The sequence below is a fragment of the Spinacia oleracea genome, chromosome 6, assembly GCF_020520425.1.
Source record: "Spinacia oleracea cultivar Varoflay chromosome 6, BTI_SOV_V1, whole genome shotgun sequence".
Lineage (NCBI taxonomy): Eukaryota > Viridiplantae > Streptophyta > Magnoliopsida > Caryophyllales > Amaranthaceae > Spinacia > Spinacia oleracea.
In genome coordinates this window covers 128,335,840-128,407,928 of record NC_079492.1, presented here as the reverse complement: position 1 = coordinate 128,407,928, position 72,089 = coordinate 128,335,840, and the positions used below count along the sequence as shown (strand labels likewise).

The following is a 72,089-nucleotide window of genomic DNA, read 5'->3' as shown; positions in this document are numbered from 1 at the left end:
AATAGGAAGTAGAACTGTTACTCAGAACAGACTTAGTAGAATCAATAACTTTAAACAGAATTTAAATTGCATTGAAATTCCGTTTGTGGGATCCTGCTATACATGGAGGAAAAAGAAATCTGGTGTAGACAATATTCTAGAAAGACTTGATAGAGGAATAGCAAACACTGATTGGCTGAATCAATTAGCAATGCAAGAATTATGCACCATGTGTTCACTTCTTCAGATCATTGTCCAATATTTGTTTCTTTTGATAATGCCAGTAACTTAAAATCTTCACCCTTCAGATTTGAAAAGATGTGGGCCTCAAGAAAAGATTTTGAAAATTGGTTAGAAAAGTTTGGGGTTCTTAACCCAAAAATGTAAACTTCTTAAATCCCAAGCAAAACAGTGGAACACAACAAAGTTTGGGAATATTTTTAGACAACTAAGGGAGGTTGAATTGAAACTAATACAAATTTAAGAAAAACTAATAGCATACCCCTCAAGTATCATGACAATTAACAAGCAAAATGTATTGTTGAAAAAGAGAGAAAACCTACACTCCTTTTCTAATACATTTTGGAAGCAGAGGGAAAAGTCCAACAAAGTTAAGTTTGGGGATGCCAACACAAATTTTTTCCAAACCCATGCTACCATCAGGAAAAACAGGTCAGTAATCAAAAATTTTATTAATTAGTTGCAATTCAAAATCCATCCTTGATTAACTCAACAATTAAGGAAGAATTTTCCGAGAGATTTACTCGTAATTCTAGTGTTAGTTTTGAACCATCAAATGACTTTAATCTTTTAGACCCATTAATTTCAGATGAAGAGAATCAATAATTAATTGGCCCCATTTCTAACCAAGGAATCAAAGATGTTGTTTTCCAACTAGACCCAGATAAAGCTCCAAGCCCAGATGGTTACCCACCCTTCTTTTTTCAAAACTATTGACCAATTGTGGGAAACTCCGTTATAAGAGCGATTACGACTTTTTTTCATTCCGGTAAACTCTTGAAAGAAGTCAACCATACTTTCATTGTCTTGATCCCTAAGATTGAAAACCTAGAAGCAGCTAACCATTTCCGACCAATTAGCCTTTGTTCCACTATTTACAAGGTAATTTCTAAAGTACTAGTAAACAAATTGAAAGTGGTTTTGGGAACAATAATCCACCCTCTCCAAGGAGCTTTCACCCCTGAACGACTAATTCAAGACAATATTCTTCTAGCACATGAAGTTTTCCACTCCTTCAAAAATAAAACCGGGAAAGGTGGTTGGATTGCGATTAAATTAGATATGGAAAAATCGTATGATCGTCTAGAATGGAGCTATATCTTAGAAAACTTATCAAAATTAGGATTCCATAAAATTTGGATAAAGGAATGCATCTCCTCAGTCTCCTTCCCGGTGCTAGTAAATGGTTCCCCAACAGATCAATTCTTCCCATCTCGAGGAATTAGGCAAGGTGATCCTCTATCACCAAACTTATTCATCCTCTGTGCTGAGTTGCTTGCTAGAAAATTGCACTTTCATAGTATGAATGATCAGAAATTAATTGGTGTTACTCCGAGTCATTCCCGCATGAAAATCCCTTTTCTAGCGTACCTTTGCGGATGACACCATGATTTTTGCAAAAGATACTTCACAAAGTTGCACAATCATTAAGAATATTCTTGATAAATATTGTAAGATGTCCGGCCAGTTAGCCAACTATAACAAATCGGCTTTCCAGTGTACCAAAAATGTTTGTCAAATGATAGAAATGATTTTAAAAGAATTCTCCAAATGGATGAAAATAGTTCCTTGGGAAACTACCTTGGTTGTCCTATTATAGATAGTAGAGTCACAAATGAAACCTTTGCTAACATTCTTACCTCAACCCAAAGCCAACTTACAAAATGGAAGGCAAACTCTCTATCGCAAGCAGGAAGATCAATCCTAATTCAATCTAATCTAGCCTCTAAAGCCTATTACCAAATGCAAAGCTTTATGCCTCCTAGTTCCTTGAACATAAAGCTTGATAAAATCTATAGAAATATTTTTTGGAACAAGGACCCCGCATCCAAAGCTCCTAACCTTATAAGTTGGGATACAATTTGCAAACCCAAATGCCTAGGGGGGTTAGGGTTTAGGAAAGAGGAAGTAAAAAACAAATCCATGCAATTTAAGCTCATGTGGAGACTTCTTACTAACCCGAAAAATCTTTGGGTCCAACTGGTGAAGAAAAAGTACCTTAAAAATGTTTCTTTTATTGAATATGCTCCCTCTTCCAACTTTTCTTGGCAATGGCGCAATTTAATGAAGCTAAAACCCATGTTTCTAAAAGGGCTCCGTTGGCAAGTAGGGGATGGTAAGAGTATAGATTTTTGGAAAAGCAATTGGGCTTTCTCATCTCCAATTGCAGAGTTGGTGAGCAACCCTTCGCCTATTCTTAGCCAAAATGTGACACATTTCATCAACTTAGATAAACAATGTGATGAGGCTAAGCTCGAGCAGGTTTTACCTACTTGTTTAGTTGCTAAAATATTATCAATCCCGATTCCTAGAAATGAGATCCCAGATAAATTATTTTGGGGTCCTGACCCAAGTGGGAATTTCACCACTAAATCAGCAGCCTGCTTAATACAAGGATTTTCTTTAGCCCAAGATGACAAGGTCAACTTTAGTTGGATTTGGAAGTTAAATGTCATTCCAAAAATAAATAAAAAATTTATGAAAAATTTGTAATGATGCTCTTCCTTCTAAGGAAAGATTTTTTGGAAGTCATGTAGCAGTCCCCCTCCAATGTCAATTTTGTTCCCACCACACTGAAGATAACTTTCATCTTTTTGTCCATTGTCCTTATGGTGTAGATCTGCTTGAAAAGCTCCAGCACTCCCAAGGTTGGCATGGTTTCTCACCAATGCCCAACTCTTCTATGCTAGATAATCTTCTCCACTTGAAAATTTCGCTAGGCTGGGAAGATACAACAAGAATCACCACTGCTTTGTGGCATATTTGGTATGCAAGGAATGCCTTAGTATTTCGTAATGAGTCCATTACAATCACAGAGAACTACAAGCTAATTTGTAACCATTTGCAAATAAATTATAGTATTGATGATCAAGAGTCTTCTACAACAATGTTGAATAAGAAAAAGAGTGTATCTCCAAAGCAAGTCACTTGGGCATGCCCACCCCCAAACTTTGTAAAGCTCAACTTTGATGGTGCCAAAAAAGGTTCTTCCTCTCCGAGCTTGGGCTTCGTCATCCGCGACGAAAAAGGAGAGCTTAAACTTGCTGGAGCTAAGGCTTTACACCCCGATGCCTCCATCTTGTTTGCGGAAGCGTCGGCTCTAGGAGAAGAGGTCAAGTGTGCTTTAGCTTTGGGTTATAAAAAATTGATCATTGAAGGGGATAATTTGGTGGTCATCAACTCCATGAATCGAGTTTGGCAGGTACCTTGGAAAATTAGTGGCCTCATAGAGGATACATCGGCGGACCTAGCCAAGGTCGAAGGTTTTATGATCAACCATTGTTACCGGGAAGCTAATCAAGCGACGAATTTTATGGCGGCAAAAGGAACTTCTTGTAATTCTATGTCGTTGTGGTTTTCGTCTTTTGACCATTCTCTTTCCCTCATCATCTGCAAGGATGCTTTAGGTTAAAGGGTTTAACCTGGTTTATCTTTACTTATCAAAAAAAAAATATATATATGGGGTTGAATAATTTCAAACCTATACCCGATTTCAAAATATGCTGAACCAAACACACCATTAGTGATTTAATTTTCATTTATCTACTTGGGCCAGGCCCAAATTTGTAGCACGGTTTCGTATATAGGCTATGCAAGTGTGATATACAGAGTATCTTCTTCAACCTATCTTCAGTTTTCTAGCGGAAAAACTTTTATACAATTAGCAAGTTTGGGAAACGTGAATCTTAGATTGAAATCTCGTTTCCCGTTCGTTTCCGGGATGAATTCAGTTTCAAATACGTCTCTATTCTTCTGAAACGGTTTTGGCGCGTTCCGAAACGCGTTTCCCGGTTTCCCCGTTCCAGGACGTTTCGAAAACGATACGTCGTGATTTTTTTGGCGTTTCCGTGCACCGTAGCTGACACTTTACTTCCTCAAATCATCACTCACAATTTATTTGTTTATAATTTCCGAAGAATTTATTTTTCATTCAATTTTGAAATCTGAGTTTTTCTTTGTTAAACCCTAGAAATCGACATTCGTAACAATGGTGGATAAATTAACCGGTCTTCGTCCGCAGGAATTTTCGAATAAAATAAAATCGAAAAGATTTGGAAAGCTAAGGTTTAATTGCGGGATTTGTGAAAAGCAATGCAGTGACAATAATGAATATAAATCCCATTGTATGAGTGAAAGTCACTTGAATCAATTGCAAATTTGTGATGAAATTAATTGGGAGGAGTATGTTGAAAAGTCATCTCAGGAATTTGAGGATGGTTTTTTAGAGTTTATGAGACTCAATCATGGAGGTAGCCGTGTCGCTGCGAGGGTCGTTTATAATGAGTATCTCTCTGATGAGGAGCATGTTAGCCAGTGGAGTCGTTTGAAGGGTTTGAAGGATTTTGTGGTGGATTTGGGTGTGACAGGGAAGTGTAAGGTGGAGTTCAGCGAAAACGAGTGGTTTATCACTTATATTGTTAGGGATTCCAAGGCTAAGGGAATGAATGAAATTGCTTCTGTTGATGTTTCCAAGGAAAATGGGATGCAGAATGAATCGGGTTCTTCATCAACAGGTTCCATAGGTCCAACATGATGGTATTTAGTACTATCTGTTATCGATTTTGTCGACTTGTTCTAAATTTTTAATGCGTGCAGCACAATGTTTTTTCATAGAGTAATGTAATTTGTCATGCTTTTTACCTAAGTTTTTGAGTGAGTTTTTCGTGGTTTTAGCTCGTGATTGTATTAGGATTTGGTTCTAATGACTTCGGATTCTCAACTTGTTTAAGATTTGTACGTGTTTTTATTTAAAGGCAATAAGAGAATTATATCTCTTTTGATGAGCTTTGCTATGACCGATTTAGTTAAAAACTTAAGTTAAACACTCCTTCACCCTAGTACTTGTTCTGATTGATAAATCTCTTTCTGAATTTGACTAATTTGATGGCCACGTTTTCTGAATTTAAGAGTTAGTTGGTTTCTGTATTTTTTTTGCATGTCCACACTTTGTACACTAACTAAGATGGAGGCTTTTATCTGATCCCAACTATTAGTTTATCTGTTGCCCGACTTTGTGAGGGTTACGGCGTTCACCAGAATTGATTCTATTTAGTTGAAAAATGTATAACAAGTTGTAGATTTACCTTGGCGTACATATGTAGGTCTATCACGAAATATTCAGTTTTTTATCGAAGAATAATATTCAGTAGACCAATTTGCTTTTTATGGAGGTTTATAAGTAGCTCTACCCTTTCTTCAACTTAGACAGCAGGAAAATATCTGGTAAGTGTGATCTCTATATAAGCTCATATGAAACATAGGTTTTCCTTTAATTTGAAAATGTTAGATTACAGAAGAAAAGTTTATTTGATAAACAAAAGTGAGTTTTACGATGAAATGGATAGGGGCGGGGGAGAGATGAGAGAGGAGGTAGTTTTGGAGAATGTAACAATAATATCAGTTTGAATATTACGGTGTCTGACACAGATCAAGATGTGATCTTTTGAGAAACAGAGGAGAACTGATTTTTCATGGACATTGTTCACTGACAGAAGGAGGAATCTCATGGGTAAGGAGAAATTAACTTACAGAAATGATTTTTGCTTTGTTAATTATGTTGATGATATTCCATGGTAGGATAGACCGGTAGAGTAGTACTATAATATTGAAGCATGCAGTCCATTCAAAAAACATAGCAATGAAATAAGATAAAGATTGACAGTAACATTATTCAATGACAATACCAAACTTTTTATCCTAATAGGATGAGATCAGCTGCACAAGGGTCTAAAAATTGTATACCAGACAGATGATGTTAAGCTTAAATTCTACGATTTGTTTATGTCAGAAACTAATACCACTAGGGAAATTCTACATTAATTTACTAACCTTATATACGTAAATAACTGACCTATCCCAAAATGATTTTTCCTACAAAATATTAAAAAGGAAAATTTGTAAAAAATAATCCAACCTTTGTCGGCTCTTCTAAAAACAGTTCCACTTTTGGATTATTCTGGAATAATATAACCTTTAGGGGGTGTCTTCCAAAAACAGTCCTTGACCTGTTGGTAACCGGAATAACGAGTAAACGTGACACATGTCTCTCTCTAATTGGTTATGCCTTATTTAATTTAATTCGTTTTCTAAAATCTCTTGATCTTTCACTCCTCCTCCTCCTCCTCCCATGGCAACCATCTCCTCCGCTACTCCCATAAAATCTCATTTTCTCTCTCCTCTCTAACTTCTTCCATGGTAGCCCTGTTTCTTTCTCTTCCTCCCCCCATTAATGCCCTCTTTCTCAGTTTTGGGTTGGTAGTGCGCCCGCACCAAAATATTAATTTATAGGTGGTGCGCTGAAATCAAAACCGTTCCCCTTCCTCTGTTTTGGGCCAATATTGGCTGTTGTGACTTGTGATTGGTGTTGTAGAGGTTAATTTCAGTGACTTTACAAGCTCCGAAACAATACGGTTTGTTGTGTGCCTTAGTTCTAGTAAAAATTTCTCAAGGTAAGAACTCTAAGGCCACGAATTCCTCCTGCAAAATAGCCTTAGGAACATAGGAGATCATAATTATAGCATCACAAGAAAATCAAATAAAAAAAATAAAAATTCACCACTTTAAATTAATGACTGATATTCGAAGATACCTTATTACAAATTTGCTTTTGTTTACCACCTTCTTCAAGCTTTTCTACCCAAATAATTCTTCCCCACTATATTATTAGCATCAAGGTACCTAGTTATGGTTTGCATGTGTAAAGACATGAGATGAAGATGAAGAAAATGGAGGAGAGACATGCGTGCTCTTCTTTGTTGATGCTGCGTGATTTGTTAGTCTGGGCAGCAATGAAGTGTGAATAAATTGGGTGGATAAAGCAAAAGTTAGCTTCCTTGTTATAATACTGAGGCTAGGTACAACAGACTCCACTATTTTCTCACCTATGAGAAGTTAAATGATCGGTCCTTTCCCACTAGCTAACTGATCAGAATTTTGTCCTAAGAAAATAATTAAGCTTAATGGTGTTTGTGTTGATAATTGCTGGTGTTGGTGTTGATATTGATGCCGGCGTTTGATTGACGAGGAGAAGCAAGGTGAATTATTGTTAGTGGTGCGATGTTGGGATGATGTTGCCATTGTTATGGTGAAGGGATGAAGGTACGCTAGAAGAGAGGGAACAATAGCAGAGGATGTCGGAGAGGGAGAGGAGATAGAAGCCACCGGTGGAGTGAGTGGTGGAGGCCCTCTAGGGGGAGGAGGGTGATGGGGAAGGAGAGAGTTATATAATTAATTAAAATAAATAATCTAGCTTAATTAGAGGGCGACATAGGTCATATTGACTTTAAAAATAAAAATATGACCTGCTAATTAGGTTGTAGGTAAAATATACTGTTAAGGAATAAACCCCTTAAAGGTTATATTATTCCAGAATAATCCAAAAGTTGGACTATTTTTAGAAGAGCGGGCAAACGTTGGATTATTTTTTGCAAATTTTCCTATTAAAAACCACCCACATGTTTCGTTCTAATCTCCGCTTGGGGTCACTAAATTTCGTAAATAATTGCCGGTCTGCATATAAAAGTACTTCAAGAGAATTGTTAAGGCTGTTGTTGTCATATTCTTAGTCATTGTTGTTATTTATTGGAATGATGTATTGAAGGCTGTAGGGTTAGAAAGATTAGCAGTCTAAAATGATAATGTAGTGGAGGTTTTATTGCTTGAGGTTTAGTACTGTAGAACACTACGTATTGAAGTTATCTTTAATAAATAAAACTGAAATTGACAATGTTCTTTCTCGGAAGAGTTAAAAGAAGCCCATAACTTTGATTGAATATTATTGAGAAGAAATCATAAAGAGCTCTTTGATCGAATTTGAAACAATCAAGAAGATGAACAATTTTCATCTGCGCCAGACATTCTTATTCATATTTTAAGTGTATACAACCAAGAGAGGAGGAAGTATTTGCACATATCAGATATGTATGGGCAAATACATATCAGAACAAAAGACAAAATAAGAAAAGGACAAAAAAGAAATTAAATGGTACTTTTTTAAGCAAAAATGGTACTTTTTTTTTACAGAATGCTATTTTTTTTTTACATAATGGTACTTTTTTAAACATGAATGATACTTCCTTTTTTGTCTTTTAGCTATTTGTCTTTTAGTTGATATGTGTGTTGCCACACATATCTGGAGTAAACTATACTGGAGGTCCCTAAACTTTGGCAAAAGGAGCAGTTAAGTCCCTCAAGTTTCAAAAGGAGCATTTTAGTCCCTCAAAATGGATGGAATCAGCTACTTTTGTTAACACCGTTTCATTTTCTGTTAAGTTCAATGAAATAATAATAAAACCGCTTTAAAGAAAAGGAAAATTAATTTACACGTGTATAAATAAATGAAAACAGCTGATTTTAATTATGATTTAGCTTTTTCAACTTACTTAGCTTTTTCATATGGCTTTTTCTCCATTTACACGTTTCACCCTTTATATTCCCCTTTTCTAGGTTTTTCCACAACTCTTCCAATCAAATCGAATTTAGTGAGTAACCCAAGCAAATTTACTCTAAATTTTCAGCAATTATCGCCATAAACTTCAGCTAATTGTTGTTCTTCCACAACTCTAAAGTTTCAAATTCTCTTCTCCCAGATGTCTGCTACTACCACTAGTTCTTCTTCTACCTTTTTCTCTCTCTTTCTCTCTCCTCTTTTATTATGGATTCTCTTCAATCTGCTTCTCTTTCTTAATTCCTGGATTTCTCCAACAATTCCAGTGTAATTTCACATTTTCACTGATTTTCCCCTTTTTTTGTTCCCCTGTTTTTTATTTATTTTGGGTTGGTTTCGAATTTTTTTCTTATTTATTCTGGGTTGGTTTCAATTGAAGAGATTCTGGGTGGGTTTCGTTACCACATGGTGACCCACACTCCTGCTCCCCCATTTTCTCTCTCCTCCCTTTCTGAAAAAAATTGATCTCCGATCTCATTTCGGGAAACCACTTTCTTCTTCATAATCCTATTCAACAATTCTGAGAAAAATAGTTACTTCAATATTTCAAAACTTACTCCGTATTTCAAAAGATTGTTACCAAGAAAAATAGAACGATGATGATTGATGGTGATCATGATGAGGATCAACAATGATTGATGGTGATCATGACGAGGATCTCAAGCTCAAGTTGATAGATGATTATTGTGATCTTTGAAGGTGCACGATTATTGTGATCTCAAGCTCAAGTTGATAGATGATTGATGGTGATCATGATGAGGATTACAGTGGAATTTTACACTTAGACCCCGCATTGTTGTTTGATCCACAAAGTTATGTTAGCTAGCTAGGCTGTTGATAAGAATATAATTGAAAGAGTATGGTTGAGCAGAGTACTAGTAGTCGTAGGCTCGTTAGATTTCATGTATGAGTTGCTGACTTGCTGATTAAACATGAGATTGAAGATGATGATGATGCATGGAGTTTATGGGTTTGAACTCGGATGAATTTTACCGGAAATGTAAGTTACTTGGGTGTGCACACAAGGTGTTTGATAAATTGTCTCTGAGAAATGTTGTTGATTAACCTATGCTTGTTGGGTGTGTTAATTTGGGGGATTTGATTAGTAGGAAGCGTTGATCCTTTATTTTATTTTATTAAGTGTTGAATAATTTGGGTACAAATGGCCTTGTTAAATACTTTGAACTGCTAGTTTTTTGTAAAAAGCTAACTTAAAAGGGTTTCCCTTTATTTAATTATTGTTAATATGTAAAAGTAACTGTTATTTTGTCCTTTTCTACCTTTTATATTAATTTGCCTTTATTTTTAATTCATTTAACAGACGTTAGTAACAGAAGTCAAAAAGCAGCGGTTTCCATCCATTTTGAGGGACCTAAATGCTCCTTTTGAAACTTGAGGGACCTAACTGCTCATTTTGGCAAAGTTTATGGACCTCCAGACCTATTTACTCCACATATCTGATATGCGAAAAAACAACCTCACCAAGAGAGCTCATATACATTTTCCCCACCAGACTGCATTTAAGAACAAAAGACATCTAAATACACTCCTTCAGCCTTTAAACAAAGAAAACCAACTCAATCTTTTATAAAAAGTAGCTGGGCTGTGGAAATGAAAGCAGTATGCTACGAGTAGTCAGCCCAACTCCCGCAGGCTATTATGGAGCCTCTGCATGAATTTGCTAGTTTATTTTTAATGCTACGAGTAGTGAGTAGTGACACCAATTGTTGGGGGAAAGAATGACCGTAATTGGCCTTGATTCGTGGCATACATTATCAAGAGAGGAATTTTGTTATTATTCATGAATTAAATTATAATTGGATGGTACAGGCGTGTGCACGTAGCTCTAGGTGCACCGGGATCAAAACGACCAACATTAAACATAAAACGCGCGTTTTTATTAAATTTCCAGAAAAAAGAACAATGCCCTTGAACAAAAGAACAATTCCCCTAAACAAAAGAACATTAAAGGCTCTGTTCTTTTCAGCTATGTTTATCGCGTTTTTATTTGATTCGTTGTTATTTTTGCGATATATATTCTTCTGGGTTTTATATTTTGAATTCAAACTATGAAGAGGAGAGAGAAAGTGTGAACTAGGTTTTCTTAAATGGGTTTTAGAGAAAGAAAGTAATGAAAATCCCCAAAAATTCGTTGATTTTTCTGCTTAAACATCAAATTAAATTGATTTTTCTTCTTCAAACCTGAATTCTGCAGCTGGTAATCTGATTTTGGGAGGTAATTTTTCAATTTTGTAATAATAAATGGTATGTTTTGATGATTTTGATTTTGTAATAATTGTGTTTTTGATGATTTTGACTATGTTGATGATTTTGATTGTGTAATAATCGTGTTTTGATGAATTTGATGATTTTAATGAATCAAATTATGTAATAACACGCTGATTTTGTTGAAATCGTTGATTTTGAAGATTTTGATTACGTAATTACGATTTTTTTCCCAGAAAAGAACATTTTTACCTATTAAAGGAACATATGTTCGTATTAAAAGAACAGTTTCATTATGCTCGTATTAAAAGAACAGTTTCATTATAGTAGAAAAATAGACCATTTGCGTTTCATAATTTGTTCTTTTATTTTACTGTGTTCTTCTTTTTTATTATTTTCAATTTTATTTGCGTTTCATAACTTGTTCTTTTTATTTTATTGTGTTATTTTTCTTGTTACTTTTTATTTATCCTTTGTTTCTTTGATTGTGTTCTTTTTCTTGTTTTTATACATGTTAACCTATTATTTTTTCAGATATTAAGAATAATGTGCTTGATAATTCATAACAGAATGATGAAAATGATGATTCCGAATCATATGTTATTGTGGGACAAAGTACTTGACTTGTTCCTCTTAGTCTCTATATTTGTTCTTTTAGTCTTTTCATTTGTTCTTTTTATAATACTCTGTTAAAATAACAAAATAAAAACACGTGCACAGTTCTCATTATGCACTCTTTAACAATTTTTCCTTTCTCCTTCTTTGTTCTTCAATTATTTGATTCTACTTCCTATTTGTTCATTTTCTATTTTTCAGCAACTATATATATAATAATTGTACTTATGAGTCATAACCATTAGTCATTTTATAAATACATTTTAGAGAGAGAAAGAGAAGATGATTTATATTCTCTCAACATAAGAGAGATTTTTTGAAAGAGAAAGAGTTAGATGGTGAGTGATAGAGTAAAAAAAACATTTTCTCCTTATTCTCTCTCTAAAATTCCTTCTGAATGTTTCTTGTTTGTTGAAAATGAGTGAATTAAGAAAAAACACTAGTTCAATTTGGTTAGTTTTCGAAGCAAGAGAATCTCTGGAGAGCGTGATATTTTCCGAGGATTGAGATCAATTTTTTAAGATTTATTAAAAGATATTGATGTTCCTGATATATGTTGATCAAGTGATTAAGGTACGTTTCCTTGTTCTTTCCTCTAATGTTCTTTTTCAAGTTGTTATGTTCTTTTCACAACTTTACTTTTACTGTGTCATCAACATAGTTTGTTCTTTTATATCAACGTACATAGATTGTTAAAAAAGAACATATAATGGTTTGAAAAGAACAAATAACACTTAAAAAAGAACATAGTCCGATTTGTGGTAAAAGAACAAAAAATACTTTTTAAAAAAATATAGATTTAGTTTTAAGTGCATCAAAAAATCTTCGTTTCGTCTTTTTAATTAGAACATAAAATCGTTTGAATAGAACAAATAACACTTAATAAAAGAACATAGTTCTGATGCGTGGGATAAGAACAAAAATACATTTAAATAAAAATATAGATCTAGTTTTAAGTGCATCAAAATATCGTCGTTTTCGTCTTTTTAATTAGAACACTAAGTGGTTTGAAAAGAACAAATACAACTAATAAAAGAACATAGATTTGTTGTTCTTTTCGTCCCTTTCATTCTGTTCTTTTGTTTGATAAGGAAAAAAGAAAATGTTGTTCTTTTCCATGTGTTTTGTTCTTTTTTCTTCTGTTTTGTAAAAAAGTTGTTCTTTTTTTAATTATTTTGTGTTCTTTTTAACTTATTTATGTTTTTTAATATTTAATAACATTATCGATAATATTTTTTTTTGTTTTTCTGTTGTATTTTTCACACGATGTTCTTTTTGAAAAATAATTGTTCTTTTTATAGTTTATCAGGAGAGAGAATATGTTATTTTCATTTTTGTATATTTTCTTTAGTTTTTTAGCATTAGTGTTCTTTTCAGGTTTTAGTTAATGTTCTTTTCATTTACTTTATTATGTTCTTTCTGTTTAGTTTGTTATGTTCTTTTTCGTTTTCTTTTAATGTTTTTGCGTTTTGGTGCAGGTGCACGTAGATCTACGTGCATGCCCCTGCACCATCCGCGCGTTGTACAACTTACAAGTTTATTTATAGCTGGATTAAGTGAGTTGAATACAATTGTATAGTCAATCTAGCTTAACAAAAATTATGTAACCAAATTTCTAACTGATTTCCGGAATGTAAAAGGAAATTCTACAATTAACTTCAGATACGGAGTACTTATTTATCCAATCACAAAAAGGTAGAAATCAAGCAGTTGGGCAAGTAGTTATAATTATTTTTCTTAACAGTATTTTGGCAAACAAAGCAACATATGACACAAAAATGCATATTTATTTGTTTGATTTATAAGTATCTATATTTGTCTGATAAACCGGTAGATTTAAAAATATCAGATAGCACTGTTTATAGGGTTAAAAACAACTAGCTCGACAAAGGAGTTGAATTAAGACATAAAATTAATATAACACGATCTCAAAAATGGAAGTTTATAATAATTATATGTATTTTTGCTAAAAATGACCTTTTATAAACTTTTTTTTTTGCGAGAAATGACCTTTTATGACGAAAGTGGTGAAATGGGATCTAAAACATAAAAGATCGTGTTAACTGGGACCTTTTACCGGTTTCTTGGAGTTGACCCAACATTCCAGCAACGACTTTGACACGTGGCAACTGGAGAAGGCCACGTGTCCATTTAATGATTAAAAAATATTAAAAAATATTGTTCCAAATCGAATTGTTTTTTTTTTCCCAAATAGATTTTTTTTTTGGCCCAAATCGATTTTTTTTTTTTTTTTTGCCCCAAATCAATTTTTTTTTTTTGCCCCAAATCGAATTTTTTTTGCTTAACAAAAAAAACACCAATTCTAATATTATGAGTTAATCAAATCACCTTTGAATTTTCTCACTCCTCCCTTTTCTTTCTACGTATTGTTTCATTTTCTCTCTCCTATCTCTTAAAATTCACCCCCAATTATCAAATGTTTCCAATTATCTTACTAATCTGCATTTTGCTTTGAAGATTTATATCAAAATCAAGTAAGTTTTCTCGATCTTTTGATATTGTTAAACTCGAAACTATTAGGTATTACCTTTTAATTTGTTCATTCATTTTTTTTTCTGCTCAAATTTGGTAATTCTCAATGTATAATTTGTCTAATTCGCTACAAATATAGTTCAAAATCGCTACCTGCATGTATAATTTGTGAATTTTTTCTTTAGGTGACGTAATTTTCAAGTGAATTACTATTCTCGGATTACTTTGTAATTTTGAGTGAACTTCTAATGTATTTCTCGAATTTCCGCAGATATTTAGTGACTTTGTGTAGGAATTTGAGTAAATTAGGGTTAGATTTTGAGTTTCGTTGTTGATTTTGAATTTCATTAATGTCGGAGTTGTACTTTACGGTTCTTTTCTCTTGGCTTTCACATGTGTTGTGATTTTGATGTTATTATGTGATGCAACATTTTGAGTGAGATAGATGCTGGTGAAAAGTTGGTAATGGGGATTTATGGTGCTAGTGTTTCTGAAGTAAACACAGCCAAGTAGGCGTTGATTGGAGTTACCAAGAATACAAGAAACATGAAGGTTCGAATTGTGACTTTTTTCACCAGTATTTGGGTTAATACGATGGATCCATGATCTATGATCCTGGTAGTGAGTTGTTTTTGTCCTACATCATGCCTATATGACCTTTATAAGGGCATCACTGCATCTTCTTTATTAAGTTGTGTTCGAACAACATAGTTGGTACATTCCATCCGGATTACTATTTCTGTGGGCTGAACATATTAGACGAGAGCTAGGCATCACATTGTGAAATTAAGCTATTCCTCCACTCGTGGCTGTCTTGATAATCTGGAAAAAAGCAGTTGAAAAGGAAGAAAAAAGGGAAAAAAAATAGATTCAGCAAAAGATATGTTATGGATATTGCTAGGTTTTTAATAGGTGGGTTGTTCTGAACATTGTGATAATAATGTAGTTTATGATGTGGTTTATTATTTTAGAGAACCAATCAGTCTATAAGGTTCACTTTTATCCTCTTGTTAAATCTTGTTTGGAGTTATGATTGAAGATTACTTGAATGCTTGTTTTTAATGAATTGTGCATCCATTGAGGTTAACATAATGGATCTTATTACAGTGAGACTTGCACTACTTTCAAATATTAGAGATTAGCTAGTACTTCCCTGTTCTAGAGTCTCTCTCAAACAGGTTCTCACTTGAGATATGGGAAGGATGTGTTCTGCAATGCTTCTACAATTTCAAATAAGCGACAACTCAGTATTACTAGACTTGATTGCAATAAAGTGTAATCTTTATAGATTAAATTGATGTTTAGCAAATACACAGCCATTGAGTTTTTCCCTGATTATGTCCTTGTGACTTGTGAGTACCTCCAAACACTAATAATTCCATTGTTAGTGGAATTATTTATTATTTAGCACCATTCCAGCATATCAATAATGTCATTCAATTAGAATGAAATCGGCTCGGACTTTCTTCAACCACAAATTTAAAGATTTTATTATTTATTCCAGCCAAATTTTACATGGTCTTACAAATCCAAGTATTTTATAGATTGTAATTTGTGATGTGTGGCTACTCTTCTTGTCTACAAATAATTGATCACATTTGGAGGAGGCTACAACAAACTAAAATCTAATACCACAGTCCAGACTCCAGTGACAAAGTCGACGCGCAATGTCTTTGTTAATTCTAACAATATACCAAGTATTTATTGGTCTCAGCAAAAAAAACCTACTTCTACTGATATTATTGAGCAAAATTAATTTTTGTTGAACTTATGGTGAAGACTGAATAGAATGACGCCTTATTTGGCACGTGATTTGGAGGGTGCTTGCACTTATATTGTCTCCTGTCTGGACCTATAACTGTTTTGCAAAGCTTTGTATGATTTCACTCTTTACTCTATGTGCATATTCTTTTAACTCTTTATGCATATTCTTTTAACTCTATGTGCCTATTATTTTAACTATATTTTCATATTCAAGTAAGCTCTCAAGTTTAAGACAATTTCATTTGCTACTCAAGTACGCTCTCAAGTTTCAATGTGTAGTAGGAATAGACGAGTAGTTCATAGTGAAAACAAAGCATTTCTTATCAGTTTGTCTCTCTTTGCATATTCTTTTAACTAAATGTGCATATTTTTTTAACTGAATGTGCATATTTTTTTAACTGAATGGGCATATTTTTTTAACTGAATGTGCATATTCTTTTACCAATATATGCTTTTATTCTTACTCTTTTCTTGCTATTCTTAGTTCAGTTTCACACTTGTTGCTTTATTCCTTTTGATCATTGGCATATTAGGCAATATACTAATTGTTGCTTTTATTTTTTATTTATGTAGGACATTGCTTTCCAAAGTTTTTTTTTATAGCTATTAAACACTCAAAGGCTGGAAATTTTAACGAAAAATGGCGAACAGTGAAAATTCCATGGAGATCAAAATCAAATGTAGCAGATGGTGGTGTCTTTATGATGAGGCATATGGAAACGTACATGGGGTCGATGAAATCGAAATCAAATGTAGGATAATGCATTAACATATTTAGTTGTTGTTCAACTTTGTTTTGGTATTAGTCAACTAATGACTCGACTCACACGATGTAACACGTAGTTAGCGTTTTTGTTAACTGATCTATTATTAAATAGGTGCATTTGACAATAGTTGAACTCGGTTTGATTTGTTATTAGTTATCTTTGACAATTGGCCATGTTTTGGGTTTTTTTATTTGCATATGTGCATGTATTTGGACTTAACTGTGCATAAATTTTTACTTAAATATGCATATAATTTGAGGTAAATGTGCATATTCTTTGAGGTCAATATGCATATATGTTGAGATAAAACTTGGTTGGCAGAAGGCCAAATTAATAGAATAATATATATATATATAAACCAAATCAAACCAAATCAAACCAAATCGGTTCACTACTAAAAAAAGTCAAATTGGTTCATTATTTTATTTTATTTTTGGCCTCAAAGTGAAAATAGTCGCTTTGGTAAATAAATAATAGCTAGTTTGGGAAATAGAATTCGAAAGTAGCTATTTTGATAAATAAAATTGTGAAAGTAGTCATTTTGGTAAAAGATCACAAATTCAGTATGAAAACTTTCTGCAACATTTTCATTTATCCCTGCCCTTGCCCTATACCACTTCCCCCACCCCAAAAACAAAAAGATAAACAACCAAAAATAGTAATAGAAGAAAACAAATTAGAATATTATGATTTTCCTACCTTTTTTGAAACATGTATAATAGGTTATAAAAGTTAAATATTTTAGTTTCCAATTTAGATAATGACACACAAATATGTCATGTCATTATTGTGACACGGTTTAAAGGTCGCATGTTGCGAACTTTATCAATTTCGATTCTAAAAAGTCTACTTGGGGAGGCCGTTGGGGGTGGGAAGGGGGACTGAAGCTCTCTACATAATAAGATTAACAACATAAGCAGGTCGCTTAAAACGACTCGCTAAACATGGAGAGGGAAAAAAAATGTTTAGATCCCTTCATTTCCATAAACTTGTAAATTCTAATTCTAATTCTAATTCCAATTCCTTATTATTTAATGCACTTGATGAAAGAGTTGTTTCTCAAAATTCGCCCCAATACCTTCCAGTCAGGATAGGGATGATAGCAGAATTTGGAGCATAGCCCATTCCAATCACTACGCCGGTTTTCCAACAAATTTAGCGACACCCTCCTCTAGTTCATTGTGCAGTGTAGTAGTGTCTGCATGCATAATATGTTGAATCTTAGCCAATATACACTACAAGGACCTGTTTTCCAAAAAGCAACAATACATCTTAGAAAATATATGGGCACCTCTATCAACATAAGGCTACAGGCTACAGGCTACAGGCTACAGGCTACAGGCTACAGGCTACAGGTGCTGGCAGAAAACCTCTATAGTGATTCAATCGCACAAGGTGTGCAATACTCATCTGCTGCAGCAAAATCCAAGTTAAGATCACGCTTGGTGAGTTCGCCAACAATATAACCCTAGCTAGCAGAATTCATTCTAGCAGGAAGTATGAACAAGGACTTGTACGATATCTGCAGCCTCGTCGATGGCTTCAACTTACCCTTATCAGTAGTCCCACAAGGCCGAACTAATAATTGTCCTGCTACACGTTGTGCAGCCAACTTGAACCCTCAATGCCCAGAATTATTGGCTGTTAAGGATTCTAATATCTGCCATTTAACCAGCCACAATATTGTTGTACCACTACATCAAGAAATGCATCCACTTAATAAACAACACCTAGATTATCAACGGATCGGATATCTGAACGAGTAGGCTAGGATAAACAAAAATCTACTGAAATATACGAGCATGGAAACGGGAAAAACTATGCTAACTGAAGAAGAGCATATGCCACACTACCACCATGCGAACATGGGTAGTTGGATAGCCTAAAATAAATGATAATGGATCGATGAGCGAAAAATCATTAGAGGAGTAATCTCCTGAAAAATAAAATGCTCCATAATCTTCAATTGGGTAACGAAGCTGAATTGCTGCAATACTTACTTGAACCTGGAGTTCATATGCACTTTGAATAAGAGAACCGTCTATACGAGTCATCGTCGGCTCCTTATCACGTTGTACGATAATCACTTCGACTAATGGAGGCTCAAGACCAGTGGGTAAGTTACGTCTACCAATAGTAGATTCCTCCCTAAAATAAAATACAGATACGTATTATTCACAAGAAAAAAAACAAATAAATTCAAAAATAAATTAATTTGAATTTGGGGCGCCAAAAGAACTACCTATAATTTTACATTTATAGGATTATTATTGGAGTAGTTTATCTCCGAATTTTTTTACAATAGTTACAATAATAAAATGGTAATTACCATAATATATTTAATAAAGGGTTGAGATTCAATGTATTATGATGGCTACCATTTTATTGTAGTCACTGAAAAATCTTCATTTTCTAAATAGCTTATATCATATTTTTAAGAAAAATCGATCCAATTAAAAATCCAATTTAAAGAGTTTTGACCGGGTTGAAAAGGAAAAATAATATTTCTTTGACCCCAAAAATTGGACTAATTATCTATAGATGTGGTCCGGCTACGGTCCACTTTTTCGGTACGGATCGGTTTTTTAACACTCCTAGCTCCAATTACTTGGTCGAAATTTATGTAAGTGTAAAATATTTACCGGCATCAAGCTCCTTGATTATGATCCCTTCACAATGCTCTCTAAACATTGCAAGTTTGGAATGAGAATCAGATATCGGGTCTTTCATTCCCTGACAAATTTAAATAACACAATCAGACAAATGAGTTAAATGCTTACTACAGAATACTCCCTCCGTCCCGGAATACTTGAACTACTTTGACCGGCACAGAGTTTAATGCAATACATTAGACTTATTATTTAATTAGATGATAGTTGGTAGTGGAATATTTTTTTTAATATAGATAGTGGAAAATGTGTAATTTTTAAAAGGGGGATAGTGGGAAATGATTTTTTTTAATGTTTTTTTTTGGTATAGAGTAGGAATGTTGGTGGAATATAATATTAATAAAAAAAATTCATTTTTAGAAGTTGTTCAAGTAATCTGGGACGGCCCAATGAGGAAAATGGTTCAAGTATTCCGAGACGGAGGGAGTAATTTGCATTACAAATTTGTCATTTTTTTTGTACCGGAAACAAAATCAGAGTAATACCTGTAGAATTAAAACCTTCCCCTTTAATCTGCTTAAAAGATGATTGAGAGGAATGGACAAATTAAAGCTGAATACGCTCTCCAAAACCTTTACTGAGCCAGGATCATATGACTTCAGCAATCATCAAGGTTAAAAATGCTGGAATTATAGGTGTACGGGGTGTCCTACCGGCACCACTGGGTACCGGCAGAACTCCCCGTAGGTAAACTTCAACCAACTTCAACCTGCAGGTAATCTGGTCATCTTAGGTAAACAGCACCTACCGGCAATATTAGAGGAACCTTACCGGCGTTATCACAGAGGACAACCAACCAAGGGTCACCATCAACAGGTCGCTATCCAACCACAAGGGACCCACCTGATCGTACCCTTGGATTGGTCTATATAAGGAGCACCACATTTATTGCTATGAGGTACACAAACACTTAAACACACTTCTTTCTAACTCCTTGATTATCTCTTAATCACTTCTTAATCCCTCAGTAATCTTACTTAGGCATCGGAGGGGGGATCCTCGAACCACCCCCGAAGCTAGTTAATCCATCATGTTGTGCAGATACCAACCGGCACTCTCAGCAAGAATCCAGTATCCCACAGTCAGCTGTTCTCATTCCACACCCGGAACAATTGGCGCTAGAAGGAGGGGACCTCATCCCTTGTAACGGTAGAACAATCAACATGGATCTCTCACTAAAAGACGGTAAAAAATCAAAGAAAAACCAGGAAAAAACAACAACTCCGCAACCAGCGGGAGTCTCCAAATTCCAACCCTCACTTGTAAACCCAACCCACCCATTACAAGCACAACCAGTCCTAAGCCCAGTGACAAAAAACATTCCGATACCGACACAAAAAGAGTTCACAGTAGAAGATGATGAGGAGTTAGAAATGGAAAGCCCTGCCAGAGAGAAACCAAAAACACCCTTAGAACAGACGCTGCAGGAGCGCATGTCTCCCCCTATCGGAAGTATTCACTGGAGAGCAGTTGAAAACACTGTCGGCGGTCATGACCGCTTTATCAGAATTACCGGCCGCCCAGCAGCCAGGTTCAGTCGCAGTCTAAGAAAGAACACAGGCACATGGTAAACTATCACAACACAAGGGCGTGGCCGAACCCACCCAGCATACCAGTGATGACATTCTCGGAATCGGATTGTAGAGGCATCATTTTCCCGCATGATGACCCGCTAGTTCTAACAATTGACATAGCAAATGCCGATGTGAACCGAGTACTGGTAGACGGAAGAAGCTCAGCAAACATCATATTCTGGGAGGCCTTTAAGCAATTGCACATACCAGAGGAAGAGCTTCAAAGGGTGAGCTACCCAGTAATCGGTTTCTCAGGATCTACAGTGTATCCAGAAGTTAGCATTCGGCTGCTAGTGAAAATCGGAGAGGGGTCTGAGATGCGAGATCTCATGGTGGATTTCCTAATCGTCAAAGTACCAGCAGCCTACAATGTGATCATCGGTCGTCCATTCATACATGACGTGCAGGCAGTAGTCTCCACCTATCACTTGACAATGATATATATGTCGAACCTGGAAAGGCCGGCAAAGATAAGAGGGATTCAAGAGGCGGCAAGATCCTGTTACTTGACTGCTTTGAGAACACCGGGAAGAATGGTCCCAGAAGTAAACTTGACTACTGAGCAGGCAAGGCAAAAAAAAAGGTCGGAAAAGAAAAACGCGACGAAAAGAGGTCGAACTGACCTAGACATGGAACACTTTGATGAAAGACCGGTAACAACACCAAGACCAATGCCAGATGGTCTGACGGAAAATATTGAGCTGGAGGTCGGACAGCAAGATAGAACGGTCGTGATTGGCACAGAAATGGGGAGTGACATGAAGGTCAACCTCATAAGCTTGCTAAGAGAGCATGCGGACATCTTTGCATTTTCAGCAGATGAGATGCCTGATATCGATCCAAAGATAATGGTCCATCGGTTAAACGCCGACAGAAATGTTAGACCAGTGCGGTAGAAAAAGCGTAACTTCTCTACGGAGAAAATGGCAGCAATACAAGAAGAGGTGGATAAACTCTTGGCGGCATGTTTCATTGAGCCATGTGATTACCCTGAGTGGTTGGCAAATGTAGTGATGGTAAAAAAGCCGAGTGGATCATGGAGGATGTGTGTAGATTTCACCAACCTTAATAGAGCATGTCCGAAAGATTTTTACCCGCTGCCAAGGATTGATAGGTTGGTAGACTCTACTAGCGGCCACGCAATGCTCAGTTTCCTAGATGCTTTCTCAGGATATCACCAGGTCAACCTGCATAAATCAGACAGAAAGAAGGCGGCTTTTATCACGGATGCAGGGGTTTTCTGCTTGATGAATCATATTTATATAGGGTATTCTTGGCTCATTTAGGTTGCATTTCTAGGCATTTGTTTCATTTTAGTTGCATTTAGAGTCATAATTGCATAAGTCGTCGTTATTGTACTCTATTACGCCCCGTTTGTGTTTTCTTTAATATTTCAGGTGATTTTATGATCATTTGGATGCTTTCGGAGTGTTCAGAGTTGATTTTGATGATGAACGGATGGGATGTTGACTTGAGGATCACTATATGTCTCTAGAAATAATTTTGAGTCAACAACGAAGGTAAACGTTATTTTTATAAGCATCAAATCGGACAAGCGTTCACTCTTTTGATGATATCTCAAGTTCTACATATCGAAATGAGACGATTTTGATTGGGCTAGAAAGTAGACTTAAAGAGCTTTCCAACGATATGTCACACGTCCCTAGGGGCATTGTAGAACGAGAGTTATGACATAAACAAAGGTGACAAGAATGTGAGATGCGCCCACAGCCCACAACGATGCGCCCTCATCTCACAACGATGCGCCCACATCCCCCTAGCTGCGAGGTACCTGAGCGCGCTGCGCCCACATCACTCCCTCGCTAGCATTGCCAAGCGCCTGACCTGCTCACAGCGATGTGCTGCGCCCACAGCGCACATTTTCTTCTTCGATGCGCCCACAGTCCAAGTGCTGCGCCCACAGCAACATCGCTGCGCCCACATCTCACTCACGCTTCACTAAGCGGTTGCTGGCCTGCTCACAGCGCAAGGCTGCGCCCACAGTGCGCCCAAGTCGACGAATACCACATTGCGTACGTCTCTCTCGCCGTCGGGTTTTTTATCGCCACGTCATCACGCCATCGACCAATCATTGACGACTTCTATTTTTATTTTCTCATTTATTTATTTATTATTATTTCAGAAATAGGAAGCCTATAAATATTGAAGGGAATTATATTCCTAGGTCTCTTTTATGTTATTTTTTTCCTTCCTTAGAATTCTTTGAACGATTATTTTTTACTTTTCTCTTTTCATTGTCGAACGCTTTTCTGATTTCATTCAATTCATCAATCGAAGGTATTTTTCATAATTTCTTTTGCTTTAATTCTTTCTTATTATTTTCGTTTCTTAGATTAATTCATTCTTTGATTATGAATCTCGTTTTTATTATTTATTTCATGCTTGTTAATTCAATTATGAGCGAGTAGTTATATTCTAGGGCTAAGTTAGGGAAGCCATGTTTGTACCATGATTGTTATGCATTAAAGTTTGTTAGTTTATAGATTATTGTTTGAGTAATTCCAATTGATTTGTTTTAATTGTTGATTCATGTTTTCGGACAATTTCATGGATTGATTATCTAGCTAATAGGAATTAGAATCGAAAGATCGTATTTTTAGAGGCTTAGTGCAATTGGCAATTCTGATTATGTTAGTGACCGTACTGCATATGTTGAATTGAAAGTATTAAGACCCGACCGTAGGATTAACATGTACTTTAATTACTCGGCTTAGTTTATTCATTTCCGAATTGATTTGTGTTCTTGGATTGGTATAAGCATGGTGAACCGAACAGACGTCCTAGACCTTTATTTCATTGATAAATTACGCATTTTTATTATTGTTTTAGCTTTACTAGTTGATACTCAAAATAAATTTTCGTTATTGAAATAGTTCGTATAATTGGGCAAAAACTAATAGAACTTGTCTCCCTGTGGGATCGACCCGTATTTGCTAAGTATCTGCTAACAACAGACACCGTGCACTTGCGGTATCACTTTTTAATCTATCACTGCTACAAGGCAATGCCATTCGGGTTGAAAAATGCAGGAGCAACGTATCAAAGGCTGGTCGACAAGGTATTTGCCGACCAAAAAGACAGAAACGTGGAGGTCTATGTAGACGACTCTATTGTAAAAAGCCGGAAAGAGGAGGATCATATTGCCGATCTCCGTGAAACTTTCGAGACTTTGAGAAAGTACAAGATGAAATTAAACCCGAAGAAATGCGTCTTCGGAGTAAGATCAGGAAATTTTTTGGGATTCTTAGTCAGCGAGCGTGGCATAGACGCTAACCCAGAAAAAGTAGAAGCAATCATCAGTTTGCCGCAACCCAAAAGTGTAAAAGACATACAACGGTTGACAGGAAGAATGGCCGCCTTGAACAGATTTGTGAGCAAGTCGAAGGATAAACAGATGCCCTTCTTCACAACCTTGAGGCAAAACAAGAAATTCAAGTGGGGGCCGACAGAACAAGAGGCTTTTGAATCCCTAAAAAGTCACCTGAAAAACCTACCAACAATAGCAAGGCCAAAGGAAGGCAGAAAATTACAGTTGTACATATCGGTGTCGCCAAAAACAGTCGCAGCAGTACTGGTAGCCGAAACAGAGAACAAAGTGCAGCAACCAGTATATTTTGTGAGCCATGTGCTAAACGACCCAGAAATAAGATACACGTTGGTGGACAAAATGGCATATGCAGTCCTTATCGCGGCCAGAAAGTTAAGACTGTACTTTGATGCACACACAATCGAAGTGTTGACAAACTTCCCTCTCGAAAAAGCCATTAGCAAGCTAGATACATCAGGTAGACTGTTAAAGTGGGCAATAGAGTTGTCAGAATTTGACTTGGAATTCCGGCCAAGAACGGCAATCAAAGCCCAGGCATTGGCGGACTTCATAGTTGAAGCGTCATACCAAGAAGATGAAGTACAAGCTGAAGTATGGGAAGTGTCAGTGGATGGTTCAGCTGCGCAGACAGGCAGTGGGGCCGGAATAATCATGAAATCGCCAGGAGGAGATATCTTTGAGTATGCTGTAAAATTTACGTTCGCTGCGTCAAATAATGAGGCAGAGTACGAGGCAGCAATCGCTGGCATCCAAATGTGTCTCGCAACAAATGCCAAAAGAGTAACACTGACAACAGACTCCCAGCTGGTAGCAAGTCAATTCAGCGGAGAATACGAGGCCAAAGAACCATCGATGATAAAATACTTGGAAAAGTTGAAATCAGTGTCGGCTCTATAACAACCCGCTCTTTAAAGCTGTTAATAAATAACACTTAGCCCTCAATCCACAACGATTAAACCAATACTAACAACAACTCTTGTAATTAACATACGAATTATTCACACATAAACTATTACAACTTTATTCGTACAACTCAGCTACCACATCTCATTTCGCATATGCGGTCCTTGACTCAGCTTTGAGCATTCACAATCTTGCACAGTCACTAACAATTATTCTGCCCCCATCAGGACAGCTTCAAAAACAAAGTCAGAGAAACTGAGTACACATTGCCCAACCCGAAACTCATTTTAGTGGCTTAAAATATAATTTCGTGATTTATTTATTTCAAAGACAAAATTGATATAATATGAATCAAATCATATTCAAATTAAACTCGGTAATCAAATTGCAATAATTTAAATCACATGAAACATTGAACACAACTTTGATGGTTATAATTGATAAATAAATCAAGCAAAGATTTGCACTCAGTCTCCAGGTGTTTTCCAAAGAACGTACGGTTTATATTTTCAGAAGTTTTCAAATCCATCTTTCAGCATAACTAATCTCATCTGTTTTGATAATGAACGCATCACATATTCTCAACTCGTATCTCAGAGTTCACCCGAGCTTAAACAACTAACACAACTCAACTAAGACTCATTCTCCATTCCGCAATACAGAACAAACTCTCATGTTGAGGCTCACATCCAAATCACACATATATATTCCTTTTGAAAACAATGAACTCAAATACGGATTGCTCTCGATAATTTATTTTGGAACTAATATCAAATAATAATATCAAACATGTATTTCTTAGAAATCCTTTATAATTCAAAGCTTGCACAAAATCAATGATTTAAGAGATATTTGCTTTTTCTAGCAAATTATTTACATTTCAATTCAAATCACACACATTAACAATCTTCACAATATTTACTACTCCCTCCGTCCCGGAATACTTGACCTGTTTTCCTTATCGGGTCGTCCCTTAATACTTGACCTGTTTCTAAAAATGGAAATATTCTTACAATATTATATTATTTCTCACTCCACCCCTATTAACCCACCTACCCTCTACTCCATACAAAAAATAATTAAAAATTCAACTCCTACTCTCCCCCAACCCCACCTCTTAACCCACCTCCCACTAACTACATTAAAATAATACCCCACTATCAACTACTACCTATTAAATTAAATAAGTCAATTCAAGTCCCTTAAACTCTGTGCCGGTCAAACCGGATCGAGTATTCCGGGACGGAGGGAGTACTTCTAGCAAAATCAGATACATTATATTTTTTAAAACATATATACTAATCGGGGGAAGAGAACACGAATAGAGACGGGTTGGATAACAATAGTCTCCAAACTTTTAGGAGTCGTCACCCACCTTTTCACACATGCTTGCAAGACTTTAGGACATGTCCCCACACAGATGTACAAATGTACATTTACACAGATGCACAGTTGTGCATTTACACAAATCACACACAAATACACAAGTGTTGTTCATGACCGTTGTTAACGGCTTCTTCCCCACTAAAAACACATTTGAAAACTTATCCAATAAATTGAGAAAATATATATTCTCACACTTACTCAAAGTCTGGTATCACAACAAAACTTCATCTGAAATCTTAAACACATTTGAAAATCTTGGCACAAACCATACTTATACAAAGTGATAAATTTGTCCAAAATATTCGCTTAAATATCATAATGAATTACTCATAACTTTCCACAAATTCCGTATACGAAATTCTTGAAAAACAATTTTGAACATAGTATATATGTATAAAGTCCAATATTCTTAACAACCCTCGAATATAAATTATATTTCAAGGTAAATCATACTCTCTCCGTCCCGGAATACTCGACCCGGTTTGACCGGCACAGAGTTTAAGGGACTTGAATTGACTTATTTAATTTAATAGGTAGTAGTTGATAGTGGGGTATTATTTTAATGTAGTTAGTGGGAAATGTGTAAAGGGGTGGGGTTGGGGGAGAGTAGGGGTTGAATTTTTAATTATTTTTTGTATGGAGTAGGGGGTAGGTGTGTTAATAGGGGTGGAGTGAGAAATAATATAATATTGTTAGATATTTCCCTTTTTAGAAACAGGTCAAGTATTAAGGGACGGTCCGATAAGGAAAACTGGTCAAGTATTCCGGGACGGAGGGAGTATTTCTTAAACTTTATCACAAATCATAATCTCCGGCTTAAATTTTCAACTTATTATTAATCCATCAAAATCCTAAATCTCAGTTACACAATTGCACATTGAATTTGGCTTGTAACACAAAGATCACACCTCCAAACCATTAGCTTATAATCACAATATCATAATAATCTCATACCCTTTTAATGCGTAATTTTCATAAAGTCTGATCACTTATAAGTATTCCTAAATGAATCTGACTTCTCAATAAAATAATGTACCCAAACAAGCTTAATAGCTCAATCCGTACTAGTCAAACTTAACTTCATGCTCAATCGCACATGGTTACGTACAAAACTCTATCACATTGATCTTATAACTAATTCTCATTAAGGTTAAAGTATAAAATGATATATAAATCCACAATTTAATCGTGTTGAAATATGAATTATTTATATTATTTCATCTTATTAAAAGAATAATCTTGGTCTTTCAAATTAAAACATACTCTTTACAGAAAACCATATAAAGATCTCAAACGAAATAATTTAATAAAATGCTGAGCTTCCCAACTCGATAAAGGATAACTTGCTAAATATAGGCCATACTTCACAATTCGGAAATCAAGTAATTAATTAAAATACATAATATATTGAGTAGTTCAAAAACTAGATTCTAGAAGATCAATTAGTTTACTTCCTATGATTACCCAATTCATAAAACATATTTCAAAAAGTCTTTTTTGTTGTAACCAATCTTTTTCGTCATATTCGTACTAAAATCATACCATAACTGGTATATTGATGAAACTATCTTTTAGTGATAACTTTAATCATAACATAAATAAAGAAAATAATAATCCCATAAAATTAAATTGTAGATATTGTTATAAATTGTATGGCTCAAATAATCACTACGACAGAAATGGCTTTTAATAGCGCTTAATAATGCTTTTAACAGCGCTTCTTGAAGCCCTGTTGATGGCTCCGCTATTAAAAGTAAAATGTACCTTTAATAGCGCTTTTGAAAAGCGCTGTCATATATAATAGTAGGATAATTCAAATGTTTATTTCATAGCACATTATAAGCGCTATTAAAAAAATGCTATTAAAGATTTGGCGCCATCTTTTAAATTATTTTCTAATATCGGATGTATATGAAGCGCTATCAAAAGATATATATATATATATATATTTATATATATATATAAAACATACTTGAAAAATATTTCATTTTTTCCCACAAATAACACCATATATTGAAGAATAGTAAATAGTTAAAAATTAATTTTCAAACCTCAATTAAAAGAATTTTTGCAATTGTCACCATAATAAAACCTATTACATAGATCTAAATTAAAATTCTAAACTCTAAACTACATAAAATACATTAATTAATAGTCTTATGTTTGTTGGTTCCTTGAACATAACCTAGCAATTATACAATTGTTGAACAACATGGCGCACCCATTCGGTTCTTACTTCGTCAATCTGCTCTTCATAACTTGGAAACTGACAATCTGAAATGTACTGCGAACCAATGGGGTATAAGAATTCATACATAATATAGAAGGGAAAAAATCCGAAAGAATTAATATTACCATAAACATTAAATATCATACATATGAAGAAGAAAATGAATTGTATTCCTCTAAAAGCTCATGGTCTGCAGATATCGGTCTGGAGTAGCATAAGCTAACCATAACAACTCAAAATACAGCTGCAAATTGCTACAGAACTCACCTGCTCTAATTGAAAAGAAAAGAGTCTACAAGAACACAACTCCCCCTTAGAAAATCTACTCTAATTGAAAAGATAGAGTTTATGAGAACACAACTGTTCTATTCTACTCTAACTTATTTTAATGGTTTGTTAGCTGAGAGGAAAAAAAAATCTACAGTTTACAATAATAATAATCTTTGGTTTTTATGGGAACCTGCAGATTAAACAACCTCAAGAGGGTATGACAGCAAGCAGATACTAAAATTCTGCAGTTTACACAACCTCAAGAGGCATGGAAGCAAACAGAAACAAAGCAGCACTATAGATTAGATGATGATGCTCATTAAAATTCAACACAAACGCCTCACATTAGACTCTAAAGCTATTATGGCTTAGTTCTCCTAATCTTTGTAAGTCTCTGAAAATATAGAGGATAGAAGGCTAGAAGCCCACAATCATGTCTAGCGACAAAACTTCTTCAAGAACAATAATAAAGTAGCACACTTGCATATGCTAAACTAAGCATATCGTAAGTATCAGGAAATGTAACTCAGTTCAGCTCATGGAGAAGCGTATAGTACACAAAGAAAGTCACAATTTTCATACAAGAACCTTGGACGCACATCTGTTTGTTCAATATCCAAAAAAGATACATAAAGATCTATCCCATGTACCATTTCATTGTAGGTATTGATGGCTGCCAAGTATTCCGGCAGACTCTAGTTCTAAATTCTGAAAAGTTCCAGAGAGGTAATTAAGACACTAGTTAATGAAAGGAGGGAGCAGAATTTTGATTTGTGTTAACCTTCCCTCACATCTTTCTTTTGGTTTGCAACAGTTAGTTACTAACTTAAACATCAGTTGTGTAGTGTAACTATAGTACTATTAGTTACTAACTCAACTTCCTATGCCATGAATTTAGCCCTTTTAAAGTAGTTTAGTTAGCTTACCAGGTTGCGCCTCTTAAAGGTCTTTATGCTCAGCTCGTCATCCTATTTGATTTTCCAGAAGGCCTCAATAGTATCCAGTGCCTGCACCATTTATAGGTAACTTTGCTGATTATCAACAATTCATCTTCATATTTGATTATGCATTCCTCACATATAATATTACAGACAACAGTTACAAAAGATCTCGTGCACTATACCTTAAGCCAAGCTGCAAGTTTGGGCCTCCCTTTTGTGATATTATACTTGTGCAAATCTTTAAATAAAGGATAGTATCTCCGTACAAATGGAGCATACACAACAGCAAAATAGCAGCAAATATATGTATATATATGTAAATAGCAGCAAGTTTGGGCCTCCCTTTTGTGATATTATACTTGTACAAAAAGTGACAATCTGAAAAGTAATGTGAAACATGTATAAGATATCCATGTATATATATGTATAGATATACAGTGTATATATATATATAAGGAAAAAATTAAAAACGAAAGAATTAGCGTTACCATAAGAACTAATCTTAAAAAATAAAATTAACGAAATTATAAGGAGCTATTGTCTTTTCCTGCTCTTTTACCAACTTAAATACGCTAAAGAAAAAAATAGGACATGGAACAGTTGACAGAAAAGGGAACTGAATGGATGCCTCATATACTAACCTGCCCGATGATCCACTAGGAAAAAAACTTCAACTAACTACCCTATTTCACCAGCAATGAATTCGTACAACTTTTCATATCGGTTTGATAGCCAATACAGTAAACCCATAAGATGTAAAATACTAGTCCTTCTGCAGCTCTTCTACTCCCACAAAGGAACACAAGATCTTGGTTCATTGTACATTTATGTGTACTACTAGAAGTTCCATTAAATCAAAATGTCATTTTCTACCAGTTACAGATCAACCATAAAAACCGGTTAAGAGCAAGTTAAATATAACAATCCTGTCATGCAATGGTGTCAACTTGAGTGAAACTTCAGTTCAATTCTACACTAAAATGTAGACAAATTAAGGAAAAGTATGCTTCTCAGAACTTAGTAACTTACATTATAATTGTGTGTGGTCGGTATATTATCTTATTTTACTAATTAAATATCACAACTTTACCCAGAGGAATGGAAGTGACCAAATTTCTTGTTGTCGTGCCACATTAATCACACTTGAAAATGCAACTAGGCACAGCTGCACGATCTTAAGATATAACATCCAAATGATAGATTGTAATAAAGCTATCATACCTGTGCTTGTCTCTTAAATTTCTAGTGCAGAATCCTCCTTTTGCAGGTAATGCATGACCCATCGTTATGATATCAATTTTCTCAACCTGCAATCCATGTCAAAATAGGTGTTATATAGAGTTGAAAGAAACTATTAACATCTCAAAATCGGAGTACAACAAGAACTCAACAGTGTTCCAATATACCTCTTCCAAACTCTTATAGCACACAATGAGTTTCTCTCATCCATCAAAAGGAGAAACATGTATTTTTCCGTCAATTTAATAATTTTAGTTGACCAGAATTGTGCAAGCAAAAAAAAAAAGCAATATGAACTTTTTCTTTGAGACTGTATGAGCAAGAATGAAACTGCATTCTGTACGCTGTACATTCCATTCATTTTTATTTAATAAAAATAAGCAATAGAAATACTTTTACAAAAGTTCTTTGCTGGAGGTTTTTCTTCAACAGAGAAGTCCCCAAAACCTGGACTAATAGGGATTAACTATATCTATTTCTCCTAGTAACCCAGTAAACATGCTCTCACAATTCAAATCAGACATAAATTTTAAATTCAAATTAAACCCTCAATTAAGCCAGACTACAAAATTAGGCATAATCAATCAATATTGAACAAAGAAAAACAAACCTTGACAACTGCAGAGCTCAATGGACGCTTTGTAGGAGGCTAGTCCTTTAGATTCGTCCTATTATCAACCTAATTTCCATCAATTAGTTCAGAAAATGAATAGATTTGAAATGTTTGTGAGACAAAAGAAGAGACAGATATAGTATAAAGATCGAACAAAACCTTGTTAAAGTGGAGGATTAGGGCCGAAATTTCTTGGAGCGTTGCCTGTAAATCCTCCCCGACGAATACCTCTTGGATCTCTAATATGCTTTGTGATCTGCAGAAGCCACAATTCATAGCCCGAAACCACGCGTTGAGAGGAGAACATACGAAATTGAAGAAGAACATACGAAATTGAGAAGAGGAGAGAGAAACCACGCGTTGTCGGCATTGCAGAGGGTTGAAATCGTTGCTCGATCCGATTGTCAGTCTTGACTCTTGAGAAGTTAGAGTAGAGCAAAGGGTTTCGGGGAGAGCATAAAAAACGGAAGAATGAGAACCCAATTTTTTTAAAAGATAAATTCTAAGTTTTATTTATTTATTTTAATAGATTTTAATAGGGGTTTATTAGAAAACGCTATAATAAGTATCAGGTATGACAGCGCTTATTTTATAAGCGTTATAATATGTTGTATTTAATATCTTTAACAGCAAAAGAGATAAAAGCGCTATTAAAATAACGCTATAAAATGTCATCTCTGTAGTAGTGAATGGTTCAAGAAAACTAAGAGTACAAAAGAAATCTATCTCTCACGTACGGGTCAACCGGTAGTTCTTGATAAACCTTATTAATCCCGAAAATAGGTCAATATATATGAGTCACGTACTCATAGTTTTCTAATCATGTACTCCGTAGGTTATTTCAAACTTTGTCATACCTATAGCTTGATTATCCATAATGATATTCAACTGTATTTTTCGAAATTCACTAAATATAATGAAGCTAACATAAGCCGACTTAGAGTATGGAATTCCTATTACATTACAACCCATATCATTCTTAACAAATATATGTATCTTTATAAATCTCACAGAGGTCACATCCTCCAAATATGTAACCAACCCTTAATAAATCTCACTACCAAATCTTCACAAGTCTCACAATCGAATTGGCACAAGTCTCTTGTTCATATCAATCACAATGTCTCACAATTAAAATTTCAAGCCTCAAAAATCGAGCTTTCACAATCCTCGTGTTTAAATTAATTGAGATATATAAATTAAAAATACAAATATTAAAATCATTGAAATTCTAAAAATGTTCATATCCACATTTTATTTGGGCTTTCCAAATCACAATAGTATAAGTGAAACTTAAATAAAAATTCATATTGTTAAACGTAAATCACATTCTTAAAATAAAGATAACACAAGCCATAAATTTTCATCAAAGTGGATGGACAATGTGTACCTTCACTATTCGACCTTGAAACTCCAAGATATAATATTTGAATCCGACCCCCTTTATACCTTCCTTTCTCGAGTACCATTTAAATAATCAATTTCCTTGATTGATGTCAATAGTTTACCTTGCAAACAATATCGATCATAAGAAATCACTACTACAGAAATGTCATTTAATAGCGCTTTTTTAATAGCGCTTTTGCTCCTTTCCCTTTTAAAGGTATTAAAAACAACATATTATAGCGCTTATTGAAAAAACACTGTCATATGTACAAGATATTATAGCGCTCTATAAACACACGCTGTCATATTATAAATTTATTATAGGACTTTTAATAAAAACGCTATTAAAACTCATACAAAATATTTTTTTTTAAAAAAATAAATTAAGAAAAGAACCGCCTAAATTTTCTTCCCACACCTAAGCTTAACAAAAACTAAAAAGAACCGCCGCCCCAGCTTTCTCTTCAAAACCTAAAAGCCTCAAAACCTAAGAACTTTCGATTGACGGTGAAACCAGACTTCAAAATCCTTCATACGACAGTGATATCTTTCAAGAGATTGACGGCGAAACCAACCTTCAAAAATCCTTCACACGGCAGCGATATCTTTCAAGAAATGGGGATTTCCTTCAGGTGGTGGCGTTTCGTTCAACTGGCGGGATTCTTCTCAAGGAAAAATCGAATTTCAAGGTAATCCATCCATAAAATTTGTGGAGTTCTGTTGATTTATGTTTGGTTCTTCGTAATTTCCGTTTTATGTGTATTATTATTGGTAATTAATTTACTAGAATTGGTTTTGTGGGAGAAGGGGGTTTGGATTCAATTAGGATTTGTTTAATTATGGGTTTTGGGGGTTTTTTCCTCTGAATTGGGATACATAGCGTATTTAGATTGTAATTGGGTATGATTCTTTATGTTGATAGTAACTTGTTGAATTATTTGATTTCATGATTGCACTGGAGTATTACGTTTTTGTTGAATTATCTTTTCCTGAGATTAGCTCACAATTGCCTATATTAATGGAAGAAAAAATCACGTTTAGATTGAAGTTAATTTCGGTTTGCTGATGGAGTAGTAAGTTTTTTTGTTTTTGTTTTCTGGAATTATGGGAAACTGCAGTAGCTCAACTAGAGAGTCCCTTTAAGGACATGTTTTTGTGTTCATAATCCCCTGTTGGTGTAAAACAGGTGTAGCCGTTAGTTTCGGTTTATTTTTATGAAAACATTATACCATGATACGTAAACTTGAAATGGAAGTATATATGTTAGCCTAAAATTTAATCTGAATGGTTAGACTAAAATTTGATCGAAGTAAACTTTACTGCTTTGAAATTGAAGTATAAATGGTTAGCCTAAAATTTAATCGAAGTAAACTTTGTTGCTTTGAACTGATCTACTGCAATGCTACTAACTACTAATATGCTGCTTTGCGCTATGTGTAATGATCTGATGTGGTTGTGTTGTTATGCTAATTTTTGCTAATCTGTTATGTTATGATTGTGTTGTCCTGCTTGTTTATGCTAATTTGTTCTTCTGCCATTGGAAACTACAAAATTGAAATATTAACAGTTTGTAGCTTGTATCAATTCGTTTTAATCAATTCTTAAAATTTCTGTGAAGGTCGTCGACCAATGACGACTATAATATCTCTTATAAATCTGAGCCATTAGATTAATAGATTAAATCTAGCCTGGTGATTAGTATTTTTCATTTTAAGCTCTGTGTGTTACGTATGAATCATGGTAAATCATTGTATCCTCCATTTTCTTTAAATTACATTCACGATCCCTCCCCAATAAAATTTAAATTACATTCATGATCCCTCCCCCAATCCCCAGTCAAAGAAACCGAATAATATTTCATCAGCCCTTTATCCCTGTAGGTCTCTACCCTAATTCATCAATGTCATTATCTTCCTCTCACCGGAGAATGTAAGCCGCCGTGAGCCAACACAGCTCCTTTCTGTTGTTATGTCACTGTCTCTAGCTTCCCATAATTCCTTCAATAAAAGTTTATAACAAGGGGAGATGTACAAATCCCCCTTTTCAGTTTCGAATTCTAATTTTCCGAGCAAGGATTTTAATTAAATTTCAATCCTTATACCGATACCATGAACAATAAAATTTCGGTAATCTAATTAATTCTTCTCCTTTAGTTTTGATAATTTTCCTTTTGAAACCCAATGCGAGATATGTAGAATCCGAGGTAATTTCGTATATGGGATTTGGTAGCTCTTTTTCTGAATTGAATATGTTGCTGCGATGAAATTTTGTTATCTTGGTCATTAATTTATGTATTTTTCTTGCTCTATTTGATGGGGTATACTTTGCATTCATGAATTTCATAGTTGAATCTTTCAAATCTTTGTTCACTTATTCAGCATTCTATTTGACTGAATTTGCGGTGGTAATCAATCATCTCTCCCATTGCATCCCAGTTGGGAACTAGTTCGTATACTAAGGAGTCTCGTCGAATTTCTCGGGCTATTCGCCTTACGTTCACTGTTCGTGTTAAGCTTATGGGTCTTTTGTTATGTAGTATTATTGGAACTGTTTAGATTGTGCTTTTAATTTGGTTTTTACTTTTACTTCACTTATTGTGTTACTGTTTATTAATTGTACAAAGTATATTAGAACAAAGTTGGTCATATATTGCTAAGAAATGTATGGAACTATAGTGATATCCTAATACGGAGTACATATATTGTATTGTGTATTACAGAGTACCTAATTAAGATTGTTGGTATTTTGTGAAATACGGAGTATTCGACTTTGATTGGGGTATTGCTAAGATTTGTAAAGTTTAGCCCCATTGATCCGTTGGAATGTTCTTCTTTAATATGCTTTTGATAAAAATTAGTTGGGTGGAATCCTATGTTAGGCATAAGAAAATTGGTTCTAGCAGAAAATGTAATGTAGAAGGGATTGAATCACATATCAATATTTTAAAGCCTTCATACCTATTGGGAATTTATTCTAGTTGATGTCCATTCCAAATTATACGGACTCTGGATACAATTTGGAACAAAGTTTTTATTTTGATATTTTAACTAGTACTCTGTAGCAGACTACTACAGGGTCAATTTATAACTAAATGAGTTTGCTTTGCACCTTAACCCCTCTATTGTCCTCTGTTTCAATGAATCAGATGTTTGCATCATGAAAACTTGAATTCTGTAAAATGTATCTAGCTAGTGCTCTATAACTCTATACTCTAGGAGTATTATCCACATACACAGAGCTGTAAAATAACAAACATATTATCAGGCTTGCGAACCTTGTGTAATGAGTGGACATGCCATGTAGTTTTGGAGCTAGCTTCTGATCATCATAATTTCTTTATATTTACCAAATTTCATTTCTAATTAGAGTTCTACGTGCTTTTCCATATCTATATGTTAAAGTTGATGAAACATAATTTCTGGAGAACTCATTTATCTTGTCTTTCATCATAAGGAAAAAGTAAACCGCAAAGAATTGAATCCTTTTCTGTGGGACAGTGGAAGTGGCAATCCCAAAGATGCAGATCAAACAAAGGCTAAAAGCGATCAAATTTTGGCATCTTCTTTTGTGGGGGACGGTGGAGCAAGCTGGAGAATGCTGGCTTTGAATCGCACCAGGAGCAAGCAGATTGTTAAAGAAAGGTGATAATATCAGGTTGATCAAATTATTGGAACAAAACTGAAGAGGTATTCTGTAGTACCGAATTTTAGGCAGCTGAGATTAGAAGAAGAGGAAACTTTCCAAGAAGTAGTAAGAAGGTATACAACTGCAAAAACCCAGATACATTGTTAAAGATTATACCTATATTGTGGAAGTATAAAAGTGGTGCTTATATGATCCATGTATTTCAATTATGAACAGGTTATAACTGCAACACCTAGGCAGTTGGAGAGTTTAATACGACTTAGTGAAGCATTGGCACGGATGCATTTCTCTGAATGGGTCAGTTAATAAATTAATATAAAGTATTTCCTAAATCACAAGTACTAAATGCAGTACAAAATATCCTAAATGCAGATTAACTTAATGAAAGTAGGAGCCCAAAAGACCAAAATACCCTTTTCTTATTAGCTTCCCTCTCGTTTACGTGTTAATGAACTGTTTCAGTGCTTAGCAGTTTATTAGCTTCCCACTGCAAAACTTGTTGGCTATTTTCATGGAGATTACTAATTATACAGTAAAGAAATTAATCATGGCAAATTGGCAATCCATTGGGCATGTATAAATATCTCTTTTTCCATCAATGCCCTTCGTTACATCGCGGATTCTTTGTATTTGAATAAAATGAAGGGAAGAGTTCCGGAAAATACTTCCAGCAAGTGGCCAAGAGTTTCGGGTGGCTCTTACGGAGAGTGGTGACTAGTTCCGGAAATATTTCCGGCAGGTGGTGAAGGGCTTTGGACAATATTCGCGTGGCCTGTCAGCAGGAGTTATCAGATCCCGAAAAGCGCGGTAGCCCAAATCCCGACCGTCTTTAGCATAATCAGTTGCCACCGACTCCCCACATAACAGATCAATGTTGGGGTAGAATTGATCGGTAGGCTCACCCCCAGGCGACCCGAACCATGACTTCATTGCCGGCGGGATTTTGAAGGGGGTATCCTCAATCCAACCGCCGGTACGCAGCGGCAGATGGTAATTCAACCAAGAATCACCGGATCTATTCTCACTACGACTAACAGGGGGCATACTAGAATTACTCCCTGTCACAGCAGCCGACGTAGCACAATGCTGAAGTGGAGGCTCATTTTCGCCGCCACCACCCTCTACGTCCAAAATCTGAATGGACGGCTGCGGAGATTGATGAACCACAACAGTAGAATCCGCCGTCTTTTTGAGAGCGTCGTCAGCAGGAAATTCGTGGATGTCAACAACAGCCGAAACATCATCGCCGCCAGCAGCCTTAGATTTCTTATTAGGGTCAGAACGCCCACTAGTAAGTGACGATCTCTTTCGGCTCTTTCCACCACGGCCGGTTGGATTTGATTGCATATTGGACGGCTGTGCAGTTTTACAAAATAGAAGCAGAAGAGGATTTGGTTTTAGAACCGGCGCCAACACGGTTCTTAGCAACGGTAACAGCTGAGCGACGGGAGGAGGCTCGTGTAGAGTACGTTGATATTGTGTCGTACTTTGCTTTAGGCTGCGGAGGCTGCGTGCACACATGTCTCCAATTCTCGTCAAAACCAAGAATATCTCTATCCAAGGTTTTAGTACCTGCAAAGATAACGACACAATTAAAGCCGGCAAGTGACTTGTGCAATACACAAAACTAAAAATAGCAAAAATAAATACATCCCATTCAGCTAAAAATATGTTTACCAAAGCAGTGAGTGTTTCATAGGCCGACAGCAGACAGGGGTTGGCTACCCAAAATATAATAGGCATTAGGGAGCCAATTTCGATTTACAGCCTGCTTTTTGCTGAGACCGACATCTAAAATGTCACACTCCAGATAATCAAAAGTTTTTCTCTCCCGCCGGCCCAAACCACGCTGGTTGTACTGCTCCATACGAGCCCTGGGTTTAGTAAAAGTCCGTCGAAGAGAAAAGTCGTCAGGAACTTGAACGAAGTAAAAACGATCCTGCCAATCTTTGCAGCTCGACAAAGGAGGATGCACAGTCTTCCTTTTCGTTGCGCTATACGCCGACATCCACCCTGTCTCACCATCTTTCTTCAACCATAACAGCCGCTTGAATAAATTCAACGTCAGCGGCCATTGCTTAAACAGACAAAGCCAGACATACGAAATAACAGTTCTGATGGTAGTGGGAGTAACTTGATCCAAGCAGACATTCCAAGCCCGAAATATCTTCTCAACAAAAGGGTGCAAAGGAAAGGAAGCCCAAAATCGAAATGCTTCTCGTACACAGCGATATGGCCGGGAGGACAATAAAAAATAGTAGCACCTTCAGGCGGCACTACCAGCTTATAGTCAGCCGGCAAACCAAGAAAAGTCCCCCCATGAACCAGAAGATTTTTCTTTATAATCAAATCACGACATGTCGTCAAAATCTCGGTCGTTCGAGGAAGACTATCTAAAGGAGGCAGCTCTTCTCTCCTATGAACATATCTGTGGCGTCGTCGGTAAAGTAAGGCTGCTCCTTAGCCTCATCCGCAAGAACTTCGGCCACTATTACGTCGGTAGGATCATCATCATCATAGCCAATATCATCGTTACCAACTTCTGTATCATTCCTACCAGAAACACCAGCTTCATCACCACCACCCCTATGTTCATCAACATCCTTACCGGCAGAATCCTCGAAGATGGAATCACCATCGGAGTATTCACCGGTAGCCATATCTACATCATCGGTTACAGGCTCTTTACCAGGGCGGCGGCCGCTAGTGCTAGCCGGTTGTTCTGAAGCCATCCTATCAGCCTGACCAAAAGAAACACCGAAGTTGCCAGTATTAGTTCCATACTGCCCGTGGCCACTGCCGGCGGAATCCAAAAATTCTCGATAAGAGCGAATATGATATCACACCGAAATAGGGGAAACATCTAAAACAGGCTCAGTAGCCGGAATAGGGCGCTCATGAGACCTCATTTCCCTTATCATTCGAGCCCGTAGATGATGTAGGGCATAACAACGCTCTCTCTCAGCCTGACTTAAACCCTCGTCGTATATCTCACGAATGGCAGTCCATCTTAAATTAGATCGAGAAGGCGGCCTCTCCTGGGCCCAACTACAGTTACTCTCTTGGGGAACACTCCAACCGGTAAACCCAGAAGGTTGGGAAGAAGGATTGTCCCCACCCAAATTTTTGGTCATTTTTGAAGGCGGCGGATAATTAAAAGTTCGTTTTTTTCACAAAATGCACCTGAGGTTTGCAATAATGCACCAAATACCCTCGCGACTTTTGAATCACATATTATACCCCTATTTTTTCCTAAGTTTGCACTAAATACCCCTAATCTGACTTTCCGTTAGTCCTCCGTTAAGTCATGTTTATAATTCACAGTATGCCCCTTTTTTAAAACTTATTGCACTATATACACCTATTTTAAACTTAGTTTCACCAAATACCCAAATTGCAGGAATTTGAATTTAACGGCTAGTTTTAATAAACCTAAGGATCAAAATATAGCTGTTATGTTCTTGCTGCTTATAAATAGTGTTGGTGTTCACTGCTTATACATATTATCCCCTCTCTTTCCTAATTAGCCATGAGCTCTCATTCTAAATCCGAATCCTCTATTCCAAATTTAGCATACATTAGAGTTCCTAACAAAAAATTTTATTGCGGGAGAAGATTTGCCATTAGGAGCTCGGAAACGAAAAAAAATCCGCAAAAGCTTTACTACAAGTGTGATCCTTGTGACAATTTCAAGTGGTGCAAAGGTATTGCTGAGCAGACACTTGATGAAGTTCAAAGCAAGGGAAACAGAGAAGAACAAGGGCATGAAGAAATCAGGGGAATGCATGAAGAAAGCAAGGGAATGCATGAGGAGTTGAAGCTATTGAAGAAGAAGTTGAAACAACATAAATAACAAATCAATGTTGCAATTAAAATTGGTGTACTAATGTTTGCATTTCTGATTTGGATAGCAATGAAGTAGAGATTTGTAACAAGATTCAAGCAATAAAGTGAGACCTTGTTCCACAAATATTAGTTCAAGCATATTAGCTTTACAAAAACTGACTTCTAAGTAGGCAAATACCACTGAAACTGCACAAAAAACATATGGTCTAAGCATTGCCTTGCTTTCAAAAACTGATTCTAACTAACTCTTAACTTAATTGACTAAGTTAGTTTAACTTTGTGCACCTACAATTCACAAAAAATGTTCTAAGCATGGTCAAGCAGCTGTCTTTGTCCTCTTCCTAGTCCTTGGACCCCCCTGTGATGTACTTGCTCCTGCTGCAGCCCTCTTTGAAGTGCTTGCTCCAGTGGCATTTGGTCCTCCACTCTTACATGTTCTTGAGTTGTGACCAAACTCTTTGCACTTTCCACATTTCACATTGTTGTTCCTCTTCCCCTTCCTGGGTTCATTTGCTCCTCTCTTTTTCTTCTTAGCAGGTCTGCCAGGTGGTCTTTTGATGATTGGAGGCTGAATGGTAGGGAGGCCAAATTCAGGCCACTGAGTTGGGTCTGCCATGGGATGAATGTGTTCTGCATAGGTGAGCTTGTATGCAGCAGACTTGAAGAATGGGGAGACATAATCATGGGGGTTCAACCTTTGGTTGTATATCACCCTCAATGCATGCTTGCAGGGGATTCCACAGATCTGCCACTTTCCACAGGCACAGCTTCTTGTTGCTAGCTTAATTGGGAAGTTGACATGGCCATCCCTAACTTCAAATTCACCCCCTCCACATGCTGTGGCATAGCAGAACCTGGACTCTGCTGTTCTTTCCTCCAACTCCTTCAATGCATATTCTGTTAGTTGACCATCCTGCATATCAACTGCCTTGTCAAACCTAGCCCGTATCCTCTCCATACACCAACTTCTTATTGCTGTTCAACAACAAATACAACAGATACAACAAACACATTCCATTAAACACAACACAACAGCACTCACAACACCACAACAATCACAACACAACAGCAGCAAACAACAGAAACAGGGGAGAGGAGTTATACCTTCCAATAAAGAGAACACAGGCATGTCTCTGTATGGTTTTGTGCATGCATTAAATGACTCCACAAAGTTTGTTATGTTATGATGACAACAAACACTAGGATCAAACACATGTCTTGACTACTGCTCAAGGCAGCTGTCCAAGTATGCAGCAGCATTTGGATTATAGTCAGTTATCTTCTCAATTGCCTTACCATACACATACTCATTGTAGGCATCAGCAGCTATCCAAAAAAGTTTCTGGAATGCAGATCCACTGAAGCCATTGTTCTTACAGTTCATGTACAAATGTTGGCAGCAAACTCTCCTAGTTGCCCTAGGAAAAGTTTCTTTAACTGCCAACTCAACTCCCTACAAAAACCACAAATTAAGTTAGTCGGGTACGGGTTCAAGTGTCCGACTCGGGAATATAAAAAACATACAAATAAGAAATAAGTAAAGAAATGAGAACATACCCTCATCCTATCACTGATGAAGGTCCAATCATCTCTGCAGCAACCCTCTTGCTCAAACATTTGCCTCAAACATCTTATGAAGTAGGTCCAACTGTCACAACTCTCAGTGTCCACTATCCCATAGGCCAGAACAAATATTTCATTGTTCCCATCAATACCAACTGCTGTGAGCAGGATGCCCTTGTAAAACCCACTTAAATGAGCTCCATCTATGCCAATTATAGGCCTACAACCCTTTAGAAACCCTCTAACTTGAGCAGCAAAAGAGAAGAAGCAGGCTCTGAATTTAGGGTTCACATCCCCACTATTTGCCCCCCATGTTATCAGTGCATGACTGCCTGGGTTAGTTTGCTTGATCATCTCAGCATATCTAGGTAGAAACTGATAAGCCTCAGCCCAACCACCATGTAGTTTCTCCTTGGCCATACTCCTAACTTTGTACAATAGCCTCTTCTTCACCCTCAACTGGAACTTCTCCTGTGCATACTTCCTCAAAGTCTCCACTGGAATGTCAGGATTGTCCTCTATTTCCCCCAACATGTGCTTACACAACCACTCAGAGGTCACCACAGGGTTCTCTTCAAGTCTTCCACAAGTCCCGTGGGACCCACTAATGACCTTAATTGCCCAACTGACATTGTCAAACAACCTACTAGCATGTATCCTCCAGTCACATGTTTCTACTGCACACACTGCAGTATACCTCCTATTGTCAGCCCTCTCAACACTAAGCCCAAACCCCAATTGTATGCAGTAACTTCTCAAAACTTCAAGGAATGTGGCCTTGTCTGGAAATATCAACCAAGGTTCTAACTTAATTGACCCATATGGTTGATGAGTCCATATCTTACCATTCTTGTAGGTCTTATCCATCTTTGAAGAACCATCAAGACATTCCTCAAACCCTAGATCATGGACATCATCAGCAAGCACCTCACCCTCCACGTCAGAATCAATCCAATCCCGAAGAACATCCTCCTCAAGTTCAGAGTCTGATTCAGACTCCTCATAATCTGAATCCTCACTCTCCTCTTCTGGACCTAGATCATCAACATCAGCAAACACCCCTGGTGTCCTAGACCTTCCTGTACCCTTTCTCCCTTTGCCCTTCCCTTTGGACACCCAAGTCCCAGCCTTCTTAGCAGTCACTTTATTAACCCTAAACCCCTTAGGTCTAGCTCTGCCCCCCTTCTTTTTCACTGGTTGTTCTCCCTGAGCCTGATCAGGTGGTGTTTGATGGGTAGGATCATCATTGTGGTTGTTCTGTGGTTGAGGGGTAGGTTGTTGTGGTGGTGGTGGTGGTGTGGGCTGTTGTGGTGGTGGTGGTGTGGGCTGTTGTGGTGGTGGTGGTGGTGTGGGCTGTTGTGGTGGTGGTGGTGGTGGTGTTGGTTTTTTCTGTGGTGGTGGGGTGGGTTGCTTCTTTGGTGGTGGGGTGGGCTATTTCTGTGGTTTTGGGGTGGGTTGCTTCTTTGGTTGTGGGCTGGGTTTAGTTGATGTGGAGGGTCTCCTCTTTGGGGTAAGTTTCTTAGCAGCAGGGTTACCCTTGGCTTTTGGCTTAGGAGCAGCAGCAGGTTGTTTCTTTGGGGGTGGGGATTCTTGTGTTGGTTGTGGTTGAGAGCAACCTGGAAACACCTCATTAGCATCATCTTTGCTAATCATTCTCACATACTCAACCTTCAAGTCCTCACAATCAACCACGGGCACCTCCGTAGCCACAGTGAACTCCATTTGTTCCTGTATTTCCCTCAAAATGTCCTCCCTTTCCTGTTGTTTCCTCCTTTCCTCTTCCTCCTCTCTTTGAGCCCTCAACAGTTCATCTTGCCTCTCCTTAAGCTTCCTCTCATTTTCTTTCCCATGATTCTCAATTGTGCCAACAGCAGTCCTAAACACCAACCCTGGATTATCTGTTCCCTCAACCCAAATTTCAGCAGTATCTTTGCCCCAATTCCATCCCCACAACAGCCTCAGTGTCTTATCATCTTTCAACTCTACCTTTTCACAAGGGGACTCAATAAACAAGCTAAACTGACTAGGCAAAAACACATCCTGCTTAATTGATTCCTCAAAAATGTCTAGAAACAACCTCAACAAAGAATACTTATCCATGTCTGGAACTCTCACATCAAAGTTATGTGATCCATAATGCAATAACAACCACATAGCAGTCATCCTAAAGGGAAAAATAATGGGAAAAAAAACATGAATTTCCATTGAAACAACAACAATTCATTAATAACAAACATCGACTAATCAAGTCATCAATACACAATACAATTCCAGGAAAAAACACAGACTAACAATCAATTAATCACAACAACTTTGCGCAATTTCAAAAAAATAACTGACAATTTCACAAAACCCTAACCCTAATCAATTTCGCGAAAAAACTCAACTTTACAAGACAAAAAAACAGCGAAGAAGAGATTATTACCAGGAAGTAGATTATCCAACTTGAAAAATGGCGCTTCCTCTTTGACTCTAACTCGTGCTGTAAATCGCCTCAATTTTCTCAATTCTTTGTCGCGAAATAACCAATATCACACTCAATTTTCTCAAGGGGCCTAGTGATCCAAATATTTTTCAAGGGGGCTAGTCGTCCAAATATTTCTCAAGGGGCCTAGTGATCCAAATATTTTTCAAAGGGCCTAGCCATCAAAACCTCCTGTCAGAGCGAAGGCAGTCGGCAAACTGTTCGAGGTCTTTCCTCAGAAACACTTGCAACACAGTCAATGCCTGCACTTCACTCTGAGGGGGCTAGTTGTACCACCAGGTATCAAAATAATACTTATTTTTTCCCATTATTCAGAGCAAGCGCAACAATTATCATAGATGCGCTTACTCTGAGGGGGCTAGTTGTACGGGGTGTCCTACCGGCACCACTGGGTACCGGCAGAACTCCCCGTAGGTAAACTTCAACCTGCAGGTAATCTGGTCATCTTAGGTAATTAAACAGCACCTACCGGCAATATTAGAGGAACCTTACCGGCGTTATCACAGAGGACAACCAACCAAGGGTCACTATCAATAGGTCGCTATCCAACCACAAGGGACCCACCTGATCGTACCCTTGGATTGGTCTATATAAGGAGCACCACATTTATTGCTATGAGGTACACACACACTTAAACACACTTCTTTCTAACTCCTTGATTATCTCTTAATCACTTCTTAATCCCTCAGTAATCTTACTTAGGCATCGGAGGGGGATCCTCGAACCACCCCCGAGGCTAGTTAATTCATTCTGTTGTGCAGATACCAACCGGCACTCTCAGCAGGAATACAGTATCCCACAGTCAGCTGTTCTCATTCCACACCCGGAACAATAGGTAATTACTACATACTCCTTATAAAGCAAAGCGGTAAAAGTAAGAGTGACAAATTAAACCAACATTGAGTTTATTTTTCCCGGGGATGGAGACTTGTGGAAGCAGTAGAAGTGAAGCTAGCTAAAAGTAGTTGGGTAACCCCTCCCAAAAATCTGAAATGGGTGAGCCAAAGACAATCCATAGTGACATAAATAGTTGAATGTTCAACACTTGATTGTCTCAAAATAGGCAAGATTCTTTAATTGAAAAGGATACTCGATCAGGTACTGGGCCTATTGGCTCTGAGCATTTCCGTTATGAGCCAGTCATCAGCCCGTTCAGGCCGCTTCAAGCTAGATTAAATATCATTGAGAAAAAGGAAATGAAAATAATCAGAAACCTAGAACAAATTACATTATCAAACATTGCTGCATAAGAGCTGACTTACAATAGGGTAGCAATTCTTAACGAGGCTTCTTGTGCTTAATCTCGAGTATACAGTATTGCAGAAGTGCTCTTGATCCCAACCAAGCAGCCTCAGAAATTTGTCTTATGTTGCATATAGGAAGTGTATTTCCGTATGAAAAAAGTTGCATTGCCATATTACTTGTATATTCCTCAGTCCTCAGTCCTCAGTCCTCAGTCCTCACCTTGAAGAATAGCAGTGAGGAATATCCAGGAATAACATTTCCAGCAGTGTTCATAAGAATAATAGACTTGACTAGCGAAGGCCAAGACCACCGACAACCGAAATAAAGTATCCTGACATTCAAAAACATTGATTACTATTGGTTTTGAAAGAAACAAATAAGAATGGATCAATGAACTCAGCCACTCAGGTAGTCAGGTGTCCTGTTGATTGAGAGAAAGAATAACTAGTGAATAACTAAGAAAAGAGAAATTCAAATGTCTGTTAGAGAAAGAGCAAGGTGAAACCTACCACCTATCGAATTCCCAACAAAATGTGCTGGCTCACCCAAAGCCTAAAAGAGTAAGACCCGAAACTCGATACCCGCCATCAGCTATATCACTCAAGTTGTCACGGTAATGCTCAAAGAAAGCCCCAAATCCATCAACAACAAGAACAGCAGGCCCTTTACAACCAACAACTGTGCACCGCTCCTATTTTATTATCCTGTAATTACAATTATTAATAAATTAAATTCGGATATTATCTTAATTATTTTAATTATCTTATTATGTTTACCTTTTTATTGTCACATAATACAAGTTTTTTTAGCCCAAGTGTACTGTGTACATGCTACTCCATAATCCATTTTCATTTCTCCATTTTTCTTTTAGCTTCATACGTGTAATACGGAGTATGACTTATGGAGTACTTGGCCTTCAAGTATTTTGACACCACTTTCTTCTTGAGATCAGTCCAATTCCATGGACTTTACAAAATTAATTTTTCTTCTATCCTCCATACCTGTAAATGGAGAAGCTTGCCACTAATAGGGTTGACATCTCTTTGTCTCCGAATTCAGTCCAAGTACATGGCCTTATCAATTCTTCCTTCTTCCTCCTTCTATTCGTGGCAATTTGTTGCCAAATGTCTGAAAATTTTATCTATTTCATGACTGATAAACTCTATAAATAGCCGTTAAAATTCAGTCATCTTCAAACTCAAAAGCCCCATTTCCAATAATTATCTTATTGATTATGTCAAATGACCAACTCAACCAAAAGCTTAAGCTAATGGTTGAAGTCCCAACATTAGTTTTATACTCTATCAACTTTGTTCTAATGCTCTACATTTATTGTACTAATGATATGTTGAATGACAAGTTGTACCGACTTTGATTTAATTCTTACATCACAATATATGCTATGTCGTTTGTCTGCTATGTTATTAATTTTTTTACCTCTCGAAGTCGACGACAGTTTCATGATATGCCGATCGAACAACTTTTTGTTGATATGTTTAATCCTGTTTCTGATGTCCGGTAATGGGAGAAATTTAATAATAATAAGAATAAAATTTTAGTTTAAATGGGCATCATTAAATTAAAAAGTAAAATGAAATTTAGTGTTGAGTTACTGTTCATAAGACTCCCACTTTTTAAGGGTTAAAGATTTGGTAAGAATGAAATATTATCCTAATTTTATATTGATACGACATGCTCTTTTTTCCATTCATTTCCTTTCCGGATCAGTCGTGGTCTTATAAACTCTACCGATAATTTAGACGAATTCTTTGCCTCATCCAAATATGTAAAAGATTCTAGCCGCACTTAAAAGCCGAGTACTCTACCGTGGAGTTAGCTACCCGAAAAATAGATACGTAGATACAATCGAGATAAAAAAAAGTGATTGGAAGAATAACTTTGAATTAGCTAGAAATCGAAACAAAGTTTTCTAATTGATTCCGAACATAAAAAGCAAACAGATCAGATGACAATACAAAAAGCTCGTAGAGAAAATGAATTTCTAGACCAAATTTTATTCGTTTTTTGGCTCCAAATTCTATAATAGCAAAAAACTCAACGTATCTTTGAATAAAAAATGATTTATTGGACGGAAAACCGAAATAAATCATTTAATTTAATTTATTTTGACTTTAAAATTGAATTATATTTGTTCAATATACTCTTGTCAATATAAATATTAAAGAAAAACACAATACTTTTGAATTTCTTTATTTAATATTTAAATTATTAAATATAATCAGTTAAAATCGAATAGAACTTAACCTAAATGTGTTGGGAGGACTATATATGTAAATTATTTTTCCAAATAATATACGGACTTACGGAGTACTCCACTTTTTTTTTTTTGATTCAAATGTGAAGACATACATCAACAAAGGAAAGAAAAGCAGAAATTAAAACAAAAACCGCTAAACCAACTTAAGGAGGGATAAGGCGTGGTAAACCCAGACCTCTCACATCCTCTTCTAAAATCAATCTAAATTCTGTTGGAATTGTATCAAGGTAAACGAGTTCACCCGAGTGTGCGGCCCCTTGATTTGCAAGCCAATCCGCCGCTCTGTTTCCTTCTCTATAAACATGAATTAGTTTCACTTCCCAATCTCCTTCTCTTAGCATTGACTGGCACTGTCTTAGTTCGTGAATGCAATCACCTTCTTCGATCCTCTCTTTGCTTAGTGCTTGGATGCAAGTGAGGCTATCAAGCTGAATTTCTAGTTTCCTAATTAGCAGGTTTCTTGCCAATTTTAGACCACAGTTGAGAGCTTTAACTTCAGCTCTAAAAGCAGAACAGTGGCCAAAGTTTGTGTAAATTGCAGAAACGAAGTTGCCTTGACAATCTCTGATAATTGCACCTCCTCCAGCTGGACCTGGGCAGCCTTTAGCTGCCCCATCACAGTTAAGATCATACCACCCTACCTCTGGGTTGTGCCAGGAGATGGTTTTTAGAACTCTTGGTGGTCTGTTGTTACTTGGTAGATCATCATCCTCAATAAAGCATCTTCTGGCTTCGTCAAATCGAATCTGTAAGAATGCAGCAATATCAAGGGGTATGTTCGCGTTTCTATCAAAAACAAAGCAATTCCTCCATCTCCATATCCACCACACAGTGGTGCCAAAATACGTTGGCCAAGAGCCATCATGTTGCACGCTTGTTCCAGATAGGTTCTCTGTAATCCAATCCTTTAGGGAGCAGTTAAAGAAGTTTGGATTATGAGCTAGCCCACCTAGCTTTCTCCACACCATACGTGCAGCTGCACAGTCTCTAAGTATATGGAGTGTTGATTCCTCTTCGGCTCCACAAATATAGCATTTCGGGCAATCAGTCATCTGTCTCTTGTATCTGTTCAGGTTGCCAAGTAGTCTATCATGGCACACGAGCCACATGAAAGCTCTTACTCTCTGTTGAACTGGGGCAGACCAAACTGCATCCCAACAATTGTCGTCTACTGCATCACTGTCGTTTCTCATTATGCGAAAAGTCGATTTAATAGAGAATTTCCCCTTGGAGTTTCCTTGCCAGTAAATGAGGTCCTGTACTTCAGTGTCTTCTTTGAGTTCGTAGGATTGGATTTGTTTCAGCACATTTGATTCTAGGTATGGGGCAAAAACATCCCATTTCCAACCCTGCCCCATCTCCCACATTTCACCTACGGTGGCTCCCAACAATTCTGCTGGGATCTCCTGAGAAGCAAGCGAAGACAGTGGCTTGTTGGTGGCCCAATTATGATCCCAGAACAGCGTGTTCATTCCATTACCAATTGATGTTCTCATGCCTTCGCAAAGAAACCTCGCATTATCAGTAATGCCCACCCACACATTCGAGCTTCCCTTTTTTGGATTAAACATATCTATGTCGCACCTTCCTTTGCAATACTTTGAACGAAGAACACGAGACCACAGTGCATTAGGTTCTGATAAGACTCGCCAGCCCAGTTTTGTCAAGAAGGCCGCGTTGGCCTGTCTTGCTGAACGCATATCCAGTCCTCCTTGGGCTTTGGGTTTTTGCAAAGTTTCCCATGCAATGAGATGGGTGGCACGTTTTGCATCACTGCCTCCCCATATGAAGCGTCGTGTTTTTTTATCTATTTCATCACAAATAGAACGAGGCACCTTGGCTGTTTGCATAGAATAGTTGGACATCGAGGTTATGGTTGATTTTGCAAGAGTTATCCGTCCTGCTAATGATAGATATTTCGTCTTCCAGCCCGAAAGACGTCTATCTATCTTTTCACAAAGATGCCTGAAGGTGTTCTTGGTGACCCGACTTGTCAGTGTTGGCATGCCTAGATATAAACCCAGGTCTGAAGTCGGAGTCATACCCAAAGCTCTGCTAATTTCTTCCTGTTTCGAGTCCAGGACATTGCTCGAGAAATACACGCTTGATTTTGACAGGCTCACACGTTGGCCCGAAGCCTTGCAAAAACGATCGAGACAGTCATGAATCACCATTGCTTGATCTGTCGATGCTTCAGCAAACAATATAATGTCGTCCGCAAAGAAAAGGTTGGAAAGAAGGGGTCCATCTCGACTAGCACGTATGGGTTTCCACCTTTCTTGTACTATAGCCTCCTCTATTGTTTGATAGAGACGCTCCATGCACATCACAAATAAGTATGGCGAGAGCGGGTCACCCTGCCTTATTCCCCTTGAAGGCTTAAAACTTTGTGACGGCTCACCATTCCAAAGTACCTTAAGGGATGCTGAGGTTACACATTCCATAATTACGTTAACAAGCAATAATGGGATGTTCATTTGTAACAATGTGTCCCTAATAAAGGTCCAACGAAGCCGATCATATGCTTTTTCAAAGTCTATTTTGATGGCCATTAGACCCTTGTTTCCTTGTTTTCTTCTCATTGTATGGATTACCTCTTGCACAATAACTATGTTATCTGTTATTTGGCGGCCCGGAACGAAACTAGCTTGTGTATTGGAGATTAACATGGGTAATAATGGCTTGATTCTATTAATTATTACCTTAGTAACAATTTTGTAGGCCACATTACACAACCCAATTGGTCTGAACTGAGATGGGAGTTCTGGATTGTCAACTTTCGGGAGCAAGACTATGTGAGTTTCGTTGAGTTCTTCTGGTAGACCTTTGCCTTCGAGGACTTGAAAAACCAACTCATATACGTTCTTAGCTACTACCTCCCAGTGTTTTTGATAAAATAAAGCTTGGAATACATCCGGTCCCGGAGCTTTGAGTGAACCCATTTCCTTTACCACTGTATCGATGTCAGATTTAGTGAAGGGAAGTGAAAGGTAGTTCCAGTCGCGTTGAGCTAGTTCCGGGAAAACATCTTGAGGAATATTATGAAGTTCTTCGACTCCTTCCTCAGTAAATAGCCTCTTGAAGTAATTCACAACACAATTTTTAACCTCCTCTTTATTGTGGAGCCATAGACCCTCGTTGTTTTTAATTGTAGTGACTTTGTTACGCCATTGTCTAACAACAGTGCTCAAGTGGAAGAACGTAGTATTGCGATCCCCATTCTTTAGCCAATCAACCCGAGACTTTTGATACCACAAAGTTTCTTCTCGATCAAGGATCTCATCTAACTCACGTCTTAGTTTAGCCTCCAGCTTAAGTAGGCCTCGATTGGTGTTGTTCGCGAGAGTTGCCTGCACACCTGCTATTCGGGCCAAAAGTGTGCGTTTCTGTTTGAAGATATTACCAATCCACTAAACTCCGGATTAGAGAGGGTTTAGGAATCTACCATGTACACTATAAAGTCCCCTTGAAAAAAAAAATTGATTGAAAGTTTATTTGACCTTCTAGTAGAGCTGGCAAAAATTGACCCAACCCACCAACCCAACCCGAACCCAACCCAATAATAAAGGGTTGGGTCAAGATTTTCAACCCGTTTAATTAAATGGGTCAACCCAACCCAACCCGTTTAATTAAATGGGTTGGGTCAGGTTGAAATTTTCAACCCGAAAAATCCCCGTCTAACCCGTTTAAGTGCAAGCAAGTATGTAATATATATATGTATAATGTGATTTGAAAGATTTTATTTCTCATTTTCCCTTCAACATTGAATAATTATTTGACGTTTTGATTCATGTCAAATACATATTGAAAAATTACTTTTTGCAATGAGATATGCCATAACAAAATCACCTCGCAATTCTATAGTCAAATCAATTTACAATTAAAAGTGGGAAAAAAAAAATTAAACGGGTCAACTTCAGGTCAACCCGTTTATAGTTGGGTTGGGTTGGGTTGAAAATCTCAACCCGTTTAATTAAACAGGTCGGGTTGGGTTGGGAAAATCTCAACCCGTTTATAAATGGGTCGACCTGATTTCGACCCAACCCAACCCATTGCCAGCTCTACCTTCTAGTATATCTCCAACTATTTGCGGAATACGGCCGGTTGGAAAACGAGAAAAAGCGCACTGGGGTTTCAAGGTATCTCACTTTTACTCTCGCTCATAATTGTTTGAATTCGTTCATAAATTGCTGAAATTTGTTCATAAGATCCGTGGTTGGATTTCTGTAATATCTTCAATCATTCGAAAATTCCGTTGTTGGATTCCCGTACTTTCTTCAATTGTTCATAGATTCCGTTGTTGGATTTCTGTAATTTCTTCAATCGTTCATAGATTCCGTTGTTAGATTCCTGTAATTGGCACTCAAAACAAGCATGGAGGGTAAATCTGGTCTGAAGGCGTTGTCGAATAGAATGAAATCTAAAGGTCTACAAAAGTTGATGCATTATTGTGAGATGTGTCAAAAGCAATGTAGGGACGCTAATGGCTTCAAATGCCACTGTATGAGTGATGGACACTTGCGCCAAATGCAGATTTTTGGTGAAAACCCTAAGAAGTTCATTGAACTTTTTTCCCAGGAATTTGAGGATGCTTTTTTAGAGCTTATGAGACGCAGCCATAGATTTAGCCGTGTTGCCGCAACGGTAGTTTACAACGAGTATATATCTGATCGCACACATGTTCACATGAACTCCACCAAATGGTTGACTTTGACGGAATTTGTGATGCATTTGGGCAGGACAGGGAAGTGTAGGGTGGATCATACAGAAAAGGGGTTGTTTCTGACTTACAGTGCTAGGGATTCTGAGAATTTGTTTTACGAGAGGAGGAAGAATAAGCGGCTGAAGTCTGTATTGGCGGAGGAAGTTAAGCAAGAGAACGAGATTGTGAAACAGATTGAACGAGCAGCAGCTTCGGTTGCTGTTCCTGTGGAGACTGAAGTTAGAACTCCCTTGGAGCTCCAGATTAATAACATCATGCTTGGTTCTGAACCTGAGATGGGCAAGAACAAGAAGATTTCATTTGCATTTGGGTTTGGCTCTTCATCAACAAGTGTTACCAGTCTTAAGCCAAGAGAAGACAGTTCTATGTCTTTTGGGCTTGAGGATGTTCCAAATGCTGAGTTAGGTTTGTCGAAAAAGAAGACTATTGGTGATGTTGATGGTAGTGGTGGTTGTGTGAGTTAGAGATCATCAACTTTGGATGATTTGATGAGGGAGGAAGAGTACGCAAAGGAGAGAAGGAACAGAAAATCCTATTGGTTGTGTGAGGAGATTGTTGTCAAGGTAACGAGTAAAGCTTGGGCTGAAAAGGGCTGTTATAACAAGAAAGGGGTTGTGAGGAAGGTAATAGATAAGTACATTGGGGAAATTGAGATGCTAGATACTCATACTACAAGGATAGATCTCATTCAGATACATCAGGATGACCTAGAGACTGTGCTCCCTCGTATTGGCGGTCTGATTAGGATTGTAAATGGGTCATATCGTGGATTTAATGCAAGGTTGCTTGCGATTGATACACATAACTTTTGTGCCAAGGTGTAACTGGAAAAGTGCGTTTATGAAGGCCGAGTGCTTCAAGAGGTGGCATATGAGGATATCTGCAAACTTGTCTGATGTACTCATTTCTAGGGTGCTTTTTGTGGACCACGTCTTCTGTTACTTGTTCATATTTATATAGGGTATTTTAGGCTCATTTAGGTTGCATTTCTAGGCATTCCTCTCATTTTAGTTGCATTTAGAGTCATTATTGCATAAGTCGTCGTTATCGTACTCTATTACGCTTCGTTTGTGTTTTCTTTGATATTTCAGGTGATTTTACAATCATTTGGATGTTTCTGGAGATTTAGAGGTGGGTAGAATGGCTATCGGATGGTTCGTATTGAAAACGTCGTGTTTGATCGGAAAACGAAGTTTTCGGAAATGATTTGCGGAAGTTCCGGTTCACTTAGCTTGATTTATTCGGCCATCGAGGCAATTCGTTATTTTGGATGACATGAGGCTAGTTTTTGATGCTCGCCATAAAATCTTGGTAATGTGGGAAGCATCGTCGCAACATCGTACTTGAATCGTGCAATGTGGCCACATCGAAGTGCTTTATGCCCACATCTAGAGCTTTGTGGCCGCACCCAGCCCGCAGCACGCGCTAAACGAAGTCTGCTATGCTCACAGCGATTCGCTGCGCCCACAGCAGGATCTCTGCGCCCACAGCAGGATCGCTGCGCCCACATCGCACTCACGCCTTGCATAAGCGAAGTGCTGGCTTGCTCACAGCGCATGGCTGCGCCCACAGTGCGTCCAGGCTGACGAATTCCATATTGCGTATGTCTCTCACGCCATCGACCAATCGTTGACGACTTCTATTTTTATTTTCTCATTTATTTGTTTATTATTATTTCAGAAATAGGATGCCTATAAATATTGAGGGGAATTATATTCCTAGGACTCTCATTTATTTATTTATTTTATTTTCTTCCTTAGAATTCTTTGAACGTTTATTTTATATTTCTCTTTTCATTGTCGAACGTTTTTCTGAATTCATTCATTCATCAATCTAAGGTAATTTCATAATTTCTTCTTCTCTAATTCAAATTTATTATTTTTCGTTCCTTAGATTAATTCGTTCGTTGATTATGAATTCAATTATTATTATTCGTTTCATGATTGTTAAATTAATTATGAGCGAGTAGTCTTTTTCTAGGGCTAAGTAAGGGAAGCCATGTTTATACCATAATCGTTATGCATTAAAGTTCGTTAATTTATAGATTATGATTGAGTAATTCCAATTGATTTGTTCTTAATCGTTGATTCATGTTATCGGCCAATTTCATGGATTAATTATCTAGCTAATAGGAATTAGAATCGAAAGATCGTGTTTTTAGAGGCTTTGTGCAATTGGCAATTCTGATTATGTTAGCGATCGTACTGCATATGTTGAATTGAAAGTGTTAAGACCCGACCGTAGGATTAGCATGTACTTTAATTACTCGGTCTAGTTTATTCGTTGTCGAATTGAATTGTGTTATTGGATTGGTATAAGCATGGTGAACCGAACAGACGCCCTAGACCTTTAATTCATTGATAAATTACTCATTTTTATTATTGCTTTAGCTTTAGTAGTTAATACTCAAACTCAACTTTCGTTATTGAAATAGTTCGTATAATTGGGCAAAAACTAATAGAACTTGTCTCCCTGTGGGATCGACCCGTATTTGCTAAGTATCTGCTAACAACAGACACCGTGCACTTGCGGTATCACTTTTTAACTCATCAAGTTTTTGGCGTCGTTGCCGGGGAGACGGCTATATTCTATTAGTTTTAGTTTGATTATTTGAACTGTTTCCATTGTCTCATTGGAACTCTCAGTTCCAATTGAGGCAAATCTCACTGCGTTTTCTTTCGTTGTTGTTTATGCCCAGGTCTGCCAGAACGGGTACCTTGGTTCCTCCCGATCCCGATCTTGGAAAGACCCTTCGTCAACTAAAAAAGCAACAGAAAAAGAAGAAGCAGTCAGGGCCCCAAGACTCACAGACTCCACCGAGTCACACGATGTCTAAATCCCTGAAATCATATGGGGTTCCTTCCTCGAATAGTGTTCCGACTGGGCTCACAATGCCAACTATTGATGCAGTCAACTTTGAGATCAAGCCCGCTCTAATCTCCATGGTCTCACAAAGTCAATTTGGTGGCCATCCATCTGAGGAACCCACCAACCATTTGCAGAGGTTCAACCAACTGTGTGGTACTATCAAGCATCAAGGGGTCACTCAAGACCAATTGAAAGTCATGTTGTTTGGTTTTAGCCTTCGTGATAAGGCTCAGACATGGTTGAATGATGTCAAGGAGACAGAGTGGAGTGCTATTTCACGGGCCTTTCTAGAAGAATTCTTTCCACCCACCAAGACTGCTGAAATAAGGCATAAGCTGACTACATTCACTCAAGAACCTGGCGAATCACTTCGAGAAGCCTGGGATAGATTCAAGGCTTTGCAGCGGTCGTGTCCGCATCACAACATTGAAAAATGGTTCTTGGTTCAGATTTTCTACCATGGTTTGCAAGATGAAACAAAGAACACGGTTGATTCTGCTGCTGGGGGTGTTTTTCTTGACAAAGAAGTGGATGCAGGTTATGATTTTCTTGCCAATTTAGCTGCCAACCATTACAGCACCACCAGATCCACATCTAAGAAGGGAAAATTGGATGTCGATGCTTATGCTCTATTGTCCTCACAAGTGGCAGCCTTGAACCTGAAGATCGATTCTTTGAAGGCTCCTCAGTCTAGTACACCCCCAATGAGTATCAATGCTATGTCTAGTGTAGCTCCAGTGACAACTTCTTACTGCGAAGTATGTGGCATCCAAGGTCACTTTGGTCATGAGTGCTCTTATAGTTTACAGGATACTACGCAATTGGAGCAAGTGAATGCTTTTCAATAGAGACAACCCAATGACCCATACTCCAATTCATTTAATCCGGGTTGGAGAAATCATCCAAATTTCTCATATCGGGGCAACAATGTTCAGAATCCTCAACCCCAGCAACAATGGTCGCAACCACAGTTCCATCCACCTCAACCACATGTTGCTAGGCCTCCATTTCAACAAGGAGCCTCACATAATGCTCCCCCGGGGTTTAATAGGCCCCCGCATCAAGGATATCAACAACCCCCTCAGAGCAGTGCTACTCCAGAGCCTAACATGGGTGATCTGTATAAACTCATTGCAAATATGCAGAAGACCGCAGAGATAGCTCAAAAGAACCATGATGAGAGCATCAAAGAGTTGAAGAATCAGTTTAGAATGTTGGAGAATCAAGTTGCCCAACTTGCTGACACTCTATCTCAAAGGCAACCGGGTACACTACCAGGGCAACCTACTCCGCCCCAGAACAGAGAAAGTGCCAATGCTATCACTCTTAGAAGTGGCACTAAATATAATGGACCCCCGATGCCCACTAATGATGCAACTCTTGCTAAGGGGAACACAGATGGACCAGGGAAAGAAACTGATGCAGAGCCTTGAGTCATGGAAGTTGATACTGCTGATGATGTTGGTGCAAATAAGGGGAAAGAGAAGATTTCTGATTCTCTCCCTATTGCGCCTAAGTTACCTTTCCCTCACCGGATGCAGAAAACTAAGGTCGATCAACAGCTTGGTAAGTTCTTGGCAATGGTCAAGAATCTTGAGGTAACGGTCCCTTTTACTGATTTAATATCTCAAGTTCCTGTTTATGCAAAAATTTTGAAAGAGATGATCACTAAGAAAAGGGATTATGGTGGTGTGGAGAGAGTCGCTCTAACTGAAGAGTGTAGTGTGATATTGCAAAATAAGTCTCCACCCAAACTTAAGGATCCGGGTAGTTTTTCCATCCCCTGTCATGTAGGTGCATTGTTCATTGATAAAGCATTGTGTGATTTAGGTGCAAGTGTGTCTGTCATGCCCCTTTCTGTCTGTAATAGGTTGAATATGGGAAAACTAAAATGCACACAAATCACGTTGCAAATGGCAGATCATTCTATAAAGTATCCCTTGGGTATTTTGGAGGATGTTCCTGTCCGGGTGGGGAAATTCTACATTCCTGTTGATTTTGTAGTGCTAGATATGGAGGAGGATAGTCAAATTCCCATAATTTTGGGCAGGCCATTTTTATGTACTGCAGGTGCTGTCATTGATGTCAAGTCTGGGTCTCTTACTTTGAGTGTTGGTGATGATACTGTTACTTTTAATCTAACCAATGCTGTCAAGTCTCCTATGCTTGAGAATACTTGTTGCAGGATTGATATTGCAGAAGAAATTTCTCTAGACAACATTCCTAGAATGTTGTATGATGATCTATTGCTGGCGACTCTCACCTTGGAGGCCCGAAAAGGAGAAGGAGATTGTGAGATTGATTCCTTGATCTCGGATTTAGATGGAAGTGAAGCTGAGAAGGTCGATGGTTTTGAGGTATTAGAAACTGTTTGCTCTATTTCCGAGCCACAGGTAACGAAAGTAGAACTAAAACCGTTACCATCCCACCTTAAATATGCATTTCTTGATGATAATGAGGATTTTCCTGTGATCGTTAATGCTGCACTCGATGATAGCCAGCTTTCTAAGCTTCTGACCGTGCTCCGTATGCACAAAAAGGCAATCGGGTATAGCATTGACGATCTCAAGGGCATTAGTCCTGACTTTTGTATGCATAGAATTAATTTGGAAGCAGATCACCGCCCTCGCATCCAACCACAACGTCGTTTGAATCTTAATATGCAAGATGTGGTGAGAAAAGAGGTAGTGAAACTACTTGATGCGGGCATCATCTATCCCATTTCAGATTCTAAATGGGTGAGCCCGGTGCAAGTCGTTCCTAAGAAGGGGGGGACAACGGTCGTTAAGAATGATAAGGATGAGCTTATCCCTACTCGTGTTGTCACAGGTTGGCGTATGTGTATAGATTATAGAATGTTGAATACGGCCACCTTGAAGGATCACTTTCCCCTCCCCTTTATTGACCAGATGCTAGAAAGATTAGCAAAACACAACTTTTTCTGTTATTTGGATGGATATTCAGGTTTCTTTCAGATTCCCATTCACCCGGATGACCAGGAGAAGACGACGTTCACCTGTCCATATGGAACTTTTGCATACCGCAGAATGTCGTTTGGCTTGTGCAACGCCCCTGCTACATTTCAAAGGTGTATGATGGCCATTTTCTCTGACTTCATCGAGGATATCATGGAGGTATTTATGGATGATTTTAGTGTTTATGGTTCTGACTTTGATGTATGTTTGCATAATCTTTCTAAAGTGCTTAAACGTTGTTCTGAGGTGAATTTGGTATTGAACTGGGAAAAGTGCCACTTTATGGTCAATGAAGGAGTGGTACTTGGTCATCTTATTTCTGAGCGTGGCATCCAAGTTGACCGAGCAAAGATTGAGGTGATTGAGAAACTTCCCCCTCCTGTGAATGTCAAGGGAGTGAGGAGTTTTCTCGGTCATGCGGGTTTCTATCGCCGTTTCATAAAAGATTTTTCTAAAATTGCGAAACCCCTCACTCAATTATTGCTCAAGGATGCCACATTTGAGTTCACTGATGCTTGTTTGGAGTCTTTCGAAAGGATTAAGAAAGCATTGATAACTGCTCCAATCATTCAGCCTCCGGATTGGGATTTGCCGTTCGAAATTATGTGTGATGCGAGTGATTATGCTGTTGGAGCAGTGCTTGGCCAAAGAAAGAACAAGGTGTTGCATGCCATCTATTATGCAAGCAAAACCTTGGATGGAGCTCAGATGAATTATGCTACTCACTAGTGGAAAAAATACCTGTTGAGGGGGGCATTTTGGGTTTATTGAGGCGAAAAAGGCCCGCTGCGACAGACGTAGCTTCAACAGCTCAGTGATCTGTTGAGGCGGGCTTTGTTCGCCTCAACAGGTGATCTGTTGTGGGGGGCTTTCAAAAGCCCGCCTCAACAACCTCTACAAAAACGCGAAAAATAAGGACCTGTTGAGGGGGGCATTTAAGAAGCCCGCCTCAACAGCCTCCTCTGTTGAGGCTCACTTCTTAAATGCCCCCCTCAACAGGTCCTTATTTTTGCGCCATAAATTCATATGTTGTTGAGGCGTACATTAAAAGCCCCCTTCAACAACATTAATTTTTTTTTCCAAATTCTTTTAAAATATAAAATAGGCGGCAATAACCACAACTAGATATATACTCCATTGAGTATTGAAACCTGTACCCAATCAACACCAAAATAGCAAAGGTATGAATCTGCTTATCTTTGATAAATAAATCATTACATTAACTTCATTTATATTAACCCAAGAGAGCAAAGCGTATATATAGTACGTATGTTTACAATTTTTAAACACCTAGCTAGTCTAACAAATTACAACTAATATTAACAACTAAAGACAAAAGGCTAGAGAGCTAATCTAACAAATGTCTCTAATCCAGCCACTTAGGTGCCTTTAGATCATGCATTACAAACCTTAAGTAAGGTCGTGTTGACTTTCTTCCAATCGACTCGATCCCTAGCCTGCAAGTTGCATGGAAGGAAAATATATATGAGTACCAAAGTTTACACTCACGATATTGTCTTTACATTCCATTGAAGCATAAAATTAAAAGATATAGTTGCAGACTATAGAGATAATTAAGTACGTTGTTGACCTATAACGACCTGATGAGCCTTAAATGTGTATAAATAGATTTGAATGAGTTTTAGAAAGTTAAAACTATGCATATTAGTCATGTAATAAGAATCAAATGAGTCCTTAGGTTCTTTAGTTCAAAGTTGGGAGCGGAAATGTCATTTTAGCTCTAAATATGACCTATAACGACCCAATGAGCCTTAAATGTGCATACGTAGATTAGAATGAGTTTTAGAAAGTTAACAATATGCATATTATTCATGTAATAAGAATCAAATGAGTCCTTAGGTTCTTTAGTTCAAAGTTGGGAGCGGAAATGTCATTTTAGCTCTAAATATGACCTATAACGACCCAATGAGCCTTAAATGTGCATAAATAGATTAGAATGAGTTTTAGAAAGTTAAAACTATGCATATTAGTCATGTAATAAGAATCAAATGAATCCTTAGGTTCTTTAGTTCAAAGTTGGGAGCGGAAATGTCATTTTAGCTCTAAATATGACCTATAACGACCCAATGAGCCTTAAATGTGCATAAATAGATTCGAATGAGTTTTAGAAAGTTAAAATAATGCATATTAGTCATGTAATAAGAATCAAATGAATCCTTAGGTTGTTTAGTTCAAAGTTGGGAGCGGAAATACCATTTTAGCTCTAAATTGTGTTCTTTCACTTAGTTCTTAATGCTAAAATCAGAATAAGTGTCTATATTTTTAGATGCACGGATGTATGCTTGGATTTCATGGAAATTCCTGATAATCATCCATGTCTCAGGAACTAACACCGCCAGGTTAAATAAACATATTGTACAATTCTGGTAATGCATAGCATTCTATTTACCATTTCATGTTCTAGGAACCGAACCACAGAAATCAGAAATAAAAACAGGATGCTAATTATGCTATTATTCAAAATATGCTCATGCAAGAACAAACACCTGAAAACCCTTGTATTTGATGAGCTCTTTCAGCCTGTCAACCACATAAAGCTGCCCTTCATCATCGAAGTACCCAAGATCTCCTGTATGTACCCAGCCTTGATTATCAATAGTCGACTTGGTGGCTTGTGGATTATTAAAGTAACCTGCAAATGACACAATAATGAGTACTACGTTGGGAAACTATAACCAAAACAGAAAACAGAACAACATTGTGCTTCACCTTATCTCATCGCAACAATTATCTAAGGCCATTAATATTAATGCATTTGCAAATAAATGCGATTAAACTTGTAAAACTATTATTTGTCCACAACTTCACTTTTTCTTCTGTGTAAACGCTGGTTCTATCCATCTCAAAGCTTCATTTTTTGACCTAAAGTATACACTACTGTATAACCAAATATTAGTTGCATGTACAGCTTTCCAAGAACAAGAGCTAGACTGTAAACATATTATTTTTCGGAAACTGCCTAGCTTCTAAACATAGTTTTATTTATAGCTTCCCGGCATAAATCACACAATTCTGTAAACCTACCATTTAAGGTTTCAGATCATAAACATGATAGTAACTTTCCTAGGATCAAAGCAGCTCAGAGTAAAATGCTTACTGATAATCTTCAGTCTACGCAAACGAATATGATAAGGAAAATGTGTATAAAGTCCTTTTTCAATGGGAAAAACAGTAAAACTAATCATTACCTTTCATCATATTACGCGGACCCATATTTCACCCAGTTGCTTAGGATGTATCTACTTTAATTATCTGAGCTCAATACCTGCAACCAACATTCCAGTTGAGCCAGAATGTCGACCACCTAGTCTTGGGTGTTCTATAGAGATGACTCCACATGTTCCTGTCATACCGTACCCCTGAAAGGCACAATGTGAGTCGTATCAGAGAACAGTTTACCAAATAAACCCGCAAGCGCTAACCAAGACGCGAAAGTACATCCGTAAAGTAATACTAGTCAGTTCCATTAATAAGTAACAAGCTGCGGTAGATACTCTACTTCCAATTATCAAATCTTAAGAGTATTATCATCCACGAATTCATGATCATTCACCGTCATAAAAAGCCTAGACGTCTATAATTTCAATATTTCATCAACAGGACAACGTCAGGTGCTAAGTTGCTAACTGCGAAAGTTATACGGGGATTAAGTCAAATATCTATTCTACAAGGGAACACTTGACCTGTTAAAAAAATAAAAAAAACAAGGGAACACTTGACTACTTGAGATCCCTTGTGAAATTGAAAAAGATAATGTCTAAACAAAAATATTGAATCTTTTTATTTATCAAAGCAATCACATACTTCGTTGACCTTTGTTTTATAGAATTACACTATTCATGAAGAATCTTGACGTGTGCAACTAGTATGCATAGATTCAGAGTTGTTAATATTCTTGTAGGAAAAAGAATCATAAAATATAACAAAATCAAGTGAAGTCAAAGAATAACAAGAATTACTCTACTAAATAAACAATAAATAATGTATCATGGGAATATTCAAAGGAAATTTCCTCTTTTTCAGGCCATTAAAAGATAGAGAATTGTTAGAAACCATTTCATACTCATTAAGAATGTGACAGAAAACATCATAAACAATTCTTTAAAAATGATGAAAGAGAAATGTAGTTCAATATACCTGAACTATCATAGCCTGAGGCATAGTGTTAGAACACTCTGCATCATCTCCTTCCCCAAAGGCGCAGCCCCAGAACCAATCCGCTTCAAAGATGAAATATCATATTTCTTGACAGCACCATGCTTAGCCAATGCAAGCATAATTGGAGGAACAACCCACAATCTAGTAATCTTATACTTCTCAATAGCTTTTAACATCAACTCGAAATCAAACTTAGCCATACTAACAACTGTATATCCTTTCTGCAATTGAGCATACAAAATCAAAGCCAGTCCAAACACATGAAACATAGGAACCACACACAAGAACACATCATCGGTTTCGCCCTTGAATTCTTGATCACTTGTCATCATCAAAGACGCAGCAATGAAATTCTCATGAGTTAGTATAACACCTTTACTGATACCAGTTGTACCAGATGAATAGAACAATGCAGCAGTATCACTTTGTTTTATCAAAACCTTTTGAAATTCCACAGTAGACCCATTAACCAAATCATTGAAATATACAACTTTAGAACTCGAATTTAAAACCCCTTTTCCCTTAGACCCTAGAATCAAAGCAGACATATTAAGACCCTTAACTTGTCCCAAAGTTCTGGAACTGTGACAACTAATTTGGGCTTACAATCATCAACTTGTTTCTTAATCTCTGAAACTCTATATATTGGATTCACAGTAGTTGCAATTGCACCAACTGCAATAACACCCAGAAAAATTACAAGGTATTGGATAGAATTTGGGGCTAATAATACTAATTATTCGATCACTCAGTTAGAAAATACCTAACTTCTAATCAAGTTGAACCCTACAAAAATTTATCTGAACTAGAAAAACCACAAAAAATTAACCTAACTTCTATTTTGTAACTGAACTAGAAAAACCACAAATATCAAACCCTAATTTGTAAATTCATCAAATATTGGAACATTAGCCTAAATTCTCTGCATAATCAACTCATTATGCTCAACTAATTGAAGAGAAACTGAATTTTAAGAACAAGCAAAACAAGAATCAATTATAAACTAACCTTGACAGATATATTGCGTCACTGTGTGAAACAGAGTCAACCGAGATAGCTAGAAAGACGACGGTCGGCGGCGACTGTTATGGAAGAGGAGTCGAGGAAGGTGGTGGTGGAGCCGCGCGGTGAGGAGCCGGCAGAAGCGTTGGAAGGTTCTTGCAATTGATTTGTTCGAATAGAGATTTGAAGAGATTTGTACGTGTTATTGGTGAGAGTAACTTAATTGTTTTAAATTTTGTTTTGTGAATATCTATTGAAGCGAACAAAACGAAGCCCCCTTCAACAGGATGCTACCTATTGAGGCGGGCAACATAAAGCCCCCTTCAACAGGGTCTATAGAAGCGAACATAACAAAAGCCCGCCCCAACCTGTTAGTTAAACTTTTGACCCGCGTTGACTAAGTGGTTATTGAGGCTCACTTATATACGCCCCCCTCAACAAGGGGGCTACAACAGGGGTTTTTTCCACTAGTGACTACTGAGAAAGAGCTCCTTGCGGTTGTTTATGCTCTTGACAAATTTCGGACGTATCTTGTTGGTTCGAAAGTCATTGTACACACTGATCATGCCGCCCTGAAGTATTTGTTGGCCAAGAAAGAGGCCAAACCGAGACTTATTCGATGGATTCTTCTTCTCCAGGAATTTGATTTGGAGATTCGGGATAAGAAGGGTGCAGAGAATGTTGTTGCAGATCATCTCTCTCGGTTGAAATTTCAATCTAGCACAGACGGGCCTATCAATGATTCGTTTCCTGACGATCATCTATTCTCTGTGTCTACTCAATCCCCATGGTATGCGGACTTCGCAAACTATTGTGTCGGTGGCTCCCATCCTCCGGAGTTGACATATCAACAACGTAAGAGATTCTACCATGATGCTAAGCGGTATTTTTGGGACGATCCACATTTGTATCGGAAGTGCGCCGATGGTATGTTTCGTAGGTGTGTAGCGGATTGGGATACCCACGGGGTTCTTAAGCATTGCCACAGTTTACCTTCTAGTGGTCATCTTGGTGCTATTCCGACCGCCCATCGAACTCTTCAAAGTGGTTTCTATTGGCCTTCTATATTCAAGGATGCTCGTTTCTTTTGCAATGCATGTGACGAATGTCAACGAACGGGCAACGTTTCGAAAAGGCAAGAGCTACCACAAACCGGAATTCTTGAGGTTGAGCCATTCGATGTATGGGGCATTGATTTTATGGGGCCGTTCCCTTCTTCATGTGGGAATCGGTACATTTTGGTTGCCGTTGATTATGTTACAAAGTGGGTGGAAGCTATTGCATCGCCAACCAACGACTCTAACGTCGTAAAGAAGCTTTTCAAGAAAATCATCTTTCCGCGCTTCGGAGTCCCAAGGGTCGTGATTAGTGATGGGGGTTCACATTTTCATCAACGGACTTTCAAGGCTCTTCTGAAGAAGCACGGAGTTACTCAAAAGGTTGGCATGGCTTATCATCCTCAAACGAGTGGCCAAGTCGAAGTTTCTAATCGACGGGTCAAGAGAATTCTCGAAAAAGTGGTCAACAAGTCTCGAAAGGATTGGTCGTTGAAGTTGGATGACACATTGTGGGCGTTGCGCACGGCCTACAAGACTCCGTTAGGGACAACTCCGTATCGGTTGGTGTATGGCAAAGCTTGTCATTTACCAGTTGAAATGGAATATCTCTCTAATTGGGCCGTCAAGGAGATCAATATGGATTTAGAAGCGGCCGGTGAAGCGAGACTTCTTCAATTGAATGAGCTAGATGAACTTCGGTTTGAAGCTTACGAGAATCATAGGCTCTATAAGGAACAAACGAAGAAGTTTCATGATAAGATGATCCAGAAACGAGAGTTCAACATCGGTGATAAGGTCTTGCTTTATAATTCACGATTACGGCTTTTCCCAAGAAAGCTTAAGTCTAGATGGTCCGGACCCTTTACTGTCACCGACGTCAAGGAACATGGAGCTATTGAGGTTGCTAGTGACAATGGCACCAAATTTAAAGTGAACGGTCAACGTTTGAAGCTATACACTGAAGGAGCGTTTATCGGAAAATTGGAGACGATCTATCTCTCCGATCCTCCCATCGACACTTGATTTTTGAGGTTTGGAGTCAAGCTAATGACTTAAAACGAGCGCTTATCGGGAGGCAACCCGATCCCTAACTCTCTCTTATTTCAATTTCTGTAAATTATTTCAATTTTATTTTTTTTTATTTTTTTTATTTCTATTTTTTATTTATTTATTAGGTTAATTTAATTTACTTTTAGTTAATTTTATTTTTAGTTTAGTTTTCCGTTCTTCGTTTTTATTTATTTATTTTGTTTATTCAATTTTACTAACGAAACTAACATTTATGTCTAGCGATGTTTGAGTCTATTTTGAAGGTTCTGTAGGCACGAGATCAAGTTTTTAGTGTTCAATTCAGGTAATTCCGGAGTTTCGATGCATCGACAAGCCACGCTAGGATCGTGTGACAACAAGCATTGTGGGCGGAGCTCACCCTCGCAGCTCCCAGCGTCGAGCTCGCACATCCTGTGGGCGCAGCACTTGGGCGCAGCCAGCTCACTCCCTTCGCCCGTTGACTGTCGTGCTCGCAGCAATCCGCTGTGGGCGCAGCTCGTCTTTGTCCCTCGCTGCGCTCGCAGCCAGCCCGCAGCTATCCCGTAATCCCTCTCGCAAATACTCTCTCTCACCCGCGCCCGCAGCCAACCCGCAGCTAGCACCCCCTCCCTTGCACTACTGCCGTGCTCGCAGCACCTATCTGCGCCCGCAGCTAGCACCCCCTCCCTTGCCCTACTGCCGTGCTCGCAGCACCTATCTGCGCCCGCAGCCCACCCCCCCTCCCTCGCCCTACTGTCGTGCTCGCAGCAATCCGCTGTGGGCGCAGCTCGTACTCCCCTTTGCACAAAAAAAAAAAAAAATCATCACAACAATCGTCCACTGCCTCTCTCCCTCTTCGAACCGCGACCCTGCGCACACCACTCAGCCAAACCCTCAACCACCCCACACTACCACCATCAGAGGGCCACCACCGGCGCTGCACCGGTGGTCGGATTAACGTTGCCCACCAAACCCAGCCGTCCACCTAAAACGCACCCTTTTTCCCCATAAATCACAAACCCTAACATTTCAATCAATTTGGGGGTTTTTGCTATCTTGTTAATTGATGCAATTGGGTGACATTTGGGCATTATTGGAGCATACCACAATTGGTTTTCAATCATCTAATTGAATTCAAAGCTTGGAATTGGTGTGGTGTGAAAAGAGTTATGTCTTGGAGCGAGTTCAACAATGTTTTCGGGTGGCCAAAGGAGGGTGATATTGGCCCGGATGAATTTGGCGAGTTTGATGCGGACTGGGAAGATGGTTATTTTGACAAAGGCTCCTTTTGGGAGGAACTAACAGGTCGGGATGATTGGAAAGTGGGGCATAGCCGAGCATTATCTATAGTGAATCCTGCCATCCGACTCTTTCACAGGTTTTTGCTACAAGTGCTTCACCCGAAAGGTGAAAAGGGTCAACCCACAGATCAAGATTTGAAGTTGCTTTGGTGGTTCCTTCGTGGGGATGTAGAGACCATGGGTCAATTGAACTTTGGTAAATTCCTAATGCAGGCATTCCTTACCGAGAGGCTTAAAGCCGGTGGCAGCATAACCTTGGGTGCTTTTGTGACGGTTCTTGCCACCAAACTTAAAATCAACTTGAAAGGGAAGCGGAAGTCTCCCTCTACCAACCTCATCGACCTTGTTGCTATGAAAAGATTTGACTGGTTGAAAGCTCATGATGATTCTAAATATGCATGGTTTGTGAAGGGACTTGAACCAAAATCTGAAAGAATTCAACATGCCTTTTTGCCACACCCCCGAGCTCGTTTGGATCAACCTAACTCTTGGTTGTTTGGTCCTGACCCGCACTTCGGGAAGGGTGTTGCACCACGGATAACAAGGCCTTCTGTTTCTGCTCCCTTGCTCGAGCCGACTACTCCACTTGTGCCCATCGATCGTTCCATTTCTTTGGCTCTGGTACACCCTAGGAGTGTTGCAGCATTGTCCGTCGCCACCGATCCTCAGCCATCGGACTCTACCCCCGTGCCACTTGGGGAGTTTCGTAAGTTTCTCACCACCTTTGATACATTTGCCTCTGATGTTATTCGTTGTTTTGATACCCTTGGGCAGAGATTCACAGCTCTAGATTCGGAGGTCTCCACTCTTCGTCAACAGGTTGCAGCTTCTGGCTCCACCGCTGCACCTGTTAACACCACTACTGGACCAGCTTCGGTAGATGATGCTCATGCTGAGTGAGCTATCCCTCTCCTTTTTCAATTGTTTTATGTGTACACAGTAGGGACACTGTGTTCATTCTAGCTTGGGGGAGGGATATCTATCTTTATTGCTTTCTAGTATAGTTTTATTTTTGTAGGTGTTGTACGCTTTGTACCGTCCACTAGGGGTGGGAGTTTACGTGCAACGAAAAAAAATGTACTGCTTTCCTAGTATTATTGATTAGTTTAGTTGTTTTTCTTTACTTGCATTGCATTTATATTTCCTTATACCCTGCATAGTGAATTTGACTTTCAAACCATGTTCGGACTCTTTTTGACTCTTTGGAGCTTCTCTTGAACTTAGCTATGATTCTGAAATTCAGTCGGTTGTGCTATACATTGATAACTGCTTGGCATTGTGTGAACCAATTGAATGGTATGCGGTAAGATGTTGGTCTCGTATCAAGAATAGCTAGCCAATTATCTTGTAGGTCACCTTACTATGTGTTTGTGTGATTGATGTGACTTGTTATCGTATGATTTTGGCTTGAGATTCATTAGTAGTTTAGTTGCAACTCACGCATGCCGCGTATGACAGAGGCCATTCTCTTAGGAAGCCTTCAGACGAATTTAGAAACATCAGTTCCTGCCTTTCATACCCATGTTGTAGCCTTGTCCGTTTATTGTTTTAACTCCACAAATTGAGCCCTATTAGCCCCGTTGGTTACTTGTCCCGAGTCTAGCTTGGGGGAGCTTCGGTGTTCGTAATGGTTTCGTTGATGTTGATTGATTGGCACACTAAGCCAATAGTTCGTGGTTCGAGGCTATGTTTGGATTTGTGGTTCGGAAATGATGTATATTATTGTCGGCACCCAAGCCTGTAACAGTTAGCATTAGATTTATTTATGTACTTTCGATTTTCATTCTTTAGTTTCATTTACAAAAAAAAAAAAAAAAAAAAAAAAAAAAGAAAAAAAGAAAAAAGAAAAAAAAAATTAGAAATTTCAAAGAAAAATCAAAAATATGTTTTTCGTTTTTTGTATATAGTTTGAAGGCAAGGAAAGGGGATTGAACAAAGAAATCGACATTATATTATGTTTTTTTTCCCTTGGTTATATATAACTTGGTTGATTGTTCGGGTTTCATGGTTCGATGGAGTTGGATTTTCGGCATTATCACGCCGATGCATATAGTTCACATTTGCTCCCCAAGTTGGACCTTACTCTCACTTTTCCCCAAATTATATCCTACCCTTCCTTTTCACCTAGCCCCATTACAAGCTTATTATAAAGACCTCTTGATCGGCATGTTTGTTTTGTGAATGAGCGAAAATTGTTTCTTGCTATTGTCATCTTACCCCGCGTTGCATCATATATTCATATTCTACAAGGTATGCGACGACGACTAGCTTGATTGAGAACGGTTTGTGGCTAAGCTTGGTTGTTTCAATTGTGGATCATGATGCTTTGTGGTTCTATTTGTATCCGAGCTAAATTTCTGTCTTAATAACTTTGTTTGATTGTTTGCCCGAGAGTTGAGTAGGTTTGTTCAGGTCCAATGAAAGTCATGTGCGTCTCATTTCTCTGTGTTCGGTCTAGTGTTGCTTGGGGACAAGCAACAGTTTGGCTTGGGGGAATTTGATGAATCATATTTATATAGGGTATTTTAGGCTCATTTAGGTTGCATTTCTAGGCATTCCTCTCATTTTAGTTGCATTTAGAGTCATTATTGCATAAGTCGTCGTTATCGTACTCTATTACGCTTCGTTTGTGTTTTCTTTGATATTTCAGGTGATTTTACAATCATTTGGATGTTTCTGGAGATTTAGAGGTGGGTCGAATGGCTATCGGATGGTTCGTATTGAAAACGTCGTGTTTGATCGGAAAACGAAGTTTTCGGAAATGATTTGCGGAAGTTCCGGTTCACTTAGCTTGATTTATTCGGCCATCGAGGCAATTCGTTATTTTGGATGACATGAGGCTAGTTTTTGATGCTCGCCATAAAATCTTGGTAATGTGGGAAGCATCGTCGCAACTTCGTACTTGAATCGTGCAATGTGGCCACATCGAAGTGCTTTATGCCCACATCTAGAGCTTTGTGGCCGCACCCAGCCCGCAGCACGCGCTAAACGAAGTCTGCTATGCTCACAGCGATTCGTTGCGCCCACAGCAGGATCTCTGCGCCCACAGCAGGATCGCTGCGCCCACATCGCACTCACGCCTTGCTTAAGCGAAGTGCTGGCTTGCTCACAGCGCATGGCTGCGCCCACAGTGCGTCCAGGCCGACGAATTCCATATTGCGTATGTCTCTCACGCCATCGACCAATCGTTGACGACTTCTATTTTTATTTTCTCATTTATTTGTTTATTATTATTTCAGAAATAGGATGCCTATAAATATTGAGGGGAATTATTAGGACTCTCATTTTTTTTTTTTCTTCCTTAGAATTCTTTGAACGTTTATTTTATTTTTCTCTTTTCATTGTCGAACGTTTTTCTGAATTCATTCATTCATCGATCTAAGGTAATTTCATAATTTCTTCTTCTCTAATTCAAATTTATTATTTTTCGTTCCTTAGATTAATTCGTTCGTTAATTATGAATTCAATTATTATTATTCGTTTCATGATTGTTAAATTAATTATGAGCGAGTAGTCTTTTTCTAGGGCTAAGTAAGGGAAGCCATGTTTATACCATAATCGTTATGCATTAAAGTTCGTTAATTTATAGATTATGATTGAGTAACACTAGTGGAAAAATGGTCATTTGCATCGCACTTTTAAGCACATTTGCGTCGCACATCGTGCGTGGCAAAAGCTCTCGACGCAAATGACTAAAAGTCATTTGCGTCGCACATTTGTGCGACGCAAATGAACCTTATTTGCGTCGCACATTAGCTAAATGTGCGACGCAAATGACTTTTCAGCACCATGCCTAAAAAGTCATTTGCAACGCACATTAGCTAAATGTGCGACGCAAATGACTTTTAGGCGGAAAAAAAAAGTCATTTGCCACGCACATTAGCTAAATGTGCGTTGCAAATGACTTTTTTTTAAAAAAAAAAATTCGTTTTTTAATATTTTAGTTACAACCCAATAAAAGGCAAATTCACCATAGATCACCCAACATGTTGATAACCTAACTACACTTTTAACATAAAAGTTTAAGTGAACCATAAACGAATGAGGCCCAAGATATCATTCAAGCAGATGAAAAAAACTCCATTGTCAGACCAAAATCAAACAAATTACAATATGAAATAAAAATAAAAATTTGAACCGAGAAAAAAAAAGCCGAGAAATTAAAATTGAAGCACACTAAATTATGAATTTACAGCGTTCGTGCGACACTAAGACAAACAGGGAGGACTTCTCCTGGACGCTTCAAAATTTCAATTACCAAATCAATTTGAGAGTTGAGATCATGCTTGGATAAGCAACTTCCCATGACACACGTAGCACGCAGCGTCAGCGTCAGCGTATTCAAAGACAAATGAGGGAACCATTCAAGAGTCCCAAGAGCAAGATCAAAGGCGACAATTCTCACAAGTTTAGCGGATTGAAGAGCAATTGTTACCGAGTTTGTTTCCCTTTCTCAAGTTTTAACTTTTCAGTTCTCCTACAATAAAAATTTAGAAATTCATTAATTATCTGAACAGCTTGTTTTCAGTCTCAAGAAATGATTCAAACCTACCCAGATCAACAAAAAAAACTAACATTAGGTTCATATTTCTCACTAACTGCGCCACCTTTTTGTTTCTGGAATTGGATGTACCGCAATGTGCTTGCAAAGAAAGCTTCAGCAGCAGAATCTGTTGCCGCATTATCACTTTGCATCTCTGTAGTAATTAATTCCATTAGATCCTGGATTGTATTGACGGTGATTTGGTTGTTTCCCTTCTCAAAAAAATAGAGATACCTAAATATGATGGCAAACTCCAAAC

General features: G+C 37.8%; 2 protein-coding genes, 3 long non-coding RNA genes and 2 pseudogenes across 7 annotated transcripts in view; 4 read left to right on the top strand and 3 right to left on the bottom strand.

Annotated features, from left to right (window-relative positions):
* Nucleotides 1–4,207: 4,207 nt before the first annotated feature.
* LOC110787669 (KIN17-like protein) lies at nucleotides 4,208–4,753 on the top strand. Its single transcript, XM_021992304.2, has one exon. The coding sequence runs from the start codon at nucleotides 4,208–4,210 to the stop codon at nucleotides 4,751–4,753; it is 546 nt and encodes a 181-aa protein (XP_021847996.2).
* A 23,657-nt stretch (nucleotides 4,754–28,410) lies between these two features.
* On the bottom strand, nucleotides 28,411–32,200 carry LOC110787941 (uncharacterized). Its single transcript, XR_008923172.1, has 7 exons — nucleotides 32,059–32,200; nucleotides 31,864–31,960; nucleotides 31,702–31,770; nucleotides 31,074–31,159; nucleotides 30,035–30,230; nucleotides 29,838–29,918; nucleotides 28,411–28,695 (listed from the first exon to the last, which is right to left on the bottom strand). It is a non-coding gene; the product is annotated as an uncharacterized lncRNA (long non-coding RNA).
* A 1,276-nt stretch (nucleotides 32,201–33,476) lies between these two features.
* Nucleotides 33,477–46,274, top strand: LOC110787897 (uncharacterized). Of its 2 annotated transcripts, none has more exons than XR_008924075.1 (3): nucleotides 33,477–33,779; nucleotides 36,588–36,848; nucleotides 36,952–46,274. It is a non-coding gene; the product is annotated as an uncharacterized lncRNA (long non-coding RNA). The 2 variants fall into 2 exon arrangements; XR_008924074.1 differs by having other exon boundaries at nucleotides 36,544–36,848.
* A 5,032-nt stretch (nucleotides 46,275–51,306) lies between these two features.
* LOC110787915 (KIN17-like protein) lies at nucleotides 51,307–54,725 on the top strand (annotated as a pseudogene).
* A 1,215-nt stretch (nucleotides 54,726–55,940) lies between these two features.
* On the top strand, nucleotides 55,941–57,176 carry LOC110787708 (uncharacterized). Its single transcript, XM_056832772.1, has 3 exons — nucleotides 55,941–56,179; nucleotides 56,321–56,501; nucleotides 56,592–57,176. The coding sequence occupies exons 1-3, from the start codon at nucleotides 55,941–55,943 to the stop codon at nucleotides 57,174–57,176; spliced, it is 1,005 nt and encodes a 334-aa protein (XP_056688750.1).
* Nucleotides 57,177–60,980: 3,804 nt separating this feature from the next.
* On the bottom strand, nucleotides 60,981–63,836 carry LOC130463597 (probable CoA ligase CCL7; annotated as a pseudogene).
* A 7,505-nt stretch (nucleotides 63,837–71,341) lies between these two features.
* Nucleotides 71,342–72,089, bottom strand: part of LOC130462821 (uncharacterized) — a 1,801-nt gene continuing 1,053 nt past the window's right edge. For both annotated transcript variants that reach the window (XR_008923635.1, XR_008923634.1), the window contains exons 5-6: nucleotides 71,863–72,064; nucleotides 71,342–71,764 (exon numbers count right to left, since the gene is read on the bottom strand). This is a non-coding gene — a long non-coding RNA (uncharacterized lncRNA). The remainder of the gene's footprint in view (nucleotides 71,765–71,862; nucleotides 72,065–72,089) is intronic.

Excerpts from the sequence above, each read along its gene's own strand:
- LOC110787669 (XM_021992304.2), top strand. The coding sequence starts at position 4,208 with ATGGTGGATAAATTAACCGGTCTTCGTCCGCAGGAATTTTCGAATAAA.
- LOC110787708 (XM_056832772.1), top strand. The coding sequence starts at position 55,941 with ATGTTGTTTGGTTTTAGCCTTCGTGATAAGGCTCAGACATGGTTGAAT. Across the intron at positions 56,180-56,320 it reads CATCACAACATTGAAAAATG|CACCACCAGATCCACATCTA; the intron begins GTTCTTGGTTCA and ends CAACCATTACAG. Across the intron at positions 56,502-56,591 it reads TGACAACTTCTTACTGCGAA|AGACAACCCAATGACCCATA; the intron begins GTATGTGGCATC and ends GCTTTTCAATAG.